The following is a 71,933-nucleotide window of genomic DNA, read 5'->3' as shown; positions in this document are numbered from 1 at the left end:
CAACAGTGTGTGACAAAAGCATGGACTGCCCTGATATGTGGCTGTTGGCCCGTACCAGGAGATTGGCAGCGTGCTGGCATGTCATTAGTCCTGCATGAAGCAGCTAAGTCTCACAGTGGATGTGAGAAGGAGTGGTAAACCAAAAAAAGAAAGTTTTGCTTTAATTAAAGACTGTCATTTAGTTGCTTGGAAAGTTGTATGAAAGTTGTCAAGATGCAGACTGGAGAACTCATAAAATGTCTATGTCATGTTCAGCACTTTGGTTTGATTTAAGTGGATGATGTTATTCTAAGTTTCAGTCCATAACTTATAACCAGGGATATCGTATAACAGTGGTTTCAGACAACAGTTTATTTGGACACACAAATCACCAGAGACCTTACATATAAACTGTATACTTATGCAAAATGGCCACGTAGACAAAGTTTCCACCAACAGTTAGGTGTAAAATAAGAATATGCCTCAAGAATTTGCAAGTAAAGCTACAAAGTCTAGAGCAGTCCTGCAACATTGGAAACAGTTTATAAGGATTAAATTTAATATCAGAAAGTTTCAAACCCACCTAGCATAATCTGTTTTTTGCGGTTAGAATAACATCCAGAACTTGTCTGACTCAGCATAATACAGACTGAAAAGCATTTCCCTCACCTAACATGCCTTTTTACTTTGCAACAACCACAAATACCATTCAAGTGTGTTAATAATCTGAGACAGATTAAAGTTTTGTTTTATTTTTTATTTTTTTTTTTGCTCTTGTATTTAGTGTGAAACTAAGTTTTATTAAACAGAAGATGTTCTTCTACCAGTAAGACCAATAACACTGACTGTTGTATAACTTCCTTTAGTTTTAAAGAATTTAATTTCACTTTTTTTCTATTAAAGAGCTCATATTATGCACTTTGTAAGTTGAAAATTTGTTTCGAGGATCAACTAGAATAGGTTTCCATGGTTTAAGGTTTAAAAATTATTTTGTTTTCAGATTGTGTGTTGCTGCAGCACCTCTAGCCACCTTCTGACCAAAACGCTCTGTTTTGAGCCCTGTCTCTTTAAGGCAGTTGTTTTCAAACTTTTTCTACCATGCCCACCCTTATATACACAAAAACCACAAAAAACTTACTAAAACTATATAACTTGTAACTATTTAACTTACTATACTCATAACATAACAGATGTGAGGAAGATGTAATTAAAAACACATTTACTGTTAAACCAAGAGCAAGATATCTGCCCTCTTTAATCCCAATTACCTGTTTATCCATGTCTCTCTCTTTTCTCCCTTCGATGCTTCAGTAAACCCTGATCTCTGGGCTGCAGTTCTTCTTCTTCTTTATATTTTTTGGCAGTTGGCAAAAACAAATTGGTGCATCTCTGCCACCAAATGGTCCGGAGTGTGGACCAGAATGTTTCCAAGTTGTCAAAACATCAGTTTGTCTGCTACATTTTCCCAAGCCCATGCTCCCACCCATCATGTTGCCCCACCCCCCCAGTTTGAGAACCACTGCTTTTAGATAAGCTTTATTCATCCCCTAAAAGGGGAAATCTCTTTGCCACCACACATCTCATACATAGACAATGGTGTAAAACATGAAATAGACCTTTAAATGTGTAAATATACTAAAAACATAATTTAAAAAAAATACAGGTGGTCATAAAAAAATTCTGACAGCTACAGAAACAAAAGACCTTCTGAAGTGTTCAGTAGAACACTGAGGCATAACAAGGCGGTCACTAAAAGAGCTTTTGAGATGATTAAAAACATCATGTAGAGGATGGTTTTTAAGGAATAAAATTGTTTTTAATTTGGACCCAGTTCTTTTTGCCAGGGTGAGGTCCAGAGAGTCAGGGGGGATGCCAATCACAGCCCCAGCTTTTTTTAATCAACTTGTTAATCCTGTTTTTGTCATCTACACAAATGCTGCATAAAAAATAACACTGGCTAAAATTCCCTGATAAAACACAGAAATAAGGTTTCTGCTTACATTAAAAGATTTGAGTTTTCTTAGAAAGAAGAGTCTTGTCTGAGCCTTTTTGAAGACCACCTCTGTGTTCTTTTTAAAATTTAATTTATCGTCCAGAACAACACCAAGGTATGTGTAGGATTCAACCACCTCTATTTCATGACCCTTAATAAAAGTAAATGAGGGGTCCTCTTTCTTCCTCCTAAAATCAGTAATGAGCTTATTTGTTTTCTCTACATTCAATTTAAAAAAATTTGCATCACACCAGCTGACAAATGCTTCCACCTCTCTAAGGTTTCATTTTCCCCAAACATGGCTAAAAACAATCGAGCTTTACGAAAACCATGCAAAACATTTACTTTTACTAATATTACAATCAGCAACTTGTTTTTACATGATGCTGCGTTATGAAATGTAATTACAGTCATACCTACACCACATGCTGCGGACAAGGTGCTTTTCTACATAAATAAATTCTATAGTAAAAAAATGTGGAAAGTCACACATCTTGTTCAAGTGTGTGTGTGTGTGTTTGTAGGTGTCTTGCCGGCTATCCAGAGGGCATGCATGGCTTGTGTTAAGTTGCTCAGAGCATGTACAGACTGCTGTGTGTTTGAAGTCCAGCTGATGGGTGATGTGTGGGTCTGTGGGGTTCTGTCAGCAGGGTCTTATCCTGGTCAGAAGAGCCTGAAAATCAACCAAACAGAAATAAATAATTGAATAAGTGAATATAAATAACACAGGAGTAGTTCAAACATAAAATAGCGTTTTTAGATGGAGCCAGTTCCTTTTCATATCCTCTGCTACCTATACATTTTCCTCATCCAGAAACATAGTTTCTTATGTTTAGAGGATATGAGTCTAGTTTCATTTTCAGAAGTTTTTAGCACATTTTAAGTGGTGACAACACAGAGATGTTTTTCTTTTATTTGTTTTGTATTATAAAAGGAGACATATCTGTACACACACGTGCCCTTCTGACCCACACTTCAGGATGACAGGATTTAATTGTTGGGTTCTTGCAGAGCTTTCGATCAGGTTTTAAATAAGGGAATGATGTTCTGTCTTATCCACAGTGTCCATATTTAAGTTTAATCCTCAGTGTTTGACAAGCAGAATCTCTGAGACGTCAGAAATTAGAAGTGTCCTTGTTATCCATTTACTATTCAACTTTGGCAGCCACATACCTTTTGGACCTCAAACTATCTAGGAATAATCAAGGCTTTAAGCTGTGCTAGTTCAAGCTAAGTGAGTTATATTCTCATTTTTAGATGTTCATCAACCTTCTGACCAAAGTACAAAGTACACACAGGTCACCATAACAACAAAAATTAAATTTTTAAATTTTTGTAACTTTATCAAAGATATAAGTCTAAAATTTTGTCTTCCAGCAACATGTTTAACCACTTAGCTCTGGTGCATTGTCCTCTATATGTTGACTGGAGTCCACATGTGCCTATTTGAGTTCATTGGAAATAACTTGTAAATATAGACAAGTTATTACATTTAAAGACGTATATTGGTAAGATTGCAGCTATGAGGTCCAGAGAGTTTTATGTAGATTAGTAATACATTTTTAGACATTTTTAAACAGTCTTGATCTGACAGCTAATTAACCATCAGTGGTAATAATAATGAGATTAGAGTCCTTTGTAGCAATACGACACCCTTACCAAAGCCAACCATCAGTGGAGCACTTCAGTATTCAGGTGAAAGTAGTCAGAAGAACTGTCATGCTTTTGAGATTTTTCTTCTGCAACATGGTTTAAAAGACTAGTCGACATAGGAGGAAAGATGGATGCTGAAAAATATTAAGTAGTTCTTAGGGTTGTGGATAAGAAAGTGACCCAAAGCATGCTGACATTCTTGAAGGAACATGAGGAATACATGTCTGAACCCATTAAAGCAACTTCTGAGAAACATGAAGATTTTATTTGATTTCATGGGGATTTGAAATTCTTATGTATTTTTTTTATCAGTTTACAAAAACTTTGTTAATTTAGTTTATGTATTGATCAACAATGACAAGTCTACTTTAAGAGTTGGAAAAATAAGAAATTTAAAAAAGACTTTCCGTAAGCACTTTAAGCAGTCTTTGCAACCTGAGTATGATGGAAATTAAATATGGCTGCCATGACGTAAAGTCCATAGGGCTCCTCTGCCGTGTGCATGTGAGGCATGGTTCTTATAGTCCTCTTGCTTGTTCTGTCTTTTTGCCATTTTCTTCCCTACCTGTCAGTTCCCTGTTTATATCTCTGACTGTTTCATTCCTCTGTGTTTTAGTAATGCATAGTATCTCATGCTATGACATATCTATCAAAGGCTTTGTCATTAGGGATTCCAGAGATTCCATAAGTGCTCAGGTGGTCATCATTTTTGACAACACATGAGCTAAATCTTTAGATGATTAAAATGAAAAGCAAACTTTGAAAACCTGAATTGCTTTTTCCTGCTAAAGCAACTGCTTTATTAATTATGGTTATTTGGTACTGCTGACTGACTCAAGTCAGACATTCTCATTCAGTAGATAATTTGACTGACATTCGACCATGTCCAGCTCTGTAGCAGTGTCATGAATTCAGCAAAAGCAATTTAAGTGTCTCACAGTTGAGAATACAGTAAATCTCACTTCTGTTCTCCATCCTCTCTCCCCCTGCTATTGTTTATCTTTTTTCTCCGTTTCTCCTTATTGTCTCTCTTCCTCTCCTTATCCACCCCTATTCCATTTTCTTCTACACTTCTTCGTTCTTATCCTCAAAGACCATCACTGACACCAGTCCGATGCGTCGCTCCACCTCCAGCCTGGTTCATGGGCGTTCGGGTCGTGGCGTGCGGCTGGATGACTACTCCCTAGAGAGGGTGGTATCTGAGGAAGGGAGACATGGAGGAGGACGCAGACACAGGGACAGAAGTCACCGCACATCACAGCGCTCCCTGACCAGATATACCGATGCAGACACAGGTGAGTCTCTCACTGTGGCTATTTTCATTCTTAAGTCATCTCCATATTCAGTGTAGCACCTGCTCATCAGCCACAGATGGATTTCCTTTAATTACAGGATGTCAGTTCCATTTAATTTATGTACTTCCAAAAAATGGTCTACAATGATCAGTCTCCTTGATAAAGTAAATTTACACTTTTGTGATGGTAGCATGAATGCAGAAAAATATATAAAATTTTAATGTGACATATGCTGCTTTCAAGATGTCATCTTTCCCATGGACATCCCTGCATTTTTCTCCCAGAACAATGTAAAACCTCACTCTACACATATTGCAAAGGCATAGCTGAAGAAGTAAAGGGTACGGATACTGGACTGGCCTGTTTGCTGTACTGACCTGCCACCAACAGAAAATGTGTGGAGAATTTTCAAACAAAAACATGACAACGACCCCTTACCACTACGCACTTAAGCCATGTTTGCAGAAAGAATGAGACTAAATAAACAGGAAATTTCTTTGTGCTTTGTAACCTCAATGCCAGAACACCGCTTTAGTTTTTTTGAAGTGTAGTTGCAACATTACAAAGTGGTAAAATATTTATTGTGACAAATGTTTTGTTTTGGATTGCACTGCAAACCTGAAATTCAAAAAAGTTATGTTTAAACAAATTAAATTTGGTTCACACTGTCTGGAATAAAATGAAAGTCAACCTTAATGTATGAATCAGCTGTTAGCTTCTATATAGAAAAGACTTAATTCAGCCCCTTCACCAGAGTGCAGTCAGAATGAAAGGTGGATGGTTTTCTGTTATAATGAAAATGTTCAACTCCTTAAATCTGTTACAAAATCAATAGAAGCGTTAATATTATAAATTACTGAAGCAGCCTACCATTTGTATAGTCTGCAGCATTGTCAAATCTCCTGGTTAATTGTAATATATCAATAAATCATACTTACCATAGCTCAGGTGTGCAGGGATGAACACTGAGGTCATGCATATTCAAATGCTAAACTTTAACAGGTATCTTGTATTCAATTTTGCTCTGTGTTTAGATCAAATTTTGTTTAAATTGATAAATATTCAGTCAAGTCTCAACATTGTATTTGCAAGTGAATGCATCACACGTATAATATATTACAGTATAATAGTATTATTATATATTATTGATTATATTCTTTATAGCTAATCACACTAAGCTGACACGTATAAACACTAAAATTCTTATATATTTTGAGAGTTCTATAAACTGCAGTGGATAAATTATGTATTTACAAATGAGACACCTTCTTGTTAGGCCTGGGCACAGACCTCAGCACCACCACACAGTCAGGCGACTTGCCACCCAAGGAGCGTGAGAGAGACCGTGGCCGCACCAAGGACCGTCGCCACCACCACCACCACCACCATCATCACAGTTCCATGGACAAGGAGCGCTATGGCCCTGACCGCCATGACTACCCACAGAGGCATCCCCATGACCGCCACTGGTCACGGTCACCCAGTGAAGGGCCTGATGGGAGAGGTCATAGACAGGTGGGCTCCAAAGACAAGAGTTACATAAAAGGACATATATTCCTAATAATAGTTTTCCTAAAAAAAATGTATGTCTTGTTTGCTGAAATACATGTAATAGGCCTTCTATAAAGGCTTTTATGATACAGATTGATAGATGGAAGATGTTTTTCCTGTTTTTATCATTATTACATCATACTTTACATTATGGTAGATGTTTTTTATTACTACATGTTTTCCAGTGTTTGGCTATTCACAATCTAGTGTCAAGTGATCTTCATGTACAAGCTGAACACAGGGGTGAATTTTTGATATAATACTCACTGTGATCATTAACCTCTTCTTTTTACTTGTGCACATATCCATTAAGAGTTCACAGCTATTACCATAGCCCTACTTATGAATATCAATCTCTCTTTTTTTATGCTTTTTTTATTTGTCACTGTTTCTCTCTCCATTTTTCTTCGATGTGACGTGTTGCTTCTTGGTGTCAATTTGTTGCCTCATCACTATGTTTTTGAATAATTTTCAATGGTGTCTATCTATCTATCTATCTATCTATCTATCTACCTATCTATCTATCTATCTATCGATCTATCGATCTATCTATCTATCTATCTATCTATCGATCTATCGATCTATCTATCTATCTATCTATCTATCTATCTATCTATCTATCTATCTATCTAACTCATCACCACTCTGCTCAATTCTGGTCTCTGTTGTTGTTGTGGTGCGTTTTGATTTTCCTTGTTTACATTTTGCTGTAGGGCAGTAGTTCGGTGAGCGGCAGCCCGGTCCCCTCCACCTCGGGGACCAGTACTCCACGGAGAGGCCGTCGTCAGTTGCCACAGACCCCTGCTGTCCCGCGTCCGCATGTTACCTACTCCCCCGCTGTGCGCAAGCCCAACTATGGCCCCCCAGGGCCAGGTCGACTGCGTTCGCCATCTCCCCGACACTTCTCTCCACCAGACCAGGACAGAGGCTACCACCACCGACCCCCGTCACGACACGGCTCTCCACACCACGGTGGGTCCTCATCCCGGCACGGTTCGCCACGCTCACCCAGGCATCAGTCCCCACGCTCACCCCTCCATGGTTCTCCTAGATCTCCTCACCGAAGCCGCTGGAGCGGGCCTCCACCTGGGGACAGCCTAGAGGGTGACGGGCCCTTTTTTGAGAGAGATTACGAGTATGAGCAGCACCATGAGCCTCCTGCCTATGAGCAGAGCCTCTCCCATGGGAACCCTCACCCTCATGGTGGAAATCCTCACCCACACCCACGATCACCCAGGACTGCCCACCACAGGCCCCCTCCACCCCCTCATCCGCGTAGGGTACCCAATGGCTACCGCTCATCCTCACCTTCACCACATCGGCGAGGACCACCAGGAGCACCACCCCACTCACACCACCGTCCTCCCCATGCCAGAGGGCCCCGAAAAGGCCTACACGAACCCTATAGTGAGACCGACGAGGATGACTGGTGCTAGCAACCACAGACAGCAAGGAATTCGGACACCAGAGCAGAAGAACAGCCACCTCCAGTGCTCTGGCCTTGGATGGAGACATTTAATAAAGCAGTGGTGGTGGAGTTTTTGGGAGGGGTTGGATACCCTCAAAACCCTCTACCTTCCTCCCCTAAGACTCTAAATAAGAAAAAGGGGTGGTGGGAAGGGGATGAAGGTGCTGCAACTAGCCTTTTGTGCATTCTGTGTAAGAGTAAAATCAGTGACAAAGCAGTACAGCATTAAAATAAATCAGATCAAGCCAAGAGAACTTGCATAAGGCCAGGGCACAGTTTACCTCTTAAAACAACACTTCCCAGAAATAGCCTCCACCATCAAGGCCAGGCTGCAAGAGGAAGAGAGAGGTGTGGGAACAGGGAGCAATGGAGGAGCATGAGGTTCTTAAAATGTGCTGTGATCATTGCGGTTTATGAGGCCTAATCGCATTTTGCCCATACTGACACCTGATTGCTTAGATGTGTCAGATGTGTGCTTTCCATCTATCACTGGGCCAGACTATTACTGAAAAATGAGAATAAGCTGGAACAAGGAACCCACTGCTTGGACTCTGCTCCAAGACAGATATGTTTAAAGACAAATAAGTTTATTAAAAAGCCAGGACCCCCAACCCTTACATGCCAAGCTATGCCTCCAGAAAATCAAACTTGAACAATGAAGAACACAGTGAAACTTTACATGATAAACAATGACAAGAAGAAAAGAGAGAACATCCACTTTATCTTTAATCTTTTTTTCCTTTCCAAGAGACTGAACCAGGAAGCTCCGCCTATACTGCAAAAACCAGCCAATCACAGCGCTGGCTGATATTTGATGAGTTTTATCATCTCTGTTTACTGTTATGTGCTCACTCAATGCTGATGGGACTGTTGTGACATCACTTCCTGTCCTGTGGGAGGTGGCAATGGAGGAGGGGTGAGGCACAATGTGGGCTCACATCCTCACCAAGTGCACCGGTGGTATGGGCCCAGGTAACTAGAGAAGGGAGTTGGACGCTTTGTCAAGCCTCTTCCTCCTCTGTTACGCGATCCAGCACATGGAGGAAGATGACCTGACAGGAAATGACATCACGCAGTTGAACAGGGCGGAGGAGAGGAAAGGAGGGATGGGGAAAAAGACTATTACTTCAGTATTTCTTCTATCGATTACTTCTATTTCTTGTTCTTCTTCGGACATTGGAGCTTGGTTCTTCTGTTGCATTCGCTTAGCCTCCTTTGATCTTTTTCAGAATCCAAAATTTGATGGAAACATGCATGACTGATAAAATACATACTAGAGAGGAAATCTAAGTGGTATGGGTGGGACCTAGGGGCTTTATAGGAAGCTTTACATTTAGGTTTATAAAAGAAGTTTGCTACTTACAGACACTCTCTCTCTCTTTATTGTCTAAATTGAATTTTTGGGTCCCTTTTCACCCAAAACGAGCTTTGACAGTCAGCTGTTTTGTTTGTCTCAGTTTTCTGCTGAAAGCTCAGTTTCTACAACCTTTCAAGAGACATAATAAAACACTTCAGGGTCACATTATAATGTCCCAAAGTGCTTGAGAAACAAGAGGGAGAAAGAGTGGAGAGATGCAAACTTCTAATACGTTTCATTTATTATTGTTAATGATGACAGTCATATAAATAACAATTTTAAAGTCAATGCAAAATTATAGTGATGATGATGATACTGTTGATGATTGACTGATTTATAGAACTGTTGCTGTAGAGTTGTCATGTTATTTGGAGTTCAAATATGCTATGTCCATCTTGTTTGCATCCTTTGTGTTTATATCCCCCTGTTCAATGACGTTTACTCAGTTCCTGATGCCTTCTTGCAACATTTCAAAGCAACAGTGGCCTGGGAACATTCACGTTATTAGCATTGCGTGTTGTAACGCAACTCTTTAAGATACATTCTCTCTCCAGGATGGAGGTGGAGGTCAGGGGAGTCTCAGTATCTGACCTGCAATGGCCCTTGGGGTCAATCCTCTCGTCAAGCCAACCCAAAGATCAGTAACTAATGTCCGGAGCGAGAGGCAGAACATTTTATTTTATTGAGGCTGATAAAGCTGAATTTACCAAGTTTTACCAAGGCTGACATTTTTCCTCTTATTGCCAAAAGAAAAAAAAAAACAATGAAGGAAACAGTGAATCCCAAGCTTTTCCCTCTGTTGGACTCTGTTGTTTTGCAGTGAGATCAGTTGCCAGCAATGATAGCACAGCATTGGTGGTATAGGGTTGGCGTCAGTCAGTGTTGTCTGGTGTTGTTTTTGCCACCAGGAGGCAGTTATCAGCTAACATTATTCCCCTCTACAGGACAGCATCTTGGCCACATCCTAGTGTTTAGTCCTGCAGTGAAATTCCACTTATATCCTTGTAAGATGTGCAAGCCCCATTCCTAGTCAGGAGATATGGATGCGGCCTGAGAGATGCCATATCTGTCCATTTGCCAGTCTGCTCTTCTGTCTGCCTATCTGTGCCAATGCTGACTACTCTTCAACCTCTTCTCTCAGGTCCATCAGCCTGTTTGTCAGATCATCCCAGTCCAGTCATGTGAGGTTGTAGCAAAGCTGAACCATTCTCTGCCAAAACCCACTTCAGTATCCACTGACCTCTATTTCCTCATCTATATATTTTCTTTTCATATGCTTAGACATCTGTTCTCTTAGCTTGCTGGAGAACGGCACTGAAGAAGTACAAAACTTTACAACTTTTTACAGACAGAAAAACCTAGGTTTAATAATTTCATCCCTGTTGTTATGAGGGACAGTAATTATTGAATATTCAATAACTCTAGGACAAAATGATAAAGTATAGCTAGAAATAGTATTGCCTACACATAATTTAGATATAATAACGTAAATGTAGTAATAGATAAAATACAGAGTTTAATTAGTGTCAGATGTTTATTTTGCATACTGATCATGCTAATGACACAATCAAGAATAAGCTACTCTTGAAACCTTTTGCCCTGTTTTTTTTTTTTTGTTTTTTTTTGTTTTTTTTGCAGAAACAAAAGTCAGAAAACAAACCCCAGTCCACATGTTTTGACTCTATGCAGACTTCATGAGTATCCTCATCGTATTGGTTTATAGGAGAAACTGTAGCGCTGTGGTACTGTAAAACAATTCATGACACAGGAATCATAGAAATCTGAGAAAATGTGAAGATTCATACAGATTTTTTTGCACGGCACACGACATCACACCCATGGTCAATTCGCTTCCTTTCATATAAGTCTGTTGGTGTCTTTTTTCCCTCTCTCCTGCGGCTGATCCCCTTTCCTCCTACAGATTTCTCTGCTATCCTGAGATGTGTTGCCTCCAGGTCATGTAGTTAAGCAAAGCAGAAGGAAGATGGGGATAAGAGTTGGGGTGTTTTTGTTCTTAATTTGGCAGAAGTAACGGGGTGTGTACCAGAAACCCCTCTGTCCTCACCTTCCACCAAGAGAGGTTGTGACAGGCAAGGATTCTTCTCCAAAGCCCCCTACAGAGCCACAGTGCCTTCTGTATCCAAGTCACATTAGTCACCCCCTACCACCCCACCCGAAGTCCCTTACACACTGTCAACCCCACCCTTTTTACCCTCTGTAGTAAATGAGATCAACCACACTACGCCTTAAAATCAGGTCCCACTGACTCCAATGCTAGCATATAAAACAGGGAGAGTGTGGATTTTGAGACTGGGCCATGGTCAGGAAACAGTCAAGAGGCTAGGCATGATGCAGGGAAAATAATGTCACATCCGGAATGGGCTAGACTATTTAAATCTCCCATTCAATCACAGATTTTTGTAAGAGTTGCCAAAAACCATAAGAGCTCCTTACAGTTTAAATCAGAGCCTTGTAGTTTTGACTTTTGAAGACTCAGTGGCCATAATTTACGGATCCTGCTAGCTGGCTAGCCCTTTTGGCTTTGGCATGGCACCATTTTGTGTCCATCCCAGAGATGTCCTGGGTCCAGTTTCAGGTGGTGTAGTGAGAAGTTTACAGAGGTTCAAAGCAGTTTGCTTACTTCTCAGGTCCCTCTAGAGTTAGGTAGCTAGTTAGACTAAATAAGCAAGCGACGGCTATAATACAAGCAGGCCTAGGATTGAGTTATTGTATGGTTTTACCTGGCATGGCATCAGATGTAATGTTGACCCCACCCTTGTCCTTCCACCTACACACATTACACACTCCCCATTAACAGCCGAGCGCACCAACACTCAACACCAATGTGTTGACAGACTTGCAGGTAAAAAAACAACTCCATTTTGGCTCTTTGACACCACTCACTTGTCCAGAATTGTAACAGCAGATCCAAAATGGCCGACACACAACACTGCCCTTGTGTGAAAGCATGTTGTGTGCGTGCACTTTTCCAAAAACAAATCCCATTCTTTTGGAAAAAAAAAAGATGAAGTGAGCATTTAATTTTTTGTTTTTGTTGTGGTCTCTTTTATTTTATTGAACACAGTTTGGGGGGAGGGTAGGGTTGTAAGGTTTTTGCTCTGTCATCTCTACATCTGCTTCCTGTTTATACCTCCAGCTTCTGTCAGCCTTTGGTCTTAATGTCTGATTAATCATTTCTTTTCCCTTTCTTCACCCCTCTGGGATGAAGGAAAACTAACAAGCGTTCCACCCATCTGCTCAGTCGGCTGTGAAATTGTGTCAGTGGGTCAGTTGTGAGGCAACACGTCGACAAACAACACGAAAAAGGGCTCTCTTAAAAATAATGTTTAAAAAACTACACAGTGGGTATTAATGTACATTAGTGCTGCCAAAAGTTGTGCTTATGTAGCTGAAGCCACGCTGTGGTCTCCCCTTTGTACAGCACTATATGTGTGCATGCGTGTGTGTGTGTGTAAGGGGGTCATAAGCAAAAGGTTGGGGGGGTGGGATGGTCAACAGGTAATGAGAGACAGATTTTAATGTTTGGGATGGTGGGTGGGAGGTTTGGGGGGGCAGCAACAGAGGTTTAGTGACGTTAATACACAATTTCACAATGGCACTGGACCACTCTTCATTCTCATGCCCAGAGTCCATTTTCTTAACTACCCACATTTAGTCACAATGTAAGGGGGGCGGGGCTACTGCTGCGACAGAGAGACATTTTACTCTGCGTGTGCATGTGTGTGCAGATTAAGTGGTATTTGTGTGTGTAAATGGGTTAAAAAGCTGAAACTGATTAAGCAATTAGCCAGCTCATCCACAAATGTCCGAAAGCTATTTTGGTTCATATTGGTTTGTAAAAGCTTGTGCATTCAAACATTCAAACAAGAAATAAAATAAACACACACACACACACATATATATATATATATATATATATATTTGGTTTTTTGTTTTGTTTGTTTTTTTATTTTTTGTTTTTTTGTTTGTTTTTTTGTTTTTTTGTGGGTGCACCGAAATGCACTGAGTTTAATGGAAAATACATCACATGTTCTATAAGAACAATTAAATCAACATTAATATAATTTACAATCAAGCCAATTACAAATTCAGTAAATTCTCTGATATACAATTAATTTGATCCATTTACTTGTGTTGTATTTTACTAATGAGTTTCAGCACTAATTGTATGTTTGATTCATGAGTGATTTGTCAGCTCATTATCATGTGTGTACAAGTGTGTCCTCACATCATCAGCTACAGTAGGTAACCTTCAGTGCCTTACACTGTACAGGACATGATGATTTCTTTATCTAAGATAATCAGAACACACACATATTAGATGTTCTCATCTCCCTCCCTCCAATCTTCACCCTTTCTCATTCCCAGCCTGATTGAATAAGGATGAAAGGGTGGGAAAGGTATGTCAGTGCGTGTATGTGTGTGTGAGTAAAAGAGAAAAGTGTGGTGTTTGTTGAAAAATCATGTCATTCCTCTTACCCATCCTTTCCCCATGCCATCTGATGTACATATTGGCTCTGTAACTCTGTGTATATATTCCATAAAGTTTATGAAAAAGTCATTGTGTTCATCATGATTGATTATCTTGTCATCTTGCTGTGATTCTTTCTTCTTTCTCACTCCACACACCTCATCCCTGGTTATGCCACTGCATTGTAATATCATTTGTGAACACAGGGTTGCAGGATTGAGCTTTCATCACCATGATAGAAAGGAGTGAGTGAGTTCATTTCTGAGTGGGTGTTTTGTTTGTGAAAGTCTGTCTGCTGCATGACTGTGCGTCTGTTATTTCTTTATGGAGCCAAGCAGGTTTTAGAGTTGACTATAAAGACTTTTACAAAAAATCCATTGAAATAAATAATTGTTGGAATAAGCAAAGGTGTCAAAGAAACATGTTGCAGACAAGACCTAAGATTCAGATTAATTTACGGTTGTGTTTGTCCTTTAACTTCTGAACTGAAGTTCATTCATTCAGTCTCAGTTACATCAGCAAAAAGTTATAATTTATCGATTCACACTAACTAATTTACACCTTTATGGGCAAGTATGATTATAATTTGTACCACTAAATCTTGTTTAGCTCCATAATCATATGCAGACTTATAATAAATTGATTCTTGAGAGACGTAGGTAAAGTGTCTCTTTCTGTCACTGTAGCGACCCTGAAAACTCCTCTTTCTGTTCCCATCTTTCATGTTCTTTCTCTCATCCTCTCTGTCTTAATTTCTTCCCATCAACCCAGTGTAGACAAGTTGCTTTTAGTGGTTTTGTCCTCAGCAAAGTCAGTGTCCAGGGTGCTGCAGGCTGACCTGTCCCAAATCATCTGAAGGTGCCAAAGGTCTTTCTTTAACCCTTTGTAGCTCAGATTAAAATATTTTCTTGTTATCAGATTATTAGATTCAATATTTCCTCTTATATGTTTTGTTTGGCAAGATTTTAAATATCCAAACTCAAACTGGGGAATGGCTCAAGGAACAGTTTGCATTATAAAGTTTATTGTTTTGTGCCCAAATAAACAGTTGTGCTACAAATTAGGTCAAATCAAGGAAAGGGGGAAATAAATAGCTCCAAACAGGAAAACACAGTAAAACTCTTGCTGTCTTCCACTGGCAGCAACTTAATACAAGTTATAATTTTAAAGGATCTAAATGTACTGGGGAAACTTTCTGAAGCAACTTCTAATCATCCATCTCATCACAACGCACACCATCTACCGCTCGACCCAGTAGAACCCAAACCAGTGCCACAGTAGAAAACCATACAGGATTCACTCAGCAAGTTGGGGGAAAAAAAGAGAAAAAAATAAGCAAACATGGTAATTTAAGATAAAAGAGAAGTATTTAATTACAGATTTGCATGTGCAATGTGCATGCCACTATGTGGGGTCAACTTCAGGAACTAAAAAAAATATTAAATATAAAGAAAAAAGTATATATATGTAAAAATATATAGATAGATAGATGTTTTTAAGAGCAATGTGTTTCTTTTTCTTCTATTTTTAAAAACAAAAAATGAAAAAAACCTAACAAAAAAAAAGAAGAAAAATGAGAAAAAAAAATCATCCTGACAAAAAACGGAAATGACTTTGGTGATGAAATCAAAGAATGTTTGTTTGTTATATTTGCCAGGTCTTTCACTGGGGAAACCCGTGGGGCAACAAGGATAGATAACACTTTAACTAACACTATGAGAGAAAAAAATTTAAAAAATGATTTTAAAAAGGGGGCAATGCATACATAACTTTTCCTTGATGAAAAACAATCCCTTTGAGACTAAAGAGCTGCCTGAACCTGAATCTGGTGATGTTATTCCCATTTATTCTGGCTATGAAGTCCCTTCTTTCTCTCCCTCTCTTTTTCTGTCTTTCTCTGACCATCTCTTTCTCTTCCTCTGTTTCTTTCTCTATCTCTGCTGTTTCTAAAAGTGCATTTTGTAATTTCAAACAGAATTCTTCCTAAAGAACCTGAATAAACCAGAGAGAATGCATTCTACCCATCCTCCTGTGTGTGTGTTTGTTCATCCTGAAACCAGTGACACACCTGAGATGTTGAATTAGACATAATCAGGTGGTAATTTTTATTTGTCATACAGCAATTTAGGGCATTCAAGAAGTTGTAGGTAATCATTTCAGACAGGACTGTGGAGAAACTTTATTTAAAATAGGGGGAATATTTTTGACTAAAGTACTGTCTATAAAATGATATAAAATAATGTCATAGTACACATTCTATGACCCTTTATCCCACATTACTATTAAAACCTTTAAAACAGGTCAAAAGTATAAAGAAATATATAGTTTTGCTCTCTATTTTTGTTATTTTATACCAAGCATTACCCAAACAGGAGTTAGTTGTTCATTCATTAAGAAATAAATTAAGTGATTAAGTATTTGAGCCAGCAGTTTGAATGCGAGTCAGTCAAAATTAACATTTTTGTATCTTATTCATGGTGAGGAAACATCTCAGCCAATTCATTTGTTTCAGTACTCAGACCAGCTGTATTTAAACAGCCAACCAGAGGTGCAGTTAACATTTAATTTCAAACACAAAGCTCCATTTTCTTTGAGGCAGCTCCTCCAGGCCTGTACATATTTAGTTCATGCAAGCTCATGGTGTCAATATCTCAGTATGAACAAAGATTAATCTTGCATTAGCCCATTCTTGTAAAGGCCCCAAAGGATGAAGTTTTATGTTGATTTATTAGGATTATATTTTTGGCTAACATTTTATTTATACTGCATCACTAATCTGCTCATTTCAAACTAGATTTGTTCAGGTCTGCACCTTGAAATGAACAACACACAAGAATCATGTGCGCATTTTGCCAGAAAATGGTCTCATACTCTTTGGTTGGTGAATTGAAAAGGGTTCATACACAAAGCACCAATAGTGTGTGTATGGCAAGGTCACACCAACCCACTCACAGGTGAGTTTTGACATGTTCTGGGGGAAATGCTGTCCTTACCACTCAGAAGTCTTTAGATAAAAGCTTGTGATGACGTTCTTAAAATGCTGCATTGAAAAGTAATTCTATTATGACAACATGATGTAGTTATACAAATGAAAATACACACATGTAAGGTTATAGGTTGCAGCTTCTGGACAACATTAATGATTATAATACTGTTTGCATTTGGACAGTGTGTTCATTTCTGTCACAGAACACAAAATCAAATGACATTTTTGATATCAGTCTCACACCGCATGACCAAAAATTGCACATTTACTAAATTTTCAAGGCCCTAAAACTTAGCATCACCTTGTTTCCCCATGGTACATCTACTAAATTATAGAAGCAAGTGGATGGTGGTGCTGCACAGCAAACAAGACAGCCATGTTCAAGTTCCAGAGTTTTCTAACAACATTTAACTTTTCTGCTTTGCTGTCAGTGGCAGTTAATTACAGATTGGGAATGGAACAGACATGTAAATGATGCATACTGATAAAATATAAGAAGGTTTGGGGTTAAAAAAAAAAAAAAAGAAACATGATTAGCCTTTGAATATTAATGCTTTGCAATTTCAATACCAAAGCTGATCATAAGTGACAGAATAATAGTTTGGAAACCTTATAACATGTTTAAAGCAAAATCAGACTTTTGTCAGATTAATGCTTTAATTAATGCTGACATTCCCTTGTCACCTACAATACATTTTCTCAACAAGTCAAAGTTTCTAAAGTGATTTAATAGCGACAATTTTTCAACATCTGTCCATCCCAGATACTATTTGAAGGATGTTGGTGTGTTTGTGATGTGATGCTGGTAACGTCATGTCCTCGAGTATATGAATTCAGGTATCGTTCCTGCAGACCTGCACAACATGTGAATGAAAGAGAACAGCAGTGGATCAAACAGAGTTTCTCAGAAGTGACTGAGACTGAGCTGGGAATAAAAAAATATTAAACATATTAAGGAGGGGAAAAGTAATTTACTGAAATTTGTACCTTTGTGTCTTTGTGTGAGGATGCCAGGTCTCAAGTAAAAAAAATGATCTTCACAGCTCATGTATTTATTTATTTGCATGTTTGTTTGTTTATTTATCTGTTTTAATATTAGTTTAACAGAATTATCATTGGGATTGGAGCAGGTAGAACTATCTGAATTATTAGAATTTGTTGACTTGAATGCTTAAATTTGGAAGCCATTTTGCATCTTCAGAGAAGATGACATGCAGCTTGAGAGTTTAGATTTTAGATTCAAATCTAATATTTCAATTACAGACTGTTTTTTTTAAACCAGAAATGCTCATTTTGAACTGAGCATCTTCAGTCTGCCTCCTTCTCCTTCTTCTCTGTCTGTGTTTTGCACTGCGTCATTGATGAGTGATGTGGAAGACACAAAAACATCTACACTCACGTGCAGCCTTTTGCTCTGTCCTACACATCCCTCTCCCTGTGCAGTCTCATCGTTACATTGACATCCCTCCCCCTTCCTTTCTTCCTTCCCTCTCTTTGAACGCCTGCTGTTCTTTCTGCATTCACCCTTCTTAGATTTGTCCATCTTTCTCCTCTACCTCTCTGTCCACTCATCACTGTCTGTTTCCCACTTTCTAAAATGCTCTGCATCCAAGAGCAGAAAAGCAGAAGAATTATTTCTATTTTAAACATATATATATATATATATATATATATATATATATATAAAGATGCAATTATCTGTGAGCCTGAAGGTCACTAAAAGCATCTTGTCTGGCCATTAGTGTGCCTGCTGTATTGTTTGCCCGCACACACTGTAAACACATACACACACACAGAGTCATACATGGCCAGATGTATCCAGAGCTCCATCATTCTGTCTTAAAATAGACTCCACCTACACATTCTGTCGCCCGCCGGCATCAGAGCATCATTTCCTGTCTGTGGCAGCTCTGTTGCTGTCAGACACACTCAGGCAAACACACACCAGCATTCTTATGCTTCACATTCATAAATAACGTCTCTTCTGCTGGAATAAAATATCAGCATTGAGAGGGATGAGATCATGTTTGACATGTGATCATCAAATGATTCTACACACACAGAGCAAGACAGCTTCCTCCCCCTTGTTTAGCAAGGCGCATGAGACATTTGCTGTCAAAATTACAACAGAGGATGATTTCCTGTTCAGAGAAATAGACCCACCATATTTATAATATTTATATAACATTAGGCATCTTCAAAGATATTCAACTTTTGGAGGGTTTTGTTTGTTTTTACTTGTTTTATTTGTTTCCATGGAATGATGCTCGTAATGATAAAGAAAAATACACTTCTCTGTGTGTTGATATTACTGATTAAATTATATATCTACCTAGTTATTTCCTCCTTCATTTCATTAAACATTATGAGATAAATAAATATTTGGATGTGCTATTTAAAGCTCACCTATCTAAGTCCTCCTTTCCTAATTTTGTAGGATATTTTTATTTCAAGCTTTGCAGCTGTGTGCATAAATGGTCATATTTGCCATGATATAAACTCATTTCATTGCATTGATTTAGCATTTGCAGAAATCCAACTGACAAGTTAAAAATACTAAGATCGGAATCAAACTAGCAACATTTCAACTGAAGGAATCTTATTTCATTGATATATCACCTCAGTTTTACTTTGCTATGTATGTATGTATCTATCACCCTCAACATATTAATGCCCCTTCCATAAATGAATAATTAAGTAATATGACTAGCGTAATATGTTAATAATTTACAGTATTTCTGCATCTACGCACATTTGCACACGACTCCTTTTGATTTGCCCAACAGTTTATCTGCATCCTTCACAGGCAGAACCACGGCAGTGGATACACATGCATCGTGTGACATTTCCGGTGCTGTTCTTTTTTTAGCTCTGAGCTGTCAGAGCTCTACGTCACTGCGACTGTCTGGCCTCTGCACTCTGCATCTTAATCACACTGCCGCTTATATGGCCCTCTCTGTGTAGGATTGGTCCAGGGAATCCATCACTGGAAAAGACCTTACAATTTGCTTTGTTGCTGTAGCACCGATGGATTAGATGTCTATGCAGGAAATATTAGAGGTGCATTTATTTTTCACCTAGAATTTTAATCATAAGCATGATTTCTATCCTCTTGTTCTTTATTGTATATGTAAAGATAACAATAAAAGTGATAATGATAAAGAAGCAAACCTACAGAGAAGTATCATGTGTGTCATAAAAACCTGAAATATTTCATTCTTCTGTGCAACAAAGCTCATTTGATGCCTAAAACATGCTGCACGGAGTGTTCCTCTGTCAAGAAACTGATAAGGTTTGGTGTGAATCTGCACTCTGAGTGCTTCTCTCTCAATTACATCACCATTGTGTTTGAAAAACTCACTGGAGCAGCAAATGTGGATTAATCTGCTGCTGAAAATAGTCTCCAACAAATGCACTGTTTGCCCCTGTTTGTTGGCTGAATATATAATGTCCAACTCTCTTGGAGTCGTTCAGCCCTTTATAATAAAAGCCTTATGTTTATTTTTCTAATGTGATTTCACAACCACCAGAAAATAATTGTGGGATCATTACTCTTTGAGGATGTTCATTCAAAGCTGAATATTCTGAATCAGCTTTGCAAAATGGAGTTGCTGTTTTTGATTTTTTTTTTTTTTTTTTTTTTTTGTTTGTTTGTTTGTTTTTTTAATCTCCATCATAAATTTGAACTGAGCTAGAGATCCAGACAGTTCACCAGCCTTGTCTCTGAGATGATGTCTTTCCTAAAGAATATTTTGGACACTCCTACCTCAGCATCACCAAGCTGCTTTTGGCTTGATTAAAAGAAAAAAGTGCCCAAATGTTCAATACTGCAAAGGTAATAATGATCATTCCATGATCCATTATCTGACATCAACCCCATTAATGTTGGTGGAAATCTGCTTGTTTTCTTCAGGCCTTCATTTTTATTTGTTTTATTGGGCCTGCATCACAGATCATCCAAATTAAATTATCACTGAAGATCACTTTCATCCAGGAGTAAATTTGATCATTATGGGGTCCAAGGTAAATGTTTTCACCATTTTTAACTTATTTATTGATTTGTGTATTTTCTTCATTAGTGTGTATTTAGCCAGACTCAACCTGTTTGCATGTGAAAGGTTAAGATCTCTCAAATGGTTCACAAACGCCAATAATCTTCTCAAATATCTCTCCAGTGGTTTGCTTGAAGAATGATAAGATCTTTATTCACTTGTTCTACAGGTTTAAGATCTTTTCAGCAAGATTGTTATAGTCTGCTCAAGTACCCTGAAAGATTTCTGCTTATTTTGTACTAATCACAGTGTAGCCGAGTATTTTTTACTTTCCCAATTGGTGGTAGTAAAAGCACTTAAGTGCCCCCCCCCCCCCCCCCCCCCCCCAACTGCAGAAAAACGTGGATCTATTCCTTATTTTCTCTGTTCTTTGAACCTGAGCCACTATTCATTTTTTTCTTTCTTTTCTGTCAAATCTTGAGTTACACAGAATGTGAATAAATCGGCTTCATGATCATCTTCTTTTCAACAATAAAGCATTTTTATGCTAATTTAAAATGGGTTTTCAAAAATGCCTAATTATGTAGTTACAAAGAAAAAGGATTAAAACCCTGCAGGACATTTTAAATGATCTTTGGATAACCTGGAGGCCTTTTCATCCATCCATCCATCCATCCATCCATCCATCCATCCATCCATCCATCCCTCCATCCATCCCTCCATCCATCCATCCATCCATCCATCCATCCATCCCTCCATCCATTCGTTCATTAGTTCATTCATATAACTTTAAGTCATTTTAACAAAGCCAATCTCTTCAGCTGTCAAATTAAATAGTTTTGATTGACTTTACTAAATGACCTAAAACAATGGTGGTCATCATTTTTTTCCAGTTGTTGTAAACATTTATGGAGTTATAGAGACTCTCAGGAGGAACCAGAGGGCTCTGATTGTATTGATCTGGGGAACAGATCAATATATTACCAGGTCTGATTGATCAACACCATGCCCTTAAGCTATGACACTGTAAAACAACAGTAGAGGGTTTCAATATAAATTTATAATCCTGCTTAAAACATTATTGGATGATTAAAAACAAAGAAAGATATGGGTCATTAGAATTAACAAGAGCATCAGCTTCTCAAAATATGAACAGATCAAAGCAGCGTATTCTGAAACTGAGAAGTGGGAAGCTGCTTTGTTATACTGGTTAATGGGTTAACCCACTGCTGATATTAAATGTGAAATATCTCAAATACTGTACAGACTGTCATGACATTTTCTACAATCTTATTAGTCTTAGATGTCTCACGTTTGCATGTATCGGCTATTTTCAGTTTCAGCTTTACACAGACTAGATGTAACGCTTTATTGACCAGACTAAAGAGTTCTCTAATACTACTGAGAATAATGTAATGTCCCGTTATACCAGGTCAAAATCACTGAAAATCCCACTTTGTCCTACAGATATCTAATCCAGCAACATCTACAATACAAGACAATCACAAAGAGAAATCACACACACCAAACAGCAGGTAGGCAATTATCAGTACTTGTTGATGGTCCTCAGATTGTGTCTAGGTTGATTACTTGCTAGAAAAATCAATTTCCTGGGAACAGATGATTTGTTTTACTGTTAGTTGTCCTTACCAAAGCTGAAAAACATGCTGAAATAAAAGGGAAAAACCAAATCGCATCTTCTTTTTCTCTGAGAGGGAGATTTGCACTTCTGGCTCCATTAAGCTGTCTTTTGATGCACTGAAAATTATTTTTCTATGTGGGAGTTGCTGATTTAAGCCACAATGGGCATGTTTTCAAAGTATGTGTGCAGCAGTGTTTGACTGGAGCACATGTGCTGTCCAAGGACATGCTGTTTTCTTATGAAGCTGCATGGAACAGCGTGTACCACTGCTGTTGCCGAGTGCTAATAACCTGGAGCAGTCACTCAGTAGCAGCTCTGGGTCTTGTTTGAGCAGTTACGTCAAATCAATCCAAACTCAGTGTTAATGGCTCACAGCTGAGGCTCTGGATAATACATGATGGAGAGGTTAAATAGGAATTGTGTTATACCAGAATTGTGTGGATGGAGGGATAAGAAGAATGATGACTAATATCAGCGACTTTAAAAGGACTTGACTTCTTATTTACTCTACTCTAAAAAATGTGTCTGACTGATACGACATATGAAACATGTATGAGTAATTATGACTGTCAGAGCTAACACTGCCACCTCAACATTGTGTCATATTCCTTTTTAATTACACTCAGAGGACTTGCACGCATTAGTGGCATTGTTTGAGTCCATGAGCTAATCATGCCATTTTTACCCTTCACATTCTGAAATCCCACCTAGCTGAACAATTTACGACAGCTTGAAAAAATTATTTATGGATGAATTTTAAAAATAAACATGAAAACATAAGCCCCCCCCACATGGTTTGACCCAGATCCCACAGTTGTTTTTAAATGTTAAGCCAACGATGATCAGATCTGGTGTGTGTGTGTGTGTGTGTGTTTGGGAGGGGGGGATACTGGCATCGTGATTGGTGTAAACAACATCAGTGGATTTAATGTTCAGTCAAAACATTAGCTGTTTTCTAGGGGCAGTTTCTCAACCACAGGGTTCAAATTCCCCCATAGAAATATTAGGAAGAATCAAAGAATCAAAATAACTTTTCTCTTTGCTCTTATATAATGCTTCTTTTCATCTCTAAACTTTCCCTAAATTTCTTGCTCACTGAATGAACCTCACATCCCGTCATGTGGAGTCCTTATATACAGTATTGCTACTGTTTCAGGATAAAGTAGCTTACAAAAGATGCTAATGGCAAAAATGATTAACGAGAAAGTGAAAGAAGGTAACATGAGTGTGTTGTGGAGAAAGAATGACAATGATGAGGTAAACTTATTGAATATGAAATTAATCGAAAAAAAAAAAACAACTATTTTTATTTAACTCCAGGAAAATATATTTTAACTGTACCAACAAAACTATTCAGAAGGATGATCAAGCATTTCAGTTTGAAAAACTGGTCTTTAAAAAATTTACTTAATAACGTTTCCCAAAGTAAAATTATAAAGAATCTAAGGATTTCACCATTTACTGCTCACGATGTAATTAGAGCATTTAAATCAAACCTCTACACACAACAGAAAAGGCTTAAATACCAGCAACAACTGGTCATGATCCTCAGGCCCTGAGGCAACACAGGATTAAAAATAAACACGATTCTGTTGTGAAAATCTCTGCACAAATACATTTGTCTTGTTTCTTTGTTTATTTGTATGTCTGTTTGTTTATTTAAACCATAGACTTTGCAGTACAAAGAGGAGAGTGACCATCCAACTCGTTATGAGTTCAAAAACCAGCCTCAGTGATGGTACGGGGTGCATTCATGTTGAACTATATAATCAAGCTTTTAGAGGGGAAATATGTTCATATGGTGAATTAAACTTTCTGTCATGTGCAATAAATTGCTTAAACTTAAGTTGTATTTAAAAAGAAAATTCTTATTATTTCCAGCCTCCCTCTTGTCCTTGCTAAACTGGTCTTGCTGGAAATTCATCATAGTGTAACATGTAAACAAACTGGTGGCTTGTTTCTGATACTCCCTTTCCTCGTCAAGTATGAGATGTTGGAATAAACAGCTGCAGTGAGAGTGTGCCATAAAATCAAAATGATCCTCATGAGAAACTAAAGAAAGTATTTTATTTGTTTTTCTTAAGCTTGTCAGTAGCACGGTGTTTTTCTTCCTATATTGTTTTTGCTTTTGTTAGATCCTGTTTTATTATTTAGGAAACAATGAAGAGAATGTGGATGATATTTAGAGGAATAATGATTTTATCCCACAACAAGAATAACATGAGAAAAAAGTGATCAAATAGATTGACATCATCACCATCCGTGACTTTTAGGGTGTATAGTTGGACTACTGACAAAGCCCAGAGGCAATAAACACCAAGCCTGCTTTCTTTCTTTCTTTCCTTCTTTCTTTCTTTCATTCTTTCTTTCGTGATGTTGGCCCTCAGCTACTGTTGATGTTGCATAACTTTTTCAATATCCCCTGTATAAAATAGTGTCAGGTCATATCGGAAGGAAAGGATGTGATTCAGAACTCTGTCGTAATCTCCAGGAAATGGTACGATAATGGAAGCTGTTGTGTGTATGTGTGCGCGTGCGTGTGTGTGTGTACTTTATTATAAGCAGGAGATTAACAACAGCAAGCCAGGCTGGCACTGGCTTGTACCAGCCTTCTCTCTCTTAAAAAGAATTGACCCTGTGAGCTGAAGCCCAATATAAACCAGCAGTTCTTTCATTTGTAAATAAACACTGTTATACTCTAAATTTAAACATCTCTAAAATATCCTTAATCATCAAAAAACAAAAACAACAGGACAACTTAATAACCTTTCAACAGGTTTATTACAAATTTTTACAACATTAATTCAATCACAAACAGTAAGCAGCTTGGAATTCGAGGTAATAGTATTTCACAGGTCAGACATGAAGAAATGGAGTTCAGTGAAATGAAATAAAACACAAAGTTAAACGAACAGGCTTCTAGCCTCATGTGTTCTTTCTTCCTTTTTTTCATAGCACCATGTGAATGCGGAATGTAGGACAGTCCCAAAGCAGTAGTATTGATTTATCAAAGTCCACAGCAGCTGTGTGCATAAAAGTGTCTGTGGCAGCATTTCTGTCTCAGTTATCCTTCCTCTTTCAGTGTTTGACTCATATTACTGGTTATGAAGACAGGAAATACCCTGAAGTTCTGGTTTTGTGTTTGTCTCCGTGTGTATGTTGTCCTGTGGTCAACTCTTAACCACTTTAATCTTTCTCCAACTGACTCTTCGCTGATTCACACATCCACTCATTTTGACTCAGCAGTTGTCACTTATTTGGACCTGTTGAGTAGAAGATGAGTCATCAGGAAACAATAGGCAACACAACCAGTTCTCCTTCTGTTTCTTCTTCAAACTTTCCAGACTGTAGCTCCTCTCGGCCTGTTCCGTCTACTTCTTTACTTGTTGTTCTGGCTTCACCAGCCCAGCAGGCACACTGAGAATGACCGGAGAACTCACTCCGTGGCACCTGTAATCCCTTTGTTCTGGGACTGCTGATATAGGTCAGCTCTCTGGTGCACAAAAGGGATCAAACTACCCTTATAGGTTAACAGGGAGTTGAGAATCACTCCACTCCAAAGTCCAGTTGGAGGCTTTTTTCCTCCCTCTAACTGTTCAGAAGGCAGGTATGACCCGATTTAGAGACAGGGTGGTCAGAGTCTCCGCAGCCCCGGTGCGACAGCTGCTCGGTGGGGCCGCATACCTCTCTTCTCCGGGCTCCAGTCTCGCCCTCTTAATGGGAAGGAAGTCGGGCGCCGCCGACGCCTTGCCCCGGCGTTTCCTGGACTGCCTCGCCGGGCTCAAGTTCTCTTTGTCCTCTGTGATCTCACAGTCATACGCGTCCTCATTACTCGACTCCTCTGGGGCCGTTTCAGCCACGTTCATGGCTGTCTTTGGCTCAGCTTGATGGTCTGGCTCTCGGGTTTGTTCTCCCGGGCTCGAGCTGGTGTCCATTGGCTCCTCTGATGCTGACTGCGCTGTGTTCGGCGCTTCGACCTCTCGAGAAGAGTGATAGATGTCCCGGGCGGACCTCATGACCAGGGAGAGCAGAAGGCTCCGGTGGAGTCTAAGTCCCCCTCTCTGGCTCCTGGAAGCATAAAGCTTGCTTATCGACACGGTCAATATCCTTCTTGCTTCCTCGTTCACATCCATTGCTGTTGTGGCACTCATAGTTATTTTATGCGTAATTGCGCACAGTTGTTTTGGCACTTAGAGCAAAGGCGACAGTTTTTCTGTCCTATATGTAACTTCAGTTTCTAGTTTCTGATCTGTCTTAGGTCGGACTTCGGCTGTTCACCAGCTGTTGTATCCAGAGAAATGAGAGTGTGTGAGTAGTAGGGCGCCGTTTTATTTCCTCTATGACGTAAAGTGAACTTCATTCCTCAGTAAGTGTTAAGCAGGCGCCGCCCACACCTGCTGTAGCTGCACCACACATACACACAGACACACACACCATCTGTTCCGTCTGCCGTTTTTCTCCCTGACAGTTAATCTCTTTTATTATTTAGATTTTTGCTTGCTGAGCCTAATTTAGCAGATTCAATTAGGAGGAACTGAATCTTTCCCTCATTATTGTTGTCTTCCTTATCTTTTTTTTTTCTTCTCCTCAAATTCTCAAAAGATACAAATAGATCAAAGTTGTTTTCTCGTCAGATGGGTTTTATTATTATTATTATTATTATTATTATTATTATTATTATTATTATTATTATTATTATTATATCCTAAGTCTTATATTGATAATATGTTCTATGATGAGATTCTTTGTTCTGTAATATATATATTTTAGTATGATAATATACTGAATTATTTACTTATTTATCGATATAATAATAATGATATATTATATTATGAAATTGGATGTATTTTCAGCCGTGTTTAAGGAAGCGTTTTAGTGGCATGTGACCCAATTTAAACGATCTAAAAAGAAACATGTTGAGCAGCATGAGATTATGTCAGTCACTGTTTACATTCTGGTAAAAACCCGGCTAGCAGTTAGAAGAATTTACGTGGGAAAGAAGAAAAACGTGTCTTGTTTCTCGGGACTTTCTGCTCCCCCCCTTTCTCACCACGTCACATAAAGACACACACACACACACACACACACACACACGCACGCAAACACGCAACCTCCATATATGGACTATCCGGTAGTAAGAGAGAGGGGAACGCGCACAGTGGAAAAGCCATGACGTGGACGCGCAACCGCAGCCCCTCCTCCCGGCGCTCTGCTTCCCTGTAACCGGGCATAATAGTGATGGCGTCACCTGAGCTCCATATTTGGAGATGTCACCGGTGTAAATAAGGTTACTAAGCAGCAAAGCCAATGAGGTCAAACACCAGCACTCTTTCTCTCTGCTGTCTCTGCTGCTTTTATGCTTTTTAGGAAATAAACTGTTTTAAGACGATCAACAGGGGAAAGGGTTAGTTAGTTAGTTAGTTAGTTAGTTAGTTAGTTAGTTAGTTAGTTAGTTAGTTAGTTAGTTAGTTAGTTAGTTAGTTAGTTAGTTATCAACAAATAAATCAGTCAATGAAAACATTAATTATAAATCAACAGGAGAATGCAAAAAGCCTGCAAAACAGCTGCAAAAAGACGTATGTAACTCACTTCTTTTTATCTGGTTCCTGGTCTATTTCTATAGCAAGTATAGAATAGTATAGAATAGAATGGAATAATTTCTTTAAGAGGGAAGATGAACCTATGAGAAATTGAAAAGTAAAACTTGGTAACCTAAACTGCTATATACTGAGTCATTACTCTGGACGGTTACATTATTTTGATATTCCAGACAGAATTACAAAGTCATCGTTTATTTGAACAACTTTGTTGTTAAATGCGTCTTTCATACTTTCAAAACTGTGTGCTTTGTAACCATCAAATCAACATAATAATTACACTTATCAGTAACACCAGCAATCACTGTTCTGCACTTGTTCCTTGTACAACATGAACATAGTAACCATGGAAACTTTTCCCACAAATACGAAATAAATTTTTCCTTTCCTCATCACAATCATAAAGATAGACATTGCGGAGACCAAAGCTCATCCAGTGCAGTACTCTGTGTTCTTAACTATACAGTAAATCAGTTTGAATACTTTAAATTTTAGACATACTACCAACAATGCAAATTATAATGAATAAGAATAAGTGCCACTGTGAGGTTAAATAAACTCAAATATATAAAATGTTTCTGCAAATCAGTTCTCTGGTTTTTGAATTCAACAGTGTACATTACACATACTGTAACCTGTAAGCAAGGATGACTTCACTTCAGGTCTGTACCCAGTGGTTGCTATGGTGAGTGTATTGTGTGATTGTATTTGCTCAGCCTTTGCTTGAGGCCAAATGTGCAGTGGATTATGTGCATATGTGCATGTGAAGGGTGGGACCTGATTCTTCGCTGTGAAGCATTTCTTTCTGCAGAATAAACAGTGGTTGGTAGGGCTGGGAGATGGCCTATTTGTGTGGCATTTACAAGCAGGAAGCATGGAGGGTAATCAGTTTTCATAACAGCAACCGATTTTGAAAAGCTGCAGCACTTAGCTGAATGTTTTAGCTCCTTAACAAAACACATGTTGCTACGCACATTTTTCAACATCTATCTTTTTCTTTTCTGTGCAGACTGTACATATTAATATTTGTGCATATGCTTTCAGCCGACAGCTGCAGAAGGCTGCTGCTTTCCTTTTATTTCTCTGTGAATGAAAAACAATGAACAGACTTACGGAACCTGAATACAAACCTACAGAAAATTATCACCGTTGCTCCAACAACTTGGAACACATTGTTGTGGTATTATTTTGCAAGAGTTTACCATTATGTTTTACTTACGTTGATCTTCTCAAACAGTTTTCCAGTCAAAGCAAGTAGTTGATCCAGTGCTGTCCACTACCTCGTAAGTTGACTCGCTCCCATCATAGGTAGGTAGTGTTTAGCCACTAAACATTTTCCACAGATGTTAGGGAAAATTAAATACAGTTAAAAACAATAAACATATTTGATAAGAGGACAGACAACTGTAAAGATGGGATAGTTTCTCAACTGATTGCTTAACATAGTATTAATGGTAATCCTATTTTAATAGGATAACTCATTTAGTCATTTTAGGCAACAGCTGATAACATTATCAAGCTCTATCAGGTTGATTATTTTGGTGGCTTGAACTTTTGAAAAGACAAAGAAAAGTAATTTAAAAAGCAAGTCACCCAGGTCTGTGAGACAGTTTCATGTCGGAAAAGATGCAAATGGAGCTCTAGCTTGCAGTGCAGAAGGTAGGCCATCCTTACAAGGAGCACTCATGGGGAGTGGGCCAGAGTGTCTATTTTTAGATTCATACTTCTCTGACTGTGCTTGTTGACTGTGAGCCAGTTTCTTTTGTTTTGCTAGGGACACTTGGCTCATGACAGATGTTGTTTTGTTCCAGCAGGAGGGATTTTCCTGCTATAAACTCTGCATTTTATGACTCAAATAGAGCTGAACTGGACAGTAAGGCCCAAACAACAGTTGTACTTTTTAACAATTGTAGCTGCTTATATTTTCCATTATTGTAATCGTGTGTTTGGTGATTAGCTTCCTGCGAGCTTGCACATTCTGGTTTTACTGCTCATCACCATAAATATTCCTCTATCCTGTCTCTGATTTAGAGGTTTTGTACCTATTGAATGCTGATGTGTTTCAGTTCTTTTTCTGGTTAACTACTAATACAGTTTACAACAAATTGCCCATGTCTCATTACTATGCAATTACACAAGTACCCTACTCATGGCTTGGCTGGCCTTCTTCTTTGAATATCTATTTATTTTGAACTCAACTACACTTTTCTTACATGCTTTTTTAATGCATTTAGTGCTGTTGTGACTCAACTATGTTGACACATTCTTACCATTGAAGTGAAAACCACCTTAATAATACTTCCTGCTTCAGGTGACTCACAATGTCACGAGGTGAAAACAATGTTTGTCACTCTGTTATGGTTGGTAATAATTACTGCCAACAAAGCCTGTTACTCTGTTTATATGGATCAGCGCTTCTATGAAGAAAAAGAGCTGGAAAATGTTTTAACATGTCATTAGCCCTCAAGTCAATAGTGTGTTTTATTTATTACACTTTCTTTTAAATGTTTAACCTTCAGTGTTTAAATAAGTAAATAAGATACGAAATCCTACAATGGCTTAAAGTCTCACCTGTAGTTTTGAAGTTTCTGTGTGCTCATCTAAAATGAACATTTTAGGACATTTACATGCAAACAGTGAATCTGAAACTAACATTGTTCATCTGAAACAAATTAGAAGGGTATAATCAGATCCTGCTCTGAGCATACAGAAAACAACTTTTATATAGAATGTATAGAAGGGATATGATTGAAAATGTTCATAATAGTGGCATGTTCTGTTTTAAAAACCTTTATGAAAACATAGTTGTTTCAAATAGGTACCACAATAATTACAACTCTTCGGACATACAGTATGTATGTGTAAAAGTCATGTTTATAACTTCAGCTGTAAATTTTCACAGGACAAGATGGAAGGAATTGGAGTGAAGGAGGAGGAGGAAACAGGATGAAGACAGGAAGGAAGGAGCTGGGCAGGACAAGGTGGGAATGAAACAAAGTCCCACAGGAACAGAGACAAATGGGTGGGACAGGATGGGTAGAGGCACAAAGTGAGAGAGAGAGAGAGAGAGAGAGAGAGAGAGAGAGAGAGAGAGAGAGAGAGAGAGAGAGAGAGAGAGCAAGTGGAATGGACTGGGTAAACTGCTGAGCGTGCACATTTTTTGCTCCTACCATTTATGTAGACTCCTTTTTAATGGAGACTCATCTTGTCAGATTTCATGTGATGGACAGATAAAATAAGAACCGAAAAGGATTTTCTTTGTTTATTTGTAGTGAAGTTGTAACATCGCTTTTGTTAAGTGCACCCCTTGATGATAGATAGATAGATAGATAGATAGATAGATAGATAGATAGATAGATAGATAGATAGATAGATAGATAGATAGATAGATAGATAGATAGATAGATAGATAGATAGATAGATAGATAGATAGATAGATAGATAGATAGATAGAGAAAAGAGGTTAATGATCACTGTGAGTATTATATCAAAATAGAAAAAATTCACCCTCTGCTTGTACAGAGATCATCAGACATGAAGAGCACTTGACACTAGATTGTGAATAGTGTGAATTTCTTTAATTTAATCTCTAGAATTGCACTATTAAAAGCAGATTAAAAACAGCCACACTCGTCTGTACCAAGCTGTTACGTACATACGTACATTATGTGCCAGAAAACGTCCTTGCGTTGTGTGAGACGCACGCATGCGCACGTCGTATAGAGGAAGGAAGCAAACATGTCGATAGAAGACCCATTTTTTGTTGTGAAGGGGTAAGAAAAAACAATCAGAAACCCTCAGAGCTTGTGATACTTCGTGTTAATTAAAGTATGTTTTACTTCGTGTCTGATTACACGGTGAAATAATGTTAGTGTCTATAAAAAAAGTTATTCGCGAAAAGTTAGCACACCAGCTAGCTTTAGCTAACTAGCACCACTGCTTTAGTGTCAGTGTCGCAGAGAGGTGATAATTGCGTTGCCTCTTGTGAAGGAGAGACAGGTTCTTGTTGAACAGTCCAGGGTTGTTCTTTACTAGCCTGTAGAAAAATAAGTAAATTGAACTGTTTTAGTAGTATGTTAGTTTGGAAGTGCCTTGCCAGTTTGGCAATGGGCGAGATTGGGTAGTGAACTAGCAGGGGTTGTCGGATAATTCAAGTCAGTAGAACAGCCAGGCGCCTTAAGATAAATTTATAATGATATCTGGTTTAGTGCCGGTCATAGCGTTTCTTTTAAATGGATGTGTGTTTTGTTTTTCCCCAGGGAGGTGCAAAAGGCCCTCTCCCGTGCCCGGGGCCTGTTTGATAGGTGGGAGGAACTGTTGCAGGAAGGGACACAGGTAAGCCTCTGAGCTTGTTGGATGTTCTTGACAACCTCACTGTCCATGTTCACTATAAACATCGACTCATTCATAACATGGGGGAACGACCGTATCTAACAGGCCTAAGAAAGTTCAACACACGTGCATTAGGCTATATTTGACCACAAATGAAATAGGCAAATGGGGAAGAAGAATAATCAGTTTGATAACATACTTGGGAAACGGATGTGCGTATATTATCTTGACAATTTTATAAAAGATAAGTCAGTGATGCAAACCAACAGGCTCTGGAAAGCTAATGAGCACAATTGAGTTATAAAATGTTTGGTTGAGTTTTCAACAATCTGATTGCACAATTGTCTTTGTTCATCAGTATTTGGTGTCACCAGAAACGTATGTTTTGTGTTTGTTTCTTCTGTAAACTATGGATTTTTCCATGTCAGTCCTTTTTCCTGAATACACATGAGTTTTCTTTCTCACGTGTTTGACTTTTGTGAATTTAATTCTTGTTTTCATTCAGAGATCTCTCTCTTTTTATGTTATCAAAGTTTTTCTGTAGCAGCTGTAAAGCTGGTGCTTTGGCAGAAACAGGAAATCTTCAAAGTCTAGCTGTGTAGTCTACTGAAAGCTATAATGAATTGATGGATCACAGTTTTTAAAATAGGAGATTCAGAGATGGCCAGAGTGTTTCACACAGAAATTTAAATAAGTGCGTATAGCCTTTTAAAGTTAAAGTGTAAAGCAGCATACCAGCTACCAGTAAAGTGTTTACAGAAAATGTTCTGTAAAAAATAGCAGAATGCAAAATGCAGAATAATAATGAAACTATGAGTAGCTTTCTGGTTATTGATTTCTCTGGGTTTCTGTGGTTTCAGGTGAGTCGAGATGAGCTGGATTGGAGTGCCAATGAACTAAGGAACTGTCTGAGGGCCATAGACTGGGACTTGGAGGATCTCAGTGAAACTATCAGTATCTTTTACCCTCATCCCATCAGCCCTTATCTCCACATGATGCCCATATTTTTTTAAATAGACATGCTTTTTTTTTTTTTTTTTCTCACAGTCTCTTCCCAGTTTTCCGGCTTATTCAGAAAATGTTTGCAGGTTCAGAGGAACAAAACCAGTTTTAGCTGCATAATTAATATACCAAATATCTGAGATTAAAATTTTTTTTTTATTATTACATCATAAAACAAATAAATATGAATACACATTAAAATAAAGGAAATATAACAAAGTGGTAAAAGCACAAAACTGATTTAAACTAATAGATAAAATGGAAAGTAATAAAAGTACAAAACACATTAAAACAAATTACTACAAGCCAAAACTTTTTTTTTTTTTTTTTTTACATTAATTGGTCTTAAATTTGTCTCATGGGAAAGAGCTTTCCAAATGTTGGACCTGCCATTGAAAGGGACCGAGAGACATCTTAACAGATTGTGACCAGCAGAACATAAAACTCTGCTGGGCTGGTGGATTTTCAACAGTTCTGATAAGAAAGGTTGTGCAAAGCCATTCAGTGCTTTAAAAACAAACAGCAACTATTTATTTTGTATCCTGAAGTGAACCGGGAGCCAGTGCAGAGCTAGCAGGATAGCTCAGAAAATATTTTTCAAATGGCCGAATTTTCAGACAGGAAAACAAATAAAAAAGGGATTTAATGGCAAATTTCACACTTGAGTCATGATATCTGGCTTTTATTTCAGAATATGTAAACATATAGCTTTGTTTAAATTGCACATTTTATTTTACATAAAGCAATATATATATTCTTTTTTCTTTTTTTTTTTACTTACAAAAAAAAGTATATTTTGCATTAGAATAATAAATATGTATATGTGGAAGTTTGAATTTGAAGTATTTAGTTGGTCCTTGACTGCTTCAGGCATTGTGGAGTCCAACCCAGGGAAGTTCAGGCTGGGTGACAATGAACTTCAGGAGAGGAGAGACTTTGTGGAGCGAACCAGGAAGTCTGTTCAGGTAACTTCATCTACACAATCCCACATCTTGCATATCAGCAGTTCAAATCCTGTGATCTCCTTTAGGTATGTTGTATGTTGCACAGTGCTTGTATTCAATGAAAACTTGTAAATGAGCTGAACTAACCTTTTACTATGGCCTTTATACAAAAAAATATATTTGAGTTAAAGCCCATGTAAAAAGTTTGAATAAAACTTGATATTTCAGATGTTCTCTATAGTAAACGTAACAGGGATTGTGCTGTATTAAATAATTAACTTGTGGCTAATTTCATGTTTATGTTCAGGCTTTACCATTATATGAAATAAATGTTTATAAAGCAGGTTTTCGGTGGCTACAGGGAGGCAACTGCACAAACATTACCTTGAAGGCCTCTGTCATGTTTTAGTAGATTGTACACACCAAGACAAACATCAATCCAAGCAGCAGCTTCCACACCTGGACTCAACAGTACTTTATGCGCTTTTAGTGTGTTTTAACTGTGTAAGCATACCTTCATTATCAGTATCTGTCAGTTTATGCCTGCACTGCTGCTGAGAAAGTTTTCTTTTTAATGGATTCAAATTAATGTCCATGTTGTTGGTATGATAGTAAATTTGAGTCACTACCTAACAAGCCTTACAGGAAAGGTTCAAAATTTTAAAAAAGACCTTAAGAAAAGCATTATTTAAGCAGAACAAAAGATTTTTACTAATAGGGAACAAACGACATTTCTACTTGCTGGCAGGTGAAACTGGGAAACAACAAGAAAATCTCATCAATGAAACTACACTTAGAAAATAATTGTTACTGTTATTGTAATAAACTGTACAATGAGGGGTGTGAACTGTTTGTGTGTAGGATATGAAGGATCACCTGTCCAGCCCTTCTGCTGTGGCTCAAGCAGAGAAGAAGAACAGACAGGTCGGTGAACACATACACGTCACTGTGTAAAATTCAATAAATGATCTAAACTGTGTTATAAAAATATTCACACACTTCTACATCCTAAACTCTTACTTTATATCTGTTCATCATGTATTTAATCAGACTTTTCTTCTGTCAGGCAGCTTCAGCTCCTTTGTGGCTGCCTATGATGTTATGTTAACTTTAGAAACAAAATCACTGTAATGTGTAGACAATAAACAATGAGAATTTTAGGAAATTAGTTTCACAATCCATGTTTGCAACGATCACCTTGCATTTTTTTTTTGTCTTGAAAAGTCCATGAATTGTGTATTTGTGTGTATATTCAGGCTTTGTTGGCTTCAACGGGGCAGGACAGATCAACAGGACTAGAGGCTCATCTGGTGTCGGCAAACTCCAGATACATCCAGGAGCAACAGGAACAGCAGCAGGTAGAGAAAGACTGGGAACAACTGGGTTGATTGGGGGGAGTGAGGCAAAAGTAAAACAGAAAGTAGAGCAACGGATGGGTTGGTCGATTGAAAAAGAGACACTTGTATTTCTTTATGGCTGACTTAAAAATTCAAGGCTTGTAAAATGTCTTGGCATATTTTTTTTCAGGGCTACATATTTGATTTAAAGTGTAAATTCATAAAAATAAGCTTCATAAAGTTGTAATGGATTTATGCTTGAATAAAATGGAGCGAAAGGATAACAGTAAGAACAGAAGGGCACCCAGCGAAGGATGTTTTTGATCTCATTGCTGTGAATTACGTGAAAGATTATCAGATATAGGTGGTACTCTCTTTTTTTCTCACTGTGTATGAGCTGTTGGTTTTTACTTCCTGTGGTGACAGCAGCGTCGAATGATGCTGACGTGTCATCACGCATCCTGTCAGGTTGTGGTTTGTTAGTAGGAAATTGGTAAAAGAAATGCTATTTGTTTATACCATCGACTTAATGAAAAAGATTATTTCCCTTCATCAAAATGGCGTAGATACACTTGTGCTTTTTCACCTCTACACTGTAACATTAGTCATGATCCTAGACATTTTAGACTTGGCCAAAACATGCCACGCATAACCAACATATTTGTAGAAGGACAGTTGGCAGTTGTTTCAAACTACAAGGTGAGAGTTGAGATGAAATGCAACGGTTACCGTGACAAAAGCTAGTGCTAATAATGATAGTTATTAATGTTATGTTGAGGTTATGTTTGGGATGCGGTCAAGGCAAAAGAGAGTCCCCAATCCATGAATGTAAGTCTGCATAATCCTTTAAAGTGATGGAATTGTGTGTTGTGTGTGTGTTTGTGTGTGTGTGTGTGTAGCTGATCATGCAGGAGCAGGATGAGCAGCTGGAGTTGGTGTCGGGCAGCATCAGAGTCCTCAAAGACATGTCTGGACGGATTGGAGACGAGCTTGATGAGCAAGCGGTGTAAGTATGTGTGTGGGCTGAATTTTACACAATTAGAAGTGCATTTAACGGTTTTTTTTTTTTTAGTTTTTTTTAACTGCAATTTCTACATATTTTAGTCATGAATAATAGAAATGTGCAAATAAGATTAATTGAGAAAACCTGTTATAAATGCTTGTTATGCTCGGCAAAGCATTCAACACATAAAACGGTCACAGTGCTTAAAGATTTTAACTGCTTGATTTAACTGATTTGACTTTAAAATTTAATCTTCATGAAGCTTAAGTTGGTCATGAAATTATTAGCTAATACACTATGTTAGTTTAACACTTTTAATTTTTATTTTTTTTACTTTGTTCTGCTTTTTGTTTAGTATGCTGGAGGATTTTGGAGATGAGATGGACCAGACTTCGTCCCGCATGGACTCGGTCTTAAAGAAGCTTGAGAAAGTATCTCACATGACAAGCAGTACGTTTTTTTTTTATTATTTTTATTTGCACACAGGCAGTAACATCTTTGCTTTCATTTTTTGTCTAGTTTGTGTCCATATGAAAGCAGTGGGTTTAAAACGCAAGTATTCTCAGAAATCTATGGAAGTGTTTATAATGTTATTTCCCACAGTAAAATGTGTGTTCTATATTCAGTGCGAGCTTTTGTGTCTGATTAACTCCTCTGTTGCATCCATCAGGTCGGAGGCAGTGGTGCGCCATCGGAGTGCTGGTCACCGTCTTGATTGTGGTCCTTATCCTTCTCTTTGCTCTCTGATGTCAATGACCTCTGACCTCTCTTTGTTCACCAACTCCTCCCTGTCTGGATGAATGGACAGATAAAGACGGAAGAGGAACGTCTCTCCTGCTTCCCCTCAAATCACTCCCTGTCCTCACACCGAGGAGAAACCGGTGATCTGCAGAAAAAAAGTTTGAATGTAATCCTCTGCTCAACTTTTGATGAATTTTATGGTGGGAAGAAAGGCCGGGCTCTTTCACCTGCAGAGCTCTGCTCGATCAAAACTTTGATGGTATTATGTATTTTATATTTGTGAATTCCGGTTATCGTTGGAAATCATGGTACGTATTTGGGAAGACGTGACGAGAAACTGTTGCCGTTGGACTTAAACGCAAATTTGTAAGCTTATTTCAAGTTTTGTTTTAAGCTTATTTTCTGCCACTTATTAAGAATGATTGAGGTTGACATTTGCACCCAACAAGTGTTTAATGGTGACAAAACAGAAAACACAAATTTTAACACAACAGCTAATGTCACGTGTTGACTTCAGCGGCTTGTGAAACATGATTCTCAGAAGGTTTATTGGGTGAAAAGTACTATTCTGACTAGATTTATAAAATCAAATGGACCTACTTGTTTCAAACAGTAGCAGCAATGGAAGAGTGGGGTGGGGGGAGTTGCCTTAAATGTATTTTTTTATACCATTTTGAAATGTGCAGTATTTTCATGTGCCTACATATGAGTTAGGATGGGAAATAAACTCAATTTTCAGTTAAACCTGAAGTGAGGCAGCCTCTTTTGGCCAAAGGGCTGAAGAATTTCCTTCTTATCCAACGCAGCAGCAGCAGATAGATAGGAAGTGTTAGTCTTTGCTGATGCTGCCTCGATGTTTGCGCTCCAAACATCAATGTGAAAGCATAATGGCATCCATTGCTAGATCCAGTTTCTGCTCACGTGCCAGATGCTTTCAGAAACAGAAAAATTCCTGCAGGAGACAGAGACGGTTCGTTTCCTGCCCTAATTGAGCGCCGTCTCAGTGAGGTGAAGTCAGGTCTGCAGCCAGCCGCCTTCGCACCCCTGCAGACGTTTATGTACATGATTGGCCAGGGCTTTGTTACTCTTGCTGAGTGATGAGATACAGCCCTGCTCAGAGCGAATGGATTTGCCTTTTCATTGAAAAGCTTCAGCTAATCAGGAGGTATGGTTGCTGGGCAAGATGTCTCTATGTCCAACCCAGACTTGGGCTCATAGCTCCCTCTGCTGGAGGCTGTAGGGCATGTTGTGTTTGTTTTTTTGTTTTTTTTGTTCGTGTATGTTTCATCAGGCAACACTAAAGTGTGTGTGAAGGTGCTGTATAACAACATAAATGCTTTAATTTTGTGTACGTGTAAATGAATTTTTCTGAAAAATGGTGTAGTGTTTGCTTAATATTTTTGATCCATTGAAATCAGATACCTTTATTTAAACTTTTAAGGTCACCTAGTTTTAGAAGAAAATACCAGCTTTTATAATATTTCCCATTTTTGTTTGCCAGAAAAATTAAAAGGCCTGATGTGTTTAGTTTTATGCATGTGTGAGGAGTGCACCCCTTCCTGCCAAAGCTGGAGTTTTAATCTTCTCTTAGTAGTTAGTGTGCTGTTAATGTGCTGTTACATATTTTAGCCCTCACGCTTCAACAGGAAAGACAAACTAAAACCTCTGAAAGGATAAATGAAGCACAGTTTCCACTTGTTTTACAGCACTGATGAGGTCTCTGAGAAATCTGGAGGTCAGTGAGATTGAAAGCAAGTGCACATTTTTTACTGAACTTCCTTATGCGGTTAAACTTAAGAAAAACTCACTCTCCTTATCACATTTACTAATTTGGACATCCTTGAGTCCTTTTCTCCTCTTCGCATTTTTTAGTCCCTCACTGGGATGTAAGTAGTAAAGGTAAGGAGAAGTGTTGTCAACTGGTTTAAAAAAAAAAAAAGAAAAACCTTAAAGTTTACTTTAAGTTGTCATTTCAACAAACTTCTCGACTATTAGTGCCAAAGCGGCTTCACCTGTCTGTTAATTGTTTTTATAAGTGTTCATGACCGCTTAATATTTTCAGAAAAGATAACCCGAGTACCCTCACACACACAGGTCCTCCCACAAACTGAGTCAACCTTTGTTTTGATTTACTGACATCATGTTCAGGCGTCTGCCAGGAAGGACGAAGGAAATGAGGACGTACAAATTGGCCTTGTGCATCTTCCGCTACCATGTTCTTTTTATAGAAACGTAATGTAACATCACATCTGTGTTGGAGAGTATCCTGGAATGATGAAGATTGGTTTTTGAATGTATCTGTTAAAGTAAAACACACTCTAGGTGGGTTTGAGAACTCAGCTTCCTTGTTTCAACCCTAGCATGCACTGATTAAACCACACTGCTTCGATCTGAAACACGTTTGAGCAGTTTATTCCAAATTTTGGTTAAATATCTTCCTTAGTGAATCTGATTACAATTTATTCTCCAAGCATTTCATACGATAGCAACTGCCATTGTGCCCTTTTAAGCCAGACAGCACGTCACCATGATTTTTTTTCTCCATGTAAAAAAGGGCAACAATGATGTTAAAATATTAACTTTAATCCCACTGTTCTGCCATATTAATCTTTCCATTTAGATCCACCACATGAGGAGTTTGCTTGGCAGCTGTTGCTGCAACCCAGTGTGAGCAAAATGATAAAACATCTGCATAAAGTCAAGTCACACATTGTTTTAATACTGGCATCCTGAGATTTCTCACATCTGTGCAGTTTTTATATTCCATTAAATTTGTTCTTAATGAAGAGATGAAACGGGGTTGCAAGTAGCTTGAACAAGCCCGAGCTTGTAGTATTGTGATTGTTTCGTCTGTGATTTTTCCTTTTTTCATAAAAGCTTTTACTAAATTGCAAAAGTTACACAAGTGAGTTTTAATTAAGATTCGCTTTGTAAAGTGGAAACATCATCACATCCTTTCCTGAGAGCAGAACTATCGTGTGAAATTACATTTCTTTAGCTGGAATGAGCAGAGTGTGAGTCCCTGGTGGCTTGATGAGCTGCAAGTAGTTCTGAAAATAACCAGAAAGCAGTCAGAAGACTGTCATACATTTAAGAGGCAACTCTGCAGGAGCATGAGATCATCTCTGATGGCATCTTTCAAACTTCAGCATGCCCCAGTGCTTTTGAGTACAAATTAAATCTTAAAAAAAAAGTTATGAAGGGCTTAATGCAGAGTTTGTAGGATTGACAAATATCTTGTGACCCAACTCTCTTAATTGGTTGGTTATCGGCTGTGGCTCACACTTGAAAAAACAGACCAACTTTCAGATGAACAATTATAGATCTCATCAATCACAGAGCCACAAGACATGGTCTGTTCAGGTGCATTCAAAGAAAACCCAAAGAGAAACTGTGTAACTTGTGTTTGGGGTATCTGTGGGAATGGATTTAGATTTACTTGTCAATTAATCTACCAACGCTTATTTGAATGGTGGTTTCATCCTGTGCTTCTCCAGGCTTCAGATCCAAGTTTCCCTTTGAAAAGACACCGAACCCATATATTACCTTAAATGTATAGTGTGTAGAAGTATGTGAATGGTTCAAAAAGTGTAAAACACTGAGTGGTTAGTTAGATTATAAGAGTAATTTATAAATGCAGTCTTAAAGAAAACATAAACTGGGATGATGTTATAATAGTATGCAAATTTAGTAGGTTTTCACATATCAGATTCAGAGTGGAGTTAAAAAAAGAAACAGACCAGAAACTAGTGTTTGCTTGAGATTTTGTTGGCCGTCTGACTAATTAGAGCAGTCTAGGGGACCTTAGAAAGAGAGAAAAAACTTGAACTTCGGTGCTGCAGTCATGTATAAACTTACAGCATAAAGCTGGTAAGTTTAAAAAAAAAAAAAAAAAGGATAATAAAGCACTTTAAAAGTACAGCTTTGTTTAAAAGTTAGAAGGAAAAGCAAATGAACAAAGAAACTATTCATAACACTTCTATTTGCTATTATTAAGGTTTATTTTAGTTTTTGTTGTAAGAACTGCTGAGTCCCCAAATTTCCTCCAGGTTCAATTAAGTATTTATCTATTGCAGAATAAGAATTTGATTTATGGTGTTAACACAACAACAACAATAATAATAAAATAGTATTTAACTACATTTCAGTTTGTCTAATGTAAACATGCCAATAGCATTTAGTCTTCTGCGTACAAACCGATGTCAAAACATGCTGCTATTAAAAGAATACCTTCATTCAGTGTAATGGTTCCACTACTCAGGACATCATAAAAGATTATATGGTCTCTATTAAGTCTCAAAATTATTTCAATTCAATTACAAAAAAAATGCAGAATTAGTGTGAAATCCCAAGTATGCCCCATGTTTTCTGTATGACATGATCAGTCATCGGTGTAATGAACTTCGGACCACCCTTCTTAATGTTGCTTTATCTCATTGAGATTTGTAGAAATTAGTTTATGCTCCATTCTCTGATAGTCCCATCACAGCATTTCAATTAAGCTGAAGCCTGGACCACGACAAGTTTATTTATTTTTGTCTTATTCAGTCAAAGTGATGGAGATTTGCTGCTGTGGATGGGATCTTGTCCTTTAGCATGACCCAGTGTAAGCCAAGCTTAAGCTGTCTGACGGATGTTCTCACATTTTTAGACCTCACGGTCTAGAATATTATGGTGAGCAGAGGATACAAGTCAACTCAATGCCTGTAAAGTGTCCTGGTTCTGTGACTGCAAAACAAGTCAAATCATCCTCCCTCTGCCACCGTGACAGCTGGTATGAGGCGTTTCTACTGATTTACAGTTTGGTTTCTACCACCATACTCTGTTAGTTGACCAAACAGGTACACTTTTGTCTCATCTGTTTGAACAACAAAGACATTTATTCACTCATTTTCTAACATTTATTGCACTTACATGAGCCTGTAGACACTGAGCTGTAGCTTTTCAGTTTCTTTTTAGTTTCTCTGGGCATCACATGTTTGGCTTTGGGGTGAACTTGCAGAGACATCTGTTCCTGGGAAAACCTGCAACTGTCTTGAAAGTTTTCCACTAAATAATAATCTTTCCCGATGTAAACTGATCAACTATACTCTTTGGAATGGCCATATTATCTTTCTAGATTGATGGGCAACAGCAGATCGTTGCTGATGTCTTTCCTCCTTGGCATTGTTAATAATATATGCTGTGGACTTTAGTAATTGTTTTGATTTAACAATAAACACGAGAGAAAATGAAGACAAAACAGCAGAAAGGTTTCCTGTTTGTTACAAACCTTTTATTAAGATATTCAGAGTTTTTCCTCATTTTTAATCAGTCTGTTTTTCTTTTTCTTTACAGTAGTTAATGTGCAATTATCTTTATTACTGGGTCACAGTTAGGAATTCACAAAGTTATTGGCACTTGGAACACATGAGGGAAACACTGGCATGTACAAGGGGCGGGGTGGGGGGTTAGCTGGGTTGGGAGCATCAGGGCAATCAGTCAGATGGAGGGGGCAGGGCTTGGGTAGAGATCTGGTATATGTGTGTGTGTGAGAGAGGAGTGGGGCGAGGTCGGGTATTTTCCTTGACATCAGTAGATGCTACTGCATTATTTTTGTCTGTTTTTTTTTTTTTCATTCATTTTTTTTTTAAACTTCCAAAAACTGTTATTTCACTTTTTCATTATTCTGAGTTATGAAGAATAATAAAGAATAATACCTCATGCTGTGAGTGCACATCTAACAATCAAACTTTGATAGTGCTTCTGTTTTGTAATGTACAGTTTATATATTTATATATTTATAGTGGAAAATGAGAAAAGAAAGTTCTGCAGAATGTTTTCACCCAACGACACCAGAGACAAAAGAGAATAAAAAATAGGCGTCCACGGTTGCTGTGACCGTATGCAAGTCCCGCCCCACCCACTGCTCTGTAGTATGATTTTTGAGGTAAGACCGTTGACATGGACTTTCGTCTTTGTCCCATTTCTGGAAAAGCCCTGCACTGTATGTATTCAGATGGCCTGAGAGCGCTCTGCTGAGGCTCCTCGGTTTGTTCCTGAAAAACAAAAAAAGTATGAACCTGCATTGTAACGGCAGCCACAGCAGTTCAGAAGCCGCTTGCAATGCTGCGATATCTGTAGGGATTAAGGTCTGCTATGGCTGAGAGCTCCCGAGGTAAACTGGTACTTTTTTTCTTTTACTTTAAAACTGCATCAGTGACACAAAGATTCACTCACACCCTGCAACACATTCAGAGTCTGCAGGTGAGGGGATGAGCCTCTGCATCTCAGAGGTTTGCCCGTTTTGTTTCATGTGTACATATACAGTATTTATTTATATATTTATATATATATATATTTATATATATATATTTGTGTTTTTCTGCATGTGTGTTGTCTCTGGCGTGTGGGGATTTGGGAAACAGCAGAGTAAATGGTTCTGGATAGAAGACTACACACCAGCAAACACCAGAAAGAGAGATTCAGAAGTTGGAGGAGTGCATGGGAAGCCAGGAGAGGGGCGAGCAAGGTCAGATGAAAGCGCTGAAAATGATGAGGAGGAAGAAGTAGAGGCAGAGGGGGATGGATGGAGAGTGAGAGATAAATCTCAAGGCTTTGCCTCAGGATTGTGGTCTTCATTCAAAAGGATCTTGTACCCCCTTCTTGCTCTCCTGAGTTCTCAAGCTTAGCCAGTTTTTAAACAGAAGATGACACAACCCTTAACATTCTGGTTTTCAGCAGAGTTCCTACACAGGAAAAAAAACACCTTTGGTTCTTGGAAGTTAAACTGGAATCAGAAGTGGAAACCTGCTGATGGTGGTAATGCTGATCCAATATTTTTTTAAAAGTTTGTGATCTCGACTCTAAACATCTCTTCCACTGCACCCTGAGTGGCAAAAAGAAATGAATAAAAGCAGCAGAAAGGGGACAGATTTAAGTACCTGCATTGTATTTTTTTAAAAGCAATTTAAAGAAAATTCTTCACTTTATCTTTTAAATTGGAATAAAACTAAATCTATAAATAAACCCTCAAATTCTTAATATTAGCTCTGGGTAGGAACCCTGTTCAAATCAACAACACCAGCCTCCACCCAACTGGTCCACCCCCACCTCACCTGGTGGGAAACGGGTTCATTGACACACCCTCATCATTCTTACAGTAAACAACAAATACCTTTGAGAGAAGAGAAAATAAAGATAAAAAGGCAACAATAGTACAAAAAAGTAACAACAGTAAAGTCAAGAAACCTGCATTAAAAAAAAAAAAAGAAAAAAAAAACTGTCACAATACATCTACATTTCCCACCCCCCCACCCCAAAATCAACAAAAGTCCCACTTCGGATGCCAACATCCAACCCACAGACAGGAAGTGACACAGTGAGTGTGCTCAGAAAGGTGCAGAGGGCTCTGGCTCCACGGGACAGTTGAGCGCTCACCCAAAGGTGCTTTTTAAAAAGACTACTCCACTCTCTACACGTCACTATTGTTCCTTTCTGTGGATCGGCAGCTTGGAGGAAATCAGGTGTCAAGCACAGGTGGACTAATTCATGGATGGAGTAGAGCAATATACACACATATATATATATATATATATATATATATATATATATATAACTTTCAAACTACTGACAGCTTTTTTTGGCATTGGGGACCACTTGCTGTGGACATTTTGGAAGGTGTGCAGGTGGAGTCAGATTTGAATGAGTAGCAGAAACCTCCAGTAACTGCCATTAAGGTGCTCCGATAAATACAGTGATCGAGACTCTTAAATTACAATCATTGCTTTTTGTTGGATCACTGCTTTCTGGGATCCTGCCACCTGGTGGTATTGGCAGTTACTGCAGCCCCTCCCCCCACCCCTCTGAGCTGCAGTAAGCTGTATTTAACACCCAGATGGCACATGGAGAGGGTTAAAAAAAAAAACAAAAAAAACATTCAAGCAGCAGTAGCTTATTCTTTGAGGAAAAAGCTGGTCCAAGGACCAGGTCAAGTAAACTTGCTTTTGGTCAATTTGTAATGTCTTGTAAATAAAGGTTTAGCAAAGAAATGGACGTGACAGTAAAGCCAATTTTTTTTTTCCACAAAGAGATTTGTTTAAGCAGACATTCAGACTTGTAGCCTTAAATTGCAATGAGCCTGACAGTGTTGTGTTTGCTCTTACTGTCCATCCATTTTTCAGTTGTCCCCTGATCTTGTCCCGACAACAGCTGCAGCACAGTAAAAATTAAACATCTGGTCCAGCATAAAATCCCCTATCACCCACCCACTACCCTCCCAGCCCACAGCACCTCAGTCATACAATAATTGCAATGCAAAAATATGTGGTTCTCTTTCTCTAAACTATTTTACAGCTATCCATGTATGAACTTTCTCTTTTCGTAATGTTGGCAACCCTACATACAGATGTTAATTATGAATTATTAGTAGCCTCTTCTTAAAAACAAAAACAAAACAAAACAAACAAAAAAAAACTCAAGAACTACAGTACACCATAGAAAAAAAAATTAAAGGAAACATCTGTTCTGGCCCCACAAAACTTTTTGACAGAAATAACTGTGTCCAGACATAGCTGCTCTACACACAGGTGTGGTGGTGGGGTTAAAAAAAAGCCAGGTGTAATCACTTTAAAAAGGTCAAAGGACAACGGCAATGATGATCAACACCATCGGCTCCTTTTGTCTCTTAGTAGCACTCCTTCTCATCCATCTCAAAGAGGAAACAAAACTGATGGATACTGATGAAAATGTAACTCATGCACTGCTCAGTGGAAGTAGGTGAAATTTTTTTTTTTTTTAAAAAAGGCCCTGGTTCTGAAACCATCTTCAAACCCCCGTGCACCCAGTCAACTACCCGAGACTCCAGATGATCAGGGTTAAACACACACAAAAGATCAGGGTTAAACACACACACAAAAAAAAGTTACGACTACCATGAGTTTAGTAGAAAATGTTCTAAAGGTGACAAAACTTTAGGTGACTTAAGTTATTTAGCTGTCCGGTTTTAGAAAATTAAATCTGGTGTGCAGACAATCAGAAAAAAATAGCACTGATTTACTGCAGCCTCAGTAGCTCCCAACCTGTTTCCATATATAACTTTACATACTAGTATCTCTGCTACACAAAAGTACACATATTATTGCTTTTCCCTATGAAATTTTGAAGTGTTCGGTTGCCACAATAGACGTTTATGCTTAATGATTAAAATGTCCACTAGTTCTCTGAGCCCTTCAAACTGCTTGTCTTGGTCAGCCAACAATCCACACACTGAACAATATTCAATTTAGCATCATAGAAGACTGAAAAAAACAAGCAAATATTTACATTTGGAACCACAGAAGCACAAATCAGAGACTCCAACAATGAATCAGTGACAAAATCCAATTCATTTTCTCGTGTTAAGTCACTCTTTCTGACCTCCTAAAATATTCAATTTAACTGTCCCAGAGGAGGACTTTATTGTTGAGTTCAACATGTGACATTCTACATTTAGACACAAATTTTGACTAATAAAAGGGATCACAATTAGAAATGGTTGGGAACCGGTTAGTTAAATCCACATGTGCAGTAACGGATGAAAACTCACACGTTGTTAAACACGACATACTGGCCGAGGCACCTCCCCAGTTAAGGCAAAATAATCAAATTGTAGTAATTTTAAAAATTCAACCATGTCTGGGAATGATTTCTACACAAGTATTATTAGTGCAATGTTAACTCTGTGGGAAGCCCACTTCTTTTGTTTCACCCACAAATCTTAGTTTTAAAATCTTAATCATCTACCTGTATGCCTATCAGCCTCTACTTAATGATGGCATATGTCGTTTTGAGGGATTTTGGCAAATCTATAATTTATTAATTCCTTCCCCCACCCAAAATGCCACTTCTTTGCAAAATGATATGCTACATAAACAAACATGCACCAAGGTATCTATCTTGCTAGCACACAAGAAGAGAGAGAAATCCACCGCCGCCTCCTCCTCCTCTTCTCTGTCATTAGTCTCTTCTCTCCTCTCACTCTTTGTCTGGATTGAAGCTTCGCTCATGTGACGGCAGAATGCCGCAATGCCTCGTCTGTCCTGGGAGAGTCTTAACAAACATCTCCTTCTCAGGAAGAACAGCACCACCTCCTCCTCTTCCTCTTGCTGCTCAAGTACAAGATAATTAGAATTATTCTCTAAACCCACTTGGTCATTTGGTTCAACAGTCTGGTTGATATTCATGATTGGCTGTGTCTCTCATGTGGACTTTGTGATTGGTCGTCTGCTGCAGCCTTGGGAACATAGGGACAGACAGACCTTCCTCATTAATAGTCTGATTATTAAAGGTGCGGTAAGCACAAAAACCCCCGGTGCACAGTGTTTCACGCACACACAGCTCTGATGTGTACCTATGATGTGTACCTATGCCCAGTAACTCTCATATTTGCATTCAAATAGCTCACATGTATGCTCACACACATGGGCAGCAACATATTTGGCAGCCTCATCTGTTGTTGTAGACAGCACACACACACACACACACACACACACACATACAGATATACAGGGGGAGAGTTTGGCAGGGATTTGCATTCTGTGAAGAAAATGGAGTCGAAACAGAAATGAAGCAGTGGTGGATGGAAAATGATGGTTCACGTAATGAAGCAACAAGGGAACACTATTTAGCTCTTTTCCTGTCTGTGTGTGTGTGTGTGTGTGTGTGGTGAAGCGAGACAGGAGGAGAGATAGAAATCCACGTATGGAGAGGAAAGGCGAGACAGAAAGAGATGTAAACAAAGAACACAGAGACGGGGAGAATTTTAGAGAGGCAAGGAATAAGAAACAAAGGGGGGGAGAGTTTCAGTGTACTGTCTGCAGTTGTGCTGCTGTCCCGTGCAGGAATACGGGACGATGACCTGGCAGTGACAAGCTTTTCATTGGGAGGGAATCTAAAATATAAAACACCTAAAATCAAGATGGGAAGAGAGAACTGGAGAACGGTACAGCTGCAGTAATGACATGCAATATGGCCGCAATCCATCTGCAGCTTGGATACAGCACATATGTATAAGCTGTGCTATGAATGTGTGACTGCAGATGTGTGAGTGTGTGTCTAAGGCTGTGGGAAAGAAAGGTATGCTGCTCTCTTACGCAGAAAAAAGAAAAGGAAAAAAAAAAACAAAACAAAACAAAAAAACAAACAGGCACTCATCTCAACCTCTGTGCACATACCACCCACTCTCTCTCTAATACACACACAGACACACACATATATATACACAGACCTTGTAGAGCTGAGCACCCAAACCACCCACACACTGTGCTAGACATGCGCAGTGTCTGTATGAAGCCAGACACACACGTATGCAGCACATAGATCGAGACGCAGACCAACCCTGGCATTAGCATGCACAATGCACACACGCACGCACACACAAACATAACAAACTCTATCACACACACACACAGTTCCACTGTCAAAAGCTCCTTCTAGTGAGGAAGCACACATTAACATGCCATAAATGGAGATAGAGGAAAGCAAGAGAGGAAAAAATGCCTACATACATTAATATGCACACACACACATTAAAAACACACCCACACATTGTTTGCCCACAGATGCGCACACACACACACACATGCAAAGCTTTGACAAACACGCCCTGCAACAAAGCGCACACTCACAAAAGTACACACATACATACACACAGTGGTATGCATGCATGCATTCACACCAAATCATCCAAGCGTTCCAGCTACCACCCCACCTCCCCCTCCTCCCCCCTATTCATCCATCCCTCCTCTCTAGGGAGGCTTAGACTGTCCTCTCCTTCCCTCACAATCTCTCGCAGATTTATTTTTTTCTCATTTAAGGCAGAGCTTATATAAAAAGCACAGGAATTCCATTGTTTTGTTTTGTTTTTAAAAAAAAGGTAAACAAAAATGTGCAAGCTGTCCAAGTCCTCTGCTCACCTCCTCCTTGACCTCCCACAATTCCTTTGACTTTTATTTTTTTCCATTTCTTTACTCAGACTTGTTGTAGTATCTGTCCTCAGGTACTCAACATGATTTAGGTCTCCTTAGATTGTACCATGTGCTCTCAACAACCAGTACTTGGTGTTTAGGTGCTCTTCCCCAAGGGTTCTTTGACTATTAGACATTTTAAAGAAATAATAATAAAAAAAAAATATATATGCAAATAAAAAAAACACAAATAGTTTTGTAAACAACGTTCCTTAAAAGCCAGGATTTAGAAAACAGAGGATTTTTTTATAACACTGATCTACAAAACGGCTTCAGTTCAGATTAGCAAACACCTCAAAAGCTTTTTTTTCTTCTGTGCCTCTTTTCAGGATTTTACAGGAGATGGTTTTCCTCTTCGGCCTTCACCCAGACTGAGGGGGTGTACATGCAAGTAGACGTCTAAACATCAGCTGACTGTCATTTTAAACATTTCAACTTTTAGTCCATATACTGTACCCACTTTTGGCACCATGCAGGCAATAAGGTGCTAGAGATTTCTTCGATTAGAATAACAAAAAAAACACAGGCTGAATTTAGAAAAGTAGAAGAAAAACAAACAGCTACTACACATTAAGTCATTTCTTGTTTGCGTTTTGAAATGTTAATCTTGAAGCATGAAATTCTGGAGGACTACATATTTGATCCACTGGTTACACTGGTTTTTTTTTTTATTATCTAATAAAACAATTTGTTTGGTTCCATAATCTTACCAGCAAAGCCAATCTAAAAAAAAAAAGTCCAGTCAAACATATGGCTCTAATATTTAACAGAGAGAAAATGATCAAAGAAACTAAAAGATTTATATTAGGATCGCGTTTTAAGCAGCTTGATGATTTATTCTCTTTATAATTATTGGTCAGTGAAGGCTTGCTGCCGTCCCTACAGTTAATGGATTAAGTCTGATTTATAACATGTAATATCGGCTGACAGGAACGCACTTTACGTGACTTCAGAGCATCACAGATTTAGCCAAATCAGCCAAAACAAACATCAGATCGTGGTGAAATAACAATAAGAAATCATCAGACTTGTCACACTCATGCTTTTAACAAACACCAGCATTAAAAAACTTTGAATTAATCGTACGAAGTGGAAGCACAGAACACACCACATTAATTTGGCTAAAGTTGGCTTGCTTTCTAATGTTGTGTCGACTTATTATAGAGACCGAAATCTGTCTAAAAACTGGTGCTAATACAATTTGAAATAAATTTGGCATCACTTTGGTATTGATGACCAAAATACCGCAACCACTAAACCATAAGCTCATCCAGAGACCCTGTTTTCAACCTCACACTGAGCAAAAAGCCCTCTCAAGGGTTTAGTTGATGAACCGTATGATGGATTCTGGGTCATTTTAAGAAAGAAAGAAAGGAAGAACTTCAATCATGCAACAATCAAAAGCAAAAAACAAATATGATTGGACCAACTTTCAGGGTTGTTTCTATGCCAATATTCTTCTGTTACATCCATTGTGAAGCATCTTTTTTTTCTGATAGCAAACACCTCATACAAAGACTTAAATTTAAAACCATGGCAGAAATTTCAGTCAGTGCGATTTGCCGTCATTTTCTGCAGCTTCCACAGCCTTTAGCTGATTGCTAACACGTGCTGGACTTCAGCCTCTCAGGTTTGCTTCTGTGTAATGCCTCTTTAATTCCCACATTGCTCTGGTCTGCTGTGGCTGATGCAGCTGACAGCACCCAAATGCGTATTAGCGTGTAAGAGTGCTCACTGCACTGATGGGTGAATGAATCGACCAAGCGTGTGTGAAAACACTTTAACTTCCCGCGCTTGCACACAAACATTCAGTGTCCATTCAACACACACCTACACATACACACAGAGCTGTATTTCCTGCCATGTTGCACTGCCTGAATTAGCACTTCAGTCAATGCCAGGTGAGCGTACAACCAGTTGGCAAGACCTGAGGAAACCCGCACCGTTAACAGCTTGGCTGCAAATATTTTCGGGAAAATCAGTTTAAAAGTGGGCTGAAATTAATCCTCATACACACACACCCACACCCACACCCACACACACACACACACACAAAACTAGTCAGTCACAACATCAGCAGAAACTTATTTACAGATAAATCTTGACTTTCCTTCAGATTTTCTTTTCTTTTTTTTAAAAAAAAATGTGGTACAGATAGAAATTGGACTTGAGCAACTGTTTTTTTCTTTTTTAACATTTTTAAAAAATAAAAACACCCCTCTTCTCCTTCTGACACGTACAAAAACTTAGTTCGATTGTACTCATACCGCAGCAAATAACACAGTGCATTTATCTCACGCAAAACTCTAACAATCATCAGTAACAAATTTCTTCCCCTTTAAGGAGCCTTGGCAAAAATCTCAAAAAGGAATATACAAAAAAAAGTAAACATGCTGTTTTTGTTTTGTTTTAGGGTCTACAAAGTAGGGAAAGATTAGATGGGAAATGGTTTAGTCAAGCAAACCATAGTTTGTCTCATCTGCCACTACACTGGCTAACAAATCTCATCGTGCACCATCCAGTCAAAATCCTGGTGCCAAAGTCAGAACTCAGATCAGCAGCATTTTTTCTAAGAATGTTGGATCGGTTTCCCAGCATACCTTTAAAGAGCTGGGTTGGCAGGGTCAGGCTGAGGTGCAGGAGATCATAAACCATGCCAATATACATATCAATATCCATTTCAACGTCTGACCTCATCAACACCATCCTCTGAAAGCTTTCATCTCCTCATCTAGATGATATAAAGCAAAAACATTAAAACAAAGAAAAAAGGGCTCAGCATGACCTCACTCAGTCTCTGCTGACTTACAATGCTGCAGTTTGGATGCTTCGCCATGCATACATTCAATATGAAAACAACAGTGTTACCGGAGTTTGGGGAGGACATATCACTCTCCTCAAACTGGATTACCCCTCACCACCCCCCGTCCCCAGGGAATGTCTGTGATTGATTATGATCATAAGATAAGGGCCTTAGTGACAACAGACACTTTAAAAACATAAAAAAATAAATGCTGAAACAATCAGGTTTAAAAAAGGTTGCAGAGTAATGGGGGTGTGGGGGGGTATGCTACCTCTTTATTCTGCAACCTTTCTTAATGTCCTACTGTGTCTCTCCATCAGAAGAACAATGAAGGATATTCTGGGCTGTGGAGAGAGACAGAAATGTGGACCAGTAAAAGAAGGGAAGCACAACAAACTGGCCAAAACAGGTGTAAGAGAAGAAACAGACCCCCCAACAGCTAGGGGGAGGAGTGATAACTGCCACCAAGACCACAGTGGTCGTCCTCGACTCATCACCCCAGAAAAATGTCATTCCTCCATCCATCAGTCTGTCCGTTCTATCTATCTGTCCAATCACTCACTCAAAACAAAGTGCTGCCATCTCCTCCTGCACCCGGGATGGTGTCTGATGACATGGCTCCGCTTCCCGCTTCATTACTGCTGGCAGCCGCCGCTGCTGTTACGGCTTCCAGTGAGGCAGGGTCAAAGCCTTGCTCCGCCCCCAGCGCGTCTGCCTCCATCTTCACGCTGTCAGCCAAGAAGGCAGAGTAGGCGTCGCTGTCGGCCATCAGCAACTTCAACTTGGGGATCCAGCTCTTGCGGACGACGCGACGGGCGTTGGTGCACATGTCGGCTGCGATGGCGTTCATCTCGCTCTCCTTGAAGCTCGGTGCAAAGTTCTGGCAGTAGACTGGGAAGTTCAGGGAAGACAGAAGGGAAAAAAAGGGGGATGAAAAAGAAAGACACAGGGACAAATGGTGGTTATTCTTAAGTTCAAAAGCTTTTAGCTTAGCAGGGTGACATCTTCAAAATCTCCAAAAACCTACAGTATTAAAAAAAACAAAACCTCTGTATGGCTCACATTTGACAGCATGCAGCACTCTGTTGTCCAGAGGTTTACGACTGGGGTCGTTGGTTGATGAGCGGATGCCAGTTCCACAGCTGTTTGCCAGGGTGCTCCTAAATGAGAAACAAAAAAAAAAGCAAAGTATGTATTTGTGATACTTAAATCCATCTAAAGATTTTTCCCGAGACGGACCTTCTAACACAACAGTTTGTACTCTTTAACAAGACCTGCCATCATTATTTCATCTTTTTCTCAGTTTCTTTGTCCAAATCTACTTCACTTTCCCCCCGACATGACTTTTTTGTCAGCAGAAATAACACACACATATTCAAGCAAAAGCAAGCAATAAAGGACATAAAGAGCAGCATATAAAAATGATTCACACCTGTCAAAGAAAGCGGCCAGCAACCGTCGAAGTAGCACTTTGTGTCGGGTACCAGCACTGACATGACAGTTCATGAGCTGGGCACGGGAGATGAAGACGGAGGTGCCGCTCACCAGCTCCAGTTTCTCGGCAGGGTCACCTTCTTCGTAGAGCTTTGGGTGGCAGCGGTTTCCAATCTGACTGATGAGCTCAGCGGGCAATGATGCCAGGTCCTGCCGGGACCGCCCCCCTCTGCCTCCCCGCCCAGCCCCTGAGTCAGGGGCCAAGTCTGGCAGAGCCTCCACCCGCTCCCCGACCACTGAGGAGGGAGGATGATAGATGGTTATTCTTACTGTTATTAGTTTAACAGGCCCTGGTTATGACTGAATTTTTACTACACAGTTTCTTTTGAAAATATAGAAGGTTTCTGAAATCCTAAATTGCATGCACTTTACAATGATACACTTCAAACTATTTTATTGCTTATTCTCCAACATTTTGGTTTAACTACAGTTCACAGCCGTCATGGACTTGGACCCTTTGACCTGGACATGAAATTCTAAAAATAAACCCACATACTTATACAGAAGCTTATAATGATTCAAACTATAACTCCAATTAAAAAAAAAAAAGTTGGGATGCAGTGAAAAATGTCAATGAAAACAGAATGCAATAATGTGCAAATCTCATGAACCCATATTTTATTCCCAGTAGAACATAAACAACATATTTGATGTTTAAGCTTAGACATTTTATCATTTAATGCAAAATATTAACTTACTTTGAATCAGATTGCAGCAAAAGCTGGACCAGGGTGATGTTTACCATTGTGTAGCATCCCCTCTTCTATTAACAACTGTCTGTAAACATCTGAAAAGTCTGGGAGACCAGTTGGTGGTGTTTTAAGGGCAACGTTGTCCTATTCTGGTCTGATGCAGGATTCTAGCTGCTCGACAGTCCTGGGCCTTTGTTGCTAGATTTTTGGTTTTATGATGCTTCAAATGTTTTCTATTGGTGAAAGAGCTGGACTCACGTTCAGCATCTGGACTTTACCCTGTGAAGCCATGTTTTTGTGAGCGATGCAGAATGTGGTTTAATATTATCTTGTTGAAATATACAAAGCCTTCCCTGAAACAGACATCATTTGGATGGGAGCATATGCTGCACCTATATGTACTTTTCATCAAGATGGTGTCTTCACAGATGTGGAAGCTGCCTACACCACAGGCACTAATGCAACCCCACACCATCAGAGATGCAGGCTGTTGAACTGAGTGCTAATAACAAACCAGATGGCTCCTCTCCTCTTTAAGATCCATTTATGCTCGGTGCAGAACACGGACAGGCAGATGGACGGACAGTGTCGTCCGTCTCCTGCGTCAGTTACACGCGTAATTTAGTCTGTTTTAGGGAGCTTAGCTATCCATCGCTTGACGCAGAAAACAGAGCAATACCACCGGAAATCGCAGGGGGAGTGCTGAGCAGAATAGCTGACATGCGACCAGCAAAAGAAACAAGCCAGAAAAGAAGAAGAGGAGCAGGAAAAGGGAAAAAAAAAGAAGAAAGACGAGTACAACAACTGTAGGAATTAAACGAGCTTTAAAAGAAAGACTATTTGCGAATGTTAAGGGGGTGCTGGGAGGTTGGAAACAACTTTATAGCGATGCATTGCTGCTGCCAAACGGTGTCTGAAACTGAAGTCGGCTTGCGGAATGAACTCTGAACTCAGCACAGCCCACTAGTGGAGGAGTTAATTTAACAACAAAGTATGAGGACTGCAACGTCTGCTGACGTTTGAAACAGACATCCCTATTTACGTAGGTAAGGTTTAACTAATTGGCCTTTAGTCTGCAGGACACAGCATCCAAAAAGGATTTGAAATTTCCATTTGTCAGGTAACAGACCAGTTTTCCATTGTTCCTCAGGCCATTTTAAATGCGCCGTGGCCCAGAGAAGACAGCAACGTTTCTGGATCATTTTTACATAGGGCTTCTTCTTTGCATGATAGGAATTCAACCTGCATTTGGAGATTGTACAGCAAACTGTGTGCACTCATAGAGCTCTGGGTGGCAGTGATTTACATGCCATACATGTATTTTCAGGTAGAAAATGGTGCTGCACTGCCTGAGAGCTCACCCAGTTTTGATCTTTGTCCTTGACCCATGCACACAGATATTCCTTCTGATTCTCTGAATCTTTTGATAATATTAGACACTATTACTGGTGGGCTCTTCAATCTTTTCACAAGTTAATGCTGAGGAGCATTTTTCTGAAAGTGTTCCACATTTTTTAAATGCATTTTTTCACAGATTGGTAACCCTCTGCCCTTCTTAACATCTGAGAGGCTCTGCCTCTTTGAAATGCTCCTTTTGTAGCCAGTCATGGTACTGGCCTGTTACCAATTAACCAAATTAGTTGTCAAATGCTCCTTAAGTTGTTTTCTGATTTATGCCAATTATTTTTCCAGTCTTTTGTTGCCCCTGTTTCATCTTTTTTGATATGTATTGTCACCATTAAACCCAAAATAAGCAAATATTTGTCATGAAATGCTAAAATGTAACTTTTAACATCTGATATGCTGTTTATGTTCTTTTGGGGAATAAAATATGAGTTTATAAGATGTGCAAATCCTTGTTTTTTATTGACATTTTACACAGCATTCCAGATTTTTATTAACTGGGGTTGTAAAGCAACATGCAAACATCAAGAACCAAACTAAGTGATTTCTTTGCTTTTAACATTATAGTTTTATTAACTCCACTCCAGAGTAAGGATGTCACACAACAATTAATTAATCAGCGCAAACTAAAACAAAGTTACACCACATCTGTGTGTTGCTACTTGTGTTTTGTTTTGTGAGTTGCAAAAGAGGCGTGTTAGAGAAGGACATTACAGCAGAAGAAGAGTTATTACCTCCAAACAAACAGATTAAGTCATCCTTGTCAGCTATTTTTTTTTCTTTTGGTTATAGAAGAAAGAAAAGACCAAGGTGTCACTGTGGAGGATGGCTCACCATATAAAACATGAGATAAAAAGTTTCAGAGAAAGAAGAAACTACATCTAATACGTTCACCACCTGCAAGATAACCACCAGCTTTTTGACTAAAGGTAAATGCGCAGTAGTTTGGTTCAATAATCCTAATGTTTTTTCTAATATTGGTGCCATTTTATATTTTGTAATCATCTATGACTCAGGTTAATCTTACAGCACAATGTGAAATGTTCACATTGTTTACATTATACAGATAAAAAAATAAACAAAATACATCTTGTGATGGATAGTTTCGCTGTGCAAACATAATCAACCATGAGGTCCATGACTTTCAGTCGTCAGTGTGCAATAGTCATAGTCAGTGGAGGAAATCCTATTTAATTCCAGATATATCTGGTTTTGTTTCTTTATTTTCACTGTTCCAGTATTATTTATGTGTCAAACAGCAGCTTTTCTGCTAAAGTTCAGCTGGAATTCAAAGCTAGCTATTTGTTTTTCAAGTATTTCTAAATTTTCTACTCAGGCTGAAAAAAAAATTGTTCAAATTATAACGTAGTTTCCTGAGAGAAGCCTCCCATGTCCAAGTAGAGGTCTACAGCCTTCCCAGAGTTAATGTGTAAGATTTATTTATTCTATACACAGCAGAGGGGATTTAGTTTAAATGAGACTTCTTGATTACTTTACTTCATTTTTTTTATATTATTTTGTTTATGTTGGCATTAAAAGGTAGAAATAAAGGCGTGTTCATGTGGTTTTACGTGTTTATAATGTTGGGAAATGAATTAATGCAGAATAGTTGTGATAATAGGAAAATCATGATTATTTCTTTGACAAAAATCATACCAAGAAAATCTAATCGTGACATCCTTACTCCAGAGAATTTTAGACTTGAAACAAACTTTATCAGACTCGAGATTAGTGAGAAAAACCCTCAAAATGAATCCGCTGTCTTACCTGCTGCTCCGGCGTTCAGCATGCTGTACATAGTGTACATGTTGCAGATCTGTCTATACTGCTCTTCGGCACTCTCATCTGCTATGTCATCCTCTTCCTCATCGTCATGGTAACTGATAGGTGAGTCGCTAGTGTACATGCTCAGTGTGCCTGGACTCGTGCCCTCAGGAGTCCCGCCATTGTTGTTGTTATTGTTGTGGTTACTGTGGAGTCCAGCTCCTCCTACTATCGTGGCACTGCCACTGCCCACCACAGCAGCATTAGCTCCACGCCCAGAGACATCCTGTGTTACTGTGTTGGAAGATGAAGAAGAAGACGAAGAGGAAGAGTAGCGTGCAGCCTTCCTCATTCCACCGCCCCCACCTCCTCCACACCCCCCTCCCCCATCTCGGTTTCCCCCCTCCCATAGCCGCTTGGCCACAGGGATGCAGACCACAGAGTAGGGTGATCCCTCCTGCTGAGGAGCAAAGAAACAAACGCTGATTAACAGAACAACCAGACTCAGACGCTCAGAACAGCCCATAACAAGGAAAAGGGTTAACAAAAAGTTAATAACAATAAGCAATGTCCCAATCAAATCTGTCATGTTTTATACTTTAATTATTTATTATAACTTCTAAAAATGTTTAAAACTTTAAAGAGTCATCACATACAATCTGTTTTCAAATAGACAAAACTCTACAACCTCTAAAGAAGTAATTCTCTCCACACAAAAAGTTTTTCTAAGTGCAGAAAAATGAAAAGAAAAGTAAAGAAAAGGATCAGAAAGCTGAACAAACAGAAAAAGTTGGCAAATTAAATTTTTGCGAATAAATCTGAACAAAACTTTAACAAAAGTAATGGCTGAGAGTACTAAAACTTTCATATGGTAGGGACTAATAACAGTTACCATTCATTGTCAGTTAAACATGAGATCCCTGCATATCTAAAGCAGAAGCATGTGTTAATGATCACACTTCCTCTTTCAAAGGGGAGAAATAAATATAGTGTTATTCTGATAAATCACCTTACATCATAAACTATTTTTAACACCCAACAAATTATTTCCTCTAAATCAAGTGAAAAAAAAGCTTCTCTCTGTATTTTAGATAGATAACTCCAACAAAGAGGCTTCTCTGAGTAAGATTTATCATGCTTTATGTGTTTTATAAGTCAGTAGGAAAGTTTCAACCTCAAACAGACTTTAAGCCTTTAAAAAAACACATATAAGACCAAGCAATAACCCCAAAAATTAAAGAAGCAGCTTTCAGAAATACGTTTTTAATTAAAATAAGTGCATATATGTAGCGTATTAGTACCAGTTCAGTAGTTTCATTTTAGTATACTACCTTTTGGTAACTGAAAACTGAAAAAAAATAAAATTATCATACTAATAAAATAAATCGTGATCTTAATTAGCTCATCATCTGGAGCTTACCTGCTGCTGCTGTGATGCTGGCTGAGGTGTACTGGCTGTTTGTTCAGTCTTAACCTTGGACACCAGAGGAAGGGGCGTCAGGCAAGAATTGGGCCTTCCTACAGTTGCAATACTGACTCCGCACCCTCCCACTGTTTGTGTGATGGGACTCTGAGGCTCAGAGCAAGGGGTCTCCTCATTGTGGAGACCTTGGGAGTCACAGCTTGGAGAGGAGACCTGGAATTCAAACCATATGAAAAAGATGACATTTTTACGGAATTTGAAAGTTGTTTTTTTTATGCTAGAAAATTGCACTAAGGAAAAAAAAGCAAGAGAAAACTGTTTCTTTGCATTTTTTCCTTTAATAATATAGTAACAATAGTTAAATTATCAAAATTTGAAACAGTAATGGGATAACCATTACTTACCTTTTGCATTTAATACCTAAACTAAGTGGTAAGATGGCTAAGACTGGTTTATTTCCATGAATTTCTAATCCAGTTAATTATAGTCACTGAAAAATTTGCTCCACCAAACAGTAAAGCAGGCAGTTAAATGGTTATTTATATGCAGGTACAAGAGACCTACCTCTTATACATGAGATGTGTGAAAAAAAGATCATGTGTAACAAGATTCAAATCAGCGAGTACCAAATTTCTGCCATAGTTTATATTATTTCTGTTAATTATCAAAAGTAGTTGTTCCATTATTATTTTTATTTGGTAATTACACTGACAGTCCAAGTGAAAACTATGCAATCTTTCTGTAGTACTGACAATAAGATAATAAGATAAGATCTCAGCATAACATGCAGCATTACTAAGGACAACATTCATCCCTTTGATCAGCTGTTTTCATTAACCACTTCAGAAACAGCTTCAACAGCCAACACGGAACTTCACTCACCCCAACAGTTTAATCAATAAATGGGCATGTGAGTGACCCATGTTTAGTTTTTTGTTTCTCTTTTTTAAGAGAAACATCAAATTTGCTGCAAGTCAACATGATAAAAATTGGATTCATTCATATGCTCATTAATATGCAGATTTATGCTGCCAAGCTAATCAGATCATGCACTAATATAAATGAAACCTGTAGTGTCACTATGATGTTTCAATTATTCTTAAGTTAAAACAGCTTGTCAACAAACACAGTCACCCACATTATGTCCTAATGTCACACCGTGGTATTACTCATGGGGACACTGTGGCAGCACACAAAGGTCTGGTTTATTTGTGTCTGTTTGCTTGTAACACAGTGGTTAGTAATAATTTACATAACTTCTACATTTAAAGAAGTCTACTTATAAACCTCTTACCTTGAATTATATCATACATGTGATTCTTTATCAGGTTACCTTGAGGAAAAATTCTGTGCCTTTCTCCATTATCTGCTGTATCTGGAGGAAGCCAGCGGTGTACATGAGCAGAAACTGGTCTCCAACATTCATGCTGAGGCGTCCTGTGTAGCAGAAGGCCAGGATCTGCTGGAAGCTCTGTGGTTGCACAGCCGGAGGCAGCTCCACCACAGAGCTCTTCCCGCCAGCGTTGAACAGATCCCGGAAGTAGGAGCTGCTGGCTGCCAGCACCGCACGATGGGCCTGAGGGGTAAACAGCGGGGAAATGCAAGTCATCAAGATTTAAACCACAAAGATTCTGATAATATACATTATCTACAGTATGTAAAGGTTTAGAATCACAAAGTGTAGCTTTTACATGGGAAAATACAATAAAAATAAAACCAAAAGAAACAAATGAAGTGGCAGACTGGGTATATCTCAGCAGTTAATGATTCTGATAACCGTCATCTTCACTTTGATGGTGTTTTTCTTGAATAACAATGGAAACCAATTCATTTTGGAACGTATTAAAATTTCCAAACAGGTTGTAAAAAACAATTTTTCTATTGTATTGCAGGAGCTTTGTCTGTCTAAAAGATGTTGTTTCAGGGATTTTAATCTTTGTTCAGATCCAGCATTTCAAAGCTGTGTTGCCATGTCCTTTTTTCCCACAACCCTTCCAAAAAAGCCACTTTTGTTCAAGCCTTTTCAAACTGTAAAGTCATGAATTTAAGCATTTAACATGACAAGTGAGACCTGTAGAGTCTGACATGTAGCTCATTCGTTTTGGTCTCTTTTATTTATTTATTTTTTACCGAGTATTACATGGTTTGGCTTTGGGATGTACTCTACTCCTGGGAAAATTGGCAGCTGTTTTGAATGCTCTGAATAATATTTTTTTTTACACAATAAAAGACTGCAAATGAATTGTAAATGGTTTTTACAACCCCTCCTAGATTAATGGGACAGAAACAAATGCTCCATTTAATCCATTTTTAGATCTAAAAATCTAACATTAATGGTTTATTCAAACTGTTAAAGCAATGGAGTTAGGTAATTCACACATTGGTAAATTTCCGGTTAAGTTCATCTCATGCCTGTGAAAGTAACAGAAAGGACTATTACGCATGTGATATTCATCTTTCGTGTGAGTTTGGACAGTACACTGAGCACCATAGCATTGTTTTTATTGAATCACAGAACTTGAAAGGGCCAGGAAAGACTCAGAAGACTCATGACACTTTTGATAAGTGAGCCTCAGCATTTGTAAAATGAGACTTAGATCCCTCCAGATTTGCTCTTATATGTTCATATAGGACCAAAGAATACTTTCATTGTGTTTGTCTCCTGAAGTTTTTGCTTTCCTTTATCCTTACACAAATTTTTAATAATGCAGTTAATGTAATATTCATTCATCCATAAAGTAATAAATGAATATTAAAGAAATACCTTAAAGGCATGCCCCTTGACAACCACAGAGACATCACAGTAGAGGCCCTGCAGCCGCTGTTCGTTCAGACACTCCAGGACGTTGTTGCCAAAGTTAGGGATCGCCATCTGCAGCGTCTGAGCCATAACGCTCTGCCCAGCACCACAGGGTCTGTGGGAAACATAAAGGTCATTCCAGGGAAAACAGGTTCACTGAAAGCTTATGGAGTGCAGAGTTCTAAGATAGAAGATGAGAAAGACAGAATGAAAAAGAACTGTGTCCACAGATGATGTGTGAGGAGAGGGGTAAGACTAAGAAATAACTAAATGATTAAATACTAGTGAAGTGATTAAAATGAGAGGGCAAGATAAGGAAGCACAACCGAACAAGAGAAAATAATAGAAAAATGAATAGTTTTGAGACAGATCAGAGAGCACTATAAGTTGCACAGACAAGACGAGATATCTGAATGGAAAAAGACTTAAAATAAAGAAAGAGGGTGAGTCAAGAGTATGATGATTAATTAAGCATTTGGTAAACAACTTCAATTCAACAATTCAAATTAAAGAGAATTTTGGACCACCGCCAGTTACATAAGCCTTTATCTTGTCTCTAAGTCTTTTTCATTACATCTAATTCACAGACAATAAACAGTTTGCTGGTTTTTGCCCTACTTTGTTCCTTTACTGTCATTCCCTCAGTCAAAACACGGCTGCTTACATAATTCATCTATTTCACTTTAATTCTCCACCATCCAACAAAGAGGCCTGTGATCAAAAGAAGGGAAACTGTCAAGCTTGCAACAAAAAAAATAAATAAAGCATCACAAAAAATATTTTTCCCCAAGACTAGATGCATCACTTTTGAGTGGACCCTTTTTTTCTATTTATAAATGTACATTGCATAAATACAGCAACTCTCATGCCAAGTATTATGCAGCAGAAGTAAACAGATGAGAACACAAAGGTGAGTCAGAAGTCTGTTGAACAAATACATTATATGCAAGATCATGGCCTCCAAGCGATGGATGCTGGCCAAGCTTAGCTGACACCGACGAGTATCTGGAGCGTAGCTTGTAATGAGTAGACTATGATACGCTCCATCCTACGCTGGCCACAACCCAAAACCCACTAATCCCACCAATATTTACCAGATTAGCCTTGTTCCTCCACTGGGAGGACGACTCACAGAGAAACCCTGGTAATCTAAAGAGCAAGCTTTAAAATCACCTTCAGTTCTACTCATAAATTCTAGCGAGTACAAACACAGATGCAGCTGGAGAGGCAAGTAGTCACAAAGGAGGGATTTCAATTTAAAATCAAGTTATTTGTTTGTAAAATATTTTCCCTACAGTCTTTTAATACCCACAACGAATCCATATCGGAAAGGTATGTTTATTTAAAAAAAAGGATACAACCCAAGTTTGAAAAAGTGGGACATTGTTTAAAATGTAAATTAAAAACAAAATGCAATGGTTTGTAAATTTCATGAACCCCCCAATTTTATTTACAATAGAACATGGAAAGCAAATCAAATGAGACATTTGATTATATATACAACAAACTTTAGATTATCTTAAATGTAATGGCAGCAATGCGTCACAAAAACATAGAGACTCCCATGTTTACCACCAGGCTGGACCGTTGGGAGAGGAATGTCGGCCCATTTTTGTCTAATATAGGATTGTAACCGCTCAACAGTCCTGGGTTTTTATGTTGTACTTTCTGTTCTGTTTTCATGATGAACCAAATGTTTTATAGGGAAAAACCTGTACACTTGTGCGTTTGTGTTTTTCATTCTTTTTAATAGCATGATATATCTCATACCTGATACTATCCATACAAGATTCAGCAACATGAAGTCTGTGTCTTGTGTGTGGTACGAGCATTATTTATGAATGCCTGAGGTTAGTTTCTGACTTACTCTAAGCTTGTGTATGCTGGAAATCTTAAAATGGTCACAAATCTGTGTCATTCCCTTGTTCCCCAGTGTCACACCCCAGAGAGCACTTCTTAAAACCCCCCTCAGGCCCTTCATAATGTGTTTAGCACAAGAGATCTTCTATCTGCCAAACTTATACTGAGGTGTCATTAGATATCTGCTAAGAGCTATTAGAATAAGCTGTGTTATCATCTTTGCCTGAAGAGGGACGAAGAGCTCTTTACCTTCTAAGTCTGTGAGATACTTAGACCTACATAAGGAACTGAATGGCAGATTTCTCTGCTGACTCTTCTTGTTTTTTATTAGTATTATCAAAGCAGAATTATATTGTCTTTATCAAGACGAACACTGAAACAAATTATGTCACCTCTCTGTATTTGTCTAGAATTTCCATCAGTTTTCAGCTGTTGAAAGGTCTGGGCTGCAGGAAGGCCAGTCCAGCACATACTCTTATACTAAGAAGTCAACAGCATAGCTTCGTAGTAGACATAATGAATCAGAAGCCGTATATAGTTTAATATTGTCTTGCTGAAATATGCAAAACCTTGCTTGAAAAAGACAATGTCCAGATGGGAGCAAAAGTTCTATAACCTGTATACATCTTCCAGGACTGATGGTGCCCTTCCATGTGTGCAAGTTGCCAGTTCAAAAGGAACTAATGCAACTCCAAACCATCAGAGATGCAGGCTTTTGAACCGAGTACTGATAACAAACCAGATGGTTCCTCTCCTCTTTAGTCTGGAGGACATGGCATCCATGATTTCTACAAAGAATATTAAATTTCAGTCCTAACCAAAGGGCTATTTTCAACTTAGCTTTAGTCAACTTTAAAAGGGCCCAAAGAAGACCGCATTTCTGGATCATTTTCATGAATGGCTTCTTCTCAGAATGACAGAGCTATAGCGCCTATTTGTGGATGGCCCAGAAGACTGTGTTCATGATTTCTGGAGGTCTCTGAGCCCATGAATTTTTATTTTTTTTTCCCCATGACAGAATCCTGCCTGGTTGACACAATGTCACCTGATGTTTTAATGTCTCAAGTATCTAATGGTGATTTCACTTGTGTCCCTGGCACACAGAAATGGCTCCAGGTTTGTTCGATATTTTTGTTTTATTATACACTGTACATGGTGAAATATTCAAAGTTATCTCATTATTACAAAATTGCTCCACAATTTGAAGACCGAGATGTGTGCAGACTGCTGAACCCCATCTTTACTTCTTTGAGATTCTGCCTCTCTAAAGGTTTCTTTCTGCATCCAGCCAAGTTACCGACCAGCTGCCATTTAACCTGGTTAATTGCAACATGTTCCTCCAGCTGTTTCATTTAAGAACTGTTTGCTTTTGCATTTATTTTTTTATTTATTTATTTATTTATTTTTTGTAGTCACCTTCCCAAATTTTTTTAGATTTTGCTGCCATCAAATTTAAGATGAGCTAATATTTTCTAATAAAATAATAAAATGTCTCACTTGCAACTTTTGGTATATTTTCTCTGTTCTGCTGTAAATCATATTTTGGTTTCAGAGATTGCATGTATTTTCTTTTTATCTTTATTTACATTTTACACTGTGTTTTATGAAGTCATCACAAGAAAAACTAATACAGTTTGAATCTCTTAGACAAGTATGACAGGAAGTAAACATTGTTGTCTTCACTGAATGACTGATGCTCTGACTATGATGGGTGACTGCTCTGATGTAACTAACTCCAGTCCGTTCTTTCTTCGGGGCTCTTTGTTCCAACAAGTCCAATTTAATTTTGAATGTGATGGCCTTTATAAATTGTTAGCTTTAACCAGAAGACAAAAAATAAATTAAACTCCAGCTGGTTTCAGCTATTACCAGGAAAATTAAGAGAATTGCTAACCAGATGTTTCAGAGCAAAAGAAATGAGGCTAAATTTAGAAAACTGTACCTTAACGTAATGAGATAAGAAGACAGTGACACCTTAGAGGTAAATGTCAACTTGTCATTCTTTCAAAACATAGAGCTCTTTTTGTAGAGCAACTATTTCATAACACAATACTCAGAGACGCAGATTTGTACACAACCAGAATCAGCACAGCATTATGTAGTGCAGGAAAAACCTACAGCTTTGTTGATCTGTTGGTTTAAAGAACTTGGAGAAACACATGACAATGTCTCTGGCTGCAAATCTTTCATTACAAGCACACAATCAGTATACAGCCCAAAAGCACCAATGCTTCAATCACTGAAGTCCTTCTGTGAAGCAGAGATGAGGTGAGTTTTGCAAATGTAAGATAACAAAGCTGGAAAATTCTTCTTATTATTATTATTATTTTTGCAAAATTACTCATTACTGGCCCAATTCAGTATTAAAACATTACAGGAGCATCTCAAGCTTAATTTTTTTTTTAACCCAAACTGCTTCAGGAGAGCTGCTCCTTGGCTAACAATACAAGATTGTGGCTGTAATGGGAAGCTTCCAGGTGTGAATGTGAAGCAGGGTGCTGTGGCATGCATGCTCAGCAAACCTTCCCCAGCTGAAAAATAAAGTGTGCGAAAGCAGTTCGAGCTCCTGGCTTACACCTACTTTAGGACAACAGTGAGAATAGAGGACCATCAGCATTTCTTTAAATTCATTTTCAACTTTATAGGAACTGATTAATTTAGATAAATAGAAGTGTAGTACTATAAGTAAGGGAGGGGCTGAAAAAAGGCCATTTATATTCATAACTGGAAAGCTACACATTTTATGATTATGTTTTCTTTTGTTGATAATTCTGTTTCGGCACCTACACAGTTAATGCAGCATCTATGGATTCTTTCAAAGGAAGCCAGCACATACGATAGTTAAAGATTTCCCAAAAGCTGCTGTTATTATGTGTAATAACTGAATAAATGTTATTTCAATTTTACAATTGTAATCATAAGACACATTATCAGATCTGGAACAGTTTCACTGCAACAAAACACTATCACCCAATAGCATATATTGCTACATTCAGCTTCTTTTACTTACTTATTTAAATCAAATATATTTTTGACACAACGGAAGTCAGTTTTTGCTTCATATTGTGCGTCGACATGTTGCTGTGACTTGAATTTATCAGTGTAAAGAAATAAATGTGTTGCATAATACAACCAAAATGGGTGAAAGTATTATCTTCACTACGCATTTTATGACTTACCCAAGATTTGTCTCCATATATTACTCCTACTTTAAGAGTGTACTTTCAAACAGAAAAGATTGAAATAAAGGTGACTACTTTTGCTCTCTGCACTTACTAGGGAAAAATATTCAAGTACAAAAAATGATATGCACTAACTTCGCCTTTACATCTGCACTTCCCATGGCCTTGAGTGAGCATATGAACAGACAAGTGTCCCAGTGGAGCTTCTCAGCAACCAATAATGGATGCCTGCGGTTGTTTCCAGGTGTAAATATGTGCAATCATATGAATAATAAGCAGGCAGCTGTTAAGACAAAGCATGTATGAAGAGAAAAAAAACTCCTCTCTATCCAAAGGTAAAAACAATGCACAGATCTCATCAAGCAAGGAGCACAATAAAGTATGCGGTTATTCAGATAATCAAAATAACAACGCCACATTTATGGTGAAAATTTAAAGTCCTGAGGTGTATTTTCACTACTCTCGGGCAAATATTTTCTTCCATGCTGCTTGATTGATTTCTTTTAAACACACTGCAGAGGACTGACATGTCACTCCATTGACATCCTACCCACCAGCTTTTCCTCCTAACAGGTCAGAGGGGTCACAACAACTTCCAAGACACATAAAGGGGAGTTAATTCACACCACTTGACTCTTGACCTGCAGTCAACATATGTCCCATTTCATGCTCTCACTCAATGCTATACTGAGTGTGGCTTAATCGCTCTCTGTGTGTGTGTGTGTGTGTGTGTGTGTTGGGGGGGGGGGGGGGGGGGGGGGTTGGAGGGTGAGAGGCTTTTTTTTTTTAGTTATTCAGTGTTACAATTACTTTTTGCACACTGGCCACATGCCCCTGCTAGCATCCAAATACACAAAAAATGATCTTAATTATTGTGGTCACAGATAGAAAAAGCTAGCAACAATCTAAACACCAGCTCTTCATATCAACATTAATCACATCTAATCATTTTCAGTTTCCTGGTTTAGTGAGGTTAAAGGTGGCCTGTTAGCAAGTAGCAGGCTAAAGCTAAAGCTAACGCTGGTTATAAGAACACACCTCCCCGACGTGAATAACAAACGTGTCATTATTACATGTTATAAATTCCTGTCTCTGGTTAAAGACATTTATGGCCAAAAATAATGTATTCACCGACGCCCGCGGACAAACAGGCACAAGAACGTTGCTATAGTGTAGCCTCCCTTGAGCACCACTTGAGCTGAAACTTCAAAAACGAAATATCATTTATACTCAGATTGTACATCAGTTAATCTCACATGAAAGTGTAGCTGAGTCGATGTCTCGCTGGCAGACGCCTCGGGAGAATAATATCTCGCCACCAGCGGTGAAGGAGGGCAGTGAGAGCGGCCAAAGAGCTCTCGGTGCCCCGCCGTGTGCCAGCCTCGATGCCCAGTAGGATTTGGGAGTCCTCCGCTGGCCCGGGCCGGTGTGAGCGTAAGTTCAGCGGGAGGGGGCGGCAGCGGAAAAGGGACAAAAAGAGAGTTTTTCTCTTTTATTAAGGCTGTCAGTCGCGGCTCTAACTTCAGTCAGTGCACCGACAAAAACGTTTCTCATACGAACAACCGGGGGTATGAAACTTGACGGAAAACAGTCGAGCAGGATTGATATTCAGCAGCTTGATGCTCTCCCCGTCTCCCCTCTCCGTGCCAGCACGGTGTGGTGTCCATTCAGACCAAATGCTCTTCTCCTTCTCCGGCCGAATGGCAGCAACCGACACGGGCCAGCCGCACGTTACCCCTTCAAAGATGTCGCTTATGATGCATCAAAGATATTAAATTATTCATTACATCTTCACCAAAAATAAAAATAACTAAACAGAAGTCGGTCTCGGGCAATCACGCAAGCTACACTTGTCTAAACCCCGATTCCCAACGTATTTTTACGGGATAGGAATGGGGTCTAAAGAGGAGGACAGTCCTGGCACTCCATCTTTAACCGACATCAACAGGTCATCCCGGGACACAAATGCGCTGCAACTGTGGGCGAGACAGAGGGATGGATCCGGCATGGCGAGAGGAGAGGAGAGAGGAGGGAAAGAGGAAAGTGAGGGGTTGGCTGTTAAGTCTTAACCCGTTTACTGACAGGACATTGTGATATTTGGCGAATCAATGACCGCTAGTGCTTTACAGATGTTAAAAAAGGAGGACCTCCACACACTAAAGAGTTTTTGGGGAAGTTCAGGAATGCACGAGAAAAATGCACCGAGAACTTATGAAGTCAGTCACCGAGGAAGAGGGGAGGTAGCTCGCGGCGACAAAAGTATGAAGCCGGTGTGAAGTGGTTAAAGTTTGGTCTGTCCCCTTGTGCCCATCCCCCATAGTAGCCGGCTCAACTTTAACATCTCGCACCCCTCCGCTTGAGAGGAAAAAAAAAAGAAGAAATAGTCTAACCTCCACTTCAGCACACCGAGACCATACACCGCCTTCTATTCACCCATCCGATTTCAAGAAGGCACCACTGCAAACACACACATCCACACACGCGCGCACACAGTGCGAGAGCAGGACATCAAAACGGACCCGTCCGAACCATTTTTACGAGGTGACCCGCGGCGTTTAACTCACCCCTCGGTTGTATTGCGCTGGAAATTGTTTCAATGGAGGAGCGGCGCAGTAGAAGCGGTCTAGTGTCTCCCTCCGCCTTGCCACAGACAGTCATTCACTGTGACTGTATGCCGTGAAGCAGCAGCCGGAGCACGCACACAATTCATGCATACACACTTGTGCGTGCGTGCGTGCCCGCAATCACACATGCAGACGAGGAAAAGAGCGCAGAGCTATCGAGGAGGAGATGGAGGGGAGGGGGGCACAGAAGAGGAGCAGAGCGGGGACTTTTTATAAAAGCCTCTCAGGGGGTGCAGTCAGATCACAGAGCTACTGATCGGTCTGTCAGGCAGACAGGTAGACAGACAGATAGGGGGCTGTGGGCACTATGTTGCCAGTAGGTATAGTATAAGGAAATAACGGCATTAACGGTAAATTCAGCAATAAGTGACTTATATTGTCATTGTCTGGATGAGTTTCCTGCAGCTTTCCATTAAAAGCTGCATCAAATACATGTTTGATGCATATCTTGTCAGATAATAAACAAACAAAAATCTCTGGTGGCCTAATTGTAACCCAATTTACCTGTGTTTATAAAAAGAGACGTCAATAATCTTTCATTATCAAAGCTCCCAAACAAAAGTGATTTATTTATTTGTTTATTTATGCTATTTTAATTTTTTATGGACCATGTGCATTTGATTTTGAATAATACCTGTAAATTTTATATCCCTTTAAAACAGAAAAATCTATCTATCTATCTATCTATCTATCTATCTATCTATCTATCTATCTATCTATCTATCTATCTATCTATCTATCTATCTATTTTTGTGTATGAATTATTCTGTCATAGAAAGTGTAGGCCAGTGCCATTTTGGCGGGAATATAGCCAGTACGTTGCAAAGATATTGGAACTGATGATAGTAAAGTAACGAGATTACACTTGAAGTAATACCGGATAACAGACAGGAGTCCACGCGCTGCAGGAAGCAGATAGACAGGCAGGCAGCGTCCCCAGCCGACCCTACTGTCTGAGCCCCACCCACCAGTCCACCCACTGAACCCGCTCACTCACCGGGGTGTCTTTGGCGGTGGAACCGATTCCCTCCTACCCAACGCCGCACGGACCGTGATGCCGGGGTCCGGCGGTTCAATTCCGCTGTCTTCTGTGTGTGTGTTATAGCTTGTCTAGACTCCGGGCAGGTGAGCCCTCCGGGGCCTTCAGGCACTGCGCACAGTGAATACTAAACAGGATGAGACTGCATTCAGGCACGGCACTGCGCTCCCCGCTCTCTCTCCCTGTCATGCCAAATACTATTAACTCTATAATTCTCCTGTGTCAGATGTATAGCGCCACGCTCTCTGGGCATTCATTGTCACAGCGCCCCCATCCAGATGTTCAGGCTTCTGAGCAGATAGGCGTTCAGTAGAGGCAGGCAGTTTTTCCACATACTCACAGAGATCCAGGTCCCACTTTATGGAAACTGCTGCAATCCAGTGAATGAAACCACATGTTGAGATGTTCCAACAGTCAGAGTGACATACTATAAACTATAATATATTGCCCCTCAATCATTTTCTGACTTACACAACACTATGGGTCTGGCTACATAAAATGTAAAAGAATTTTAGTGTTTCAGGGAGGGATGGAATGGATTATATTTAGAAGTTTTTTCAACTAAAATCTGAAATCAGTGTGTAAACTAACTACTAATTGTTTTATCATCATTGAGAAGTAGCTATAGTTTTTAGTTGTTGAGCTGCAACTTTCTTGCATTATTGCTAATAGTTTGCAGAATTTTACAACAGCAGCTCAATAGTCCTTATTTGGAAGTTGCAAGTCCATAAATCTGAGAGTGGACATCATGCAGCAATGGACCAGGCTGGGATTAACCTGTGCCAGCTGCATCAAGGACTGTCAGACTGGTGGAGTTACACAAAACTCCTGATCAATGGAAATGAAGTAGTCTTAGTTTGTGATTTCTAAGTAAGTCTACAAACTGGCTTTTGACACAGTAATCTTCCTAAAAACAGAATTTCTCGCGGTTTATTGAAAAAAGTTTAATATTCAAACACATCTTTAAATGAGTAAACACAGTAGGAACCGAGTTTTGGGGCCCCAATAATGGATTATAAATATAAAATCTGATGTTTGATTCTTTTGCAAATCACAGGCTGTTCTGTAAAATGGCAAAATTAACAACTTGCACTTACTAAAATTCACATTTTAGCCAAGCACTTTACTTGAATCACTTCTTTCTTTCTTTTAATTTTTTACTAATCTGCTGTATCTCAGAGAAAAATTGTAATTTTTTTTTTACACTGCACTCACTTACAATTTTAAAATGGTAAATTTGTGTCAGAATTATTTTGAAATAACTTTAAAAATTAAAAACTTTACTATACAAAAGGGTTATATGTGTTTAGGAAGATCAGGCCATAATCTGGTTCTTCTCACCTCCCACCTACAAACCCACTGTTCATCAGCAGCCAGTCATCATACAGACTATTAAAACCTGGTTAAATAAAGCTGACGGGCCTCTGTGAGGGTCGATTTGAGGCCACAGACTGGAACGTCCTCTATGAACCACATGGAGATGACATCAACTTCTGTGTG

At 38.9% G+C, this 71,933-nt stretch overlaps 4 protein-coding genes across 11 annotated transcripts in view; 2 read left to right on the top strand and 2 right to left on the bottom strand.

Annotated features, from left to right (window-relative positions):
• cacna1ab (calcium channel, voltage-dependent, P/Q type, alpha 1A subunit, b) overlaps positions 1-10,919 on the top strand; it is a 173,561-nt gene extending 162,642 nt beyond the window's left edge. The window contains exons 46-48 of the mRNA XM_041982391.1: positions 4,719-4,920; positions 6,197-6,435; positions 7,185-10,919. Of these exons, the coding sequence (XP_041838325.1) occupies positions 4,719-4,920; positions 6,197-6,435; positions 7,185-7,907 (1,164 nt within the window). The 3' untranslated portion in view covers positions 7,908-10,919. The remainder of the gene's footprint in view (positions 1-4,718; positions 4,921-6,196; positions 6,436-7,184) is intronic.
• A 14,251-nt stretch (positions 10,920-25,170) lies between these two features.
• ier2b (immediate early response 2b) lies at positions 25,171-26,720 on the bottom strand. Its single transcript, XM_041983959.1, has one exon. The coding sequence runs from the start codon at positions 26,557-26,559 to the stop codon at positions 26,005-26,007; it is 555 nt and encodes a 184-aa protein (XP_041839893.1). The 5' UTR covers positions 26,560-26,720; the 3' UTR covers positions 25,171-26,004.
• A 4,960-nt stretch (positions 26,721-31,680) lies between these two features.
• Positions 31,681-39,026, top strand: LOC121637674 (syntaxin-10). 2 transcript variants are annotated; one of them, XM_041981877.1, is made up of 9 exons: positions 31,681-31,778; positions 32,265-32,340; positions 33,198-33,291; positions 34,210-34,304; positions 35,145-35,207; positions 35,540-35,641; positions 36,520-36,626; positions 36,979-37,073; positions 37,294-39,026. In XM_041981877.1, exons 1-9 carry the CDS (start codon positions 31,744-31,746, stop codon positions 37,368-37,370), a joined length of 744 nt encoding a protein of 247 aa, XP_041837811.1. In that variant the 5' UTR covers positions 31,681-31,743; the 3' UTR covers positions 37,371-39,026. The 2 variants fall into 2 exon arrangements, with proteins under 2 accessions (XP_041837811.1, XP_041837813.1); XM_041981879.1 differs by lacking the exons at positions 31,681-31,778; positions 32,265-32,340; positions 33,198-33,291; positions 34,210-34,304 and adding an exon at positions 34,702-34,787.
• Positions 39,027-46,142: 7,116 nt separating this feature from the next.
• On the bottom strand, positions 46,143-70,576 carry nacc1b (nucleus accumbens associated 1, BEN and BTB (POZ) domain containing b). Of its 7 annotated transcripts, none has more exons than XM_041981871.1 (9): positions 69,335-69,645; positions 62,347-62,439; positions 61,693-61,843; positions 60,262-60,504; positions 58,926-59,141; positions 57,509-57,965; positions 53,584-53,881; positions 53,214-53,311; positions 46,143-53,042 (listed from the first exon to the last, which is right to left on the bottom strand). In XM_041981871.1, exons 3-9 carry the CDS (start codon positions 61,816-61,818, stop codon positions 52,714-52,716), a joined length of 1,767 nt encoding a protein of 588 aa, XP_041837805.1. In that variant the 5' UTR covers positions 61,819-61,843; positions 62,347-62,439; positions 69,335-69,645; the 3' UTR covers positions 46,143-52,713. The 7 variants fall into 7 exon arrangements, with proteins under 7 accessions (XP_041837805.1, XP_041837804.1, XP_041837807.1 ...); XM_041981870.1 differs by lacking the exon at positions 69,335-69,645 and adding an exon at positions 68,027-68,111; XM_041981873.1 differs by lacking the exon at positions 69,335-69,645 and adding an exon at positions 68,027-68,111 and having other exon boundaries at positions 62,393-62,439.
• Between the last annotated feature and the right edge of the window lie 1,357 nt (positions 70,577-71,933).

The sequence above is a fragment of the Melanotaenia boesemani genome, chromosome 4, assembly GCF_017639745.1.
Source record: "Melanotaenia boesemani isolate fMelBoe1 chromosome 4, fMelBoe1.pri, whole genome shotgun sequence".
Lineage (NCBI taxonomy): Eukaryota > Metazoa > Chordata > Actinopteri > Atheriniformes > Melanotaeniidae > Melanotaenia > Melanotaenia boesemani.
Note: the sequence above shows the minus strand (reverse complement) of the source record. Positions and strands in the feature narration are given on the sequence as shown.

Bases quoted from the DNA above. Each gene is read 5' to 3' on its own strand.
- ier2b (XM_041983959.1), bottom strand. From the start codon at position 26,559: ATGAGTGCCACAACAGCAATGGATGTGAACGAGGAAGCAAGAAGGATA.
- LOC121637674 (XM_041981877.1), top strand. From the start codon at position 31,744: ATGTCGATAGAAGACCCATTTTTTGTTGTGAAGGG. The intron at 34,305-35,144 runs GTAACTTCATCT...GTTTGTGTGTAG, and splicing joins GAACCAGGAAGTCTGTTCAG to GATATGAAGGATCACCTGTC. The intron at 36,627-36,978 runs GTAAGTATGTGT...CTTTTTGTTTAG, and splicing joins GAGCTTGATGAGCAAGCGGT to TATGCTGGAGGATTTTGGAG.
- nacc1b (XM_041981874.1), bottom strand. From the start codon at position 61,818: ATGGCTCAGACGCTGCAGATGGCGATCCCTAACTTTGGCAACAACGTC. The intron at 59,142-60,261 runs GTAACCTGATAA...TTTGAATTCCAG, and splicing joins GCACAGAATTTTTCCTCAAG to GTCTCCTCTCCAAGCTGTGA. The intron at 57,966-58,925 runs GTAAGCTCCAGA...TTTGCTCCTCAG, and splicing joins CAGCATCACAGCAGCAGCAG to CAGGAGGGATCACCCTACTC.